Raw genomic sequence first — 60,948 nt, forward strand, 5'->3', positions numbered from 1 at the left:
TTTGCCCTACTTGTGGCAAGAAGCATGGGGGTAGGCCATGCTATAGAGAGACAGGAGCTTGCTTTGGTTGTGGAAAGCAAGGACATATGGTTCGGGATTGTCCAGAGAGTAAAAAGTTTGTATTTGGGAAGCCTAAGGAGGAGAATAAAAATAATAGACAAAAGCCCAAGGCTCAAGGACGGGTATTTGCTATGACTTATGGAGATGCTCAGGCTACTTCTGATGTAGTGACAGGTACTCTTCGAATCCACACCTTATTTGCTAGAGCCTTAATTGATCCTGGTTCAACGCACTCTTTTGTTTCCGCATCTTTTGTTGGTTTGTTGGGTATGTCAATTGATAACATGGACTTTGATTTGTTTGTTGCTACTCCTTTGGGAGATTTTGTTGTGGTTAATAAAATACTTAGAGACTGTTGTGTGATGATTGGGTATAGAGAGATGACGGTTGACTTAGTACTTCTTGACCTCCAAGATTTTGATGTGATTTTGGGGATGGATTGGTTAGCTTCATACCATGCATCTGTTGATTGTTTTGGGAAAAGAGTGACGTTTAGCATTCCTGGTCAGCTTGATTTTAGTTTTGAGGGGAAGCATGTGGACAAACCATTGCGTATGATCTTAGCCTTGCGAGCTAGTTCTTTGCTACAGAAAGGTTGTCAAGGATTTTTGGCTTATGTTGTGAATGAGGAAAATGATTTAAAGTTGGAAGACATACCCATTGTAAGAGACTATCCTGATGTCTTTCCAAATGATCTACCTGGCTTGCCACCAGAGAGAAAGGTGGAGTTCACCATTAATGTGGCACCAGGAACAGCTTCTATCTTTAAGGCCCCTTACAGGATGGCACCTTTAGAGATTAAGGAGTTGAAGATTCAACTTCAGGAGTTGTTAAATAAGGGCTTTATTAGGCCTAGTGTTTCACCTTGGGGAGCCCCTGTTTTATTTGTAAAGAAAAATGATGGATCTATGAGACTCTGCATTGATTATAGAGAGTTGAATAAGGTGACGATGAGAAACAAGTATCCCCTTCCTCGGATTGATGATTTATTTTATCAACTTCAAGGTGCATGTGTGTTCTCTAAGATTGATCTTCGGTCTGGTTATCATCAGTTAAGAGTTAGAAGTGAAGATGTACCCAAGACTGTTTTTCGAACTAGATACGGGCATTATGAGTTTTTTGTTATGCCTTTTGGTTTGACTAATGCACCTGCTGCTTTTATGGACTTAATGAATAGAGTATTCAAGCCCTATTTAGATCAATTTGTGGTGGTTTTTATAGATGATATTTTGGTGTACTCAAAGAGTAGGGAGGAGCATGAGCGTCATTTGAGTATTGTATTGCAGACTTTCAGAGATAAGCAATTATATGCTAAACTAAAGAAGTGTGAGTTCTGGTTAGATAAAGTCTCTTTCCTTGGGCATGTGGTAACCAAGGATGGCATCTCTGTTGACCCTAGAAAGGTAGATGTCGTATCAAATTGGAGGAGACCTAATACTGTGACTGAGATTCGAAGTTTCTTAGGACTAGCTAGTTATTATAGGCAGTTTATTGAGGGGTTCTGTAAGATCACCCTACCTTTGACCAGGTTGACTCAAAAAGGGGTTAAGTTTGAGTGGTCTAATGATTGTGAATGTAGTTTCCAAGAGTTAAAAAACAAATTAGTGACAGCTCCTATTTTGACTATCTCTTCAGGCTCAGGAGGGTTTGTGGTGTATAGTGATGCCTCTCATCAGGGTTTGGGTTGTGTTCTTATGCAACATGGGAAAGTTGTAGCTTATGCTTCTAAATAGTTAAAGCCCTATGAACGAAATTATCCTATTCATGATTTGGAGTTAGCTGCAGTGGTTTTTGCACTTAAGATCTGGAGACATTTTCTTTTTGGTAAAACTTGTGAGACATTCACAGATCATAAGAGTTTGAAGTATTTATTTTCCCAAAAGGAATTGAACATGAGACAGAGAAGGTGAATTAAACTACTTAAAGACTATGATTGCATTATTCAGTATCACCCAGAGAAGGCGAATGTTGTGGCTAACGCCTTGAGTAGGAAATCTATTGGTTCCTTAGCAGCTATTAGAGGTTGTCAGAAGCAATTATTGGAAGATTTGAGGAGTTTACAAGTCCATATGAGAGTTTTGGACTCGGGAGCTCTTGTGGCTAACTTCAGAGTACAACCAGACTTAGCTAGGAGAATTAAGGCCCTACAAAAGAACCATTTGAATTTAGTGCAACTTATGGCAGAGGTTAAAAAGGGCAGTAAGCCTGACTTTATTCTATCAAATGATGGGATTTTGAGGTTTATGACTAGACTTTGTGTCCCAAATGATAGAGACTTAAGGAGAGAGTTTTTGGAGGAAGCTCATTGTTCTAGGCTTGTGATCCACCCAGGAGGGACAAAGATGTACAAAGATTTGAGACAGAATTATTGGTGGTCAGGTATGAAGCGAGATATTGCACAATTTGTGGCTCAATGTTTGGTGTGTCAATAGGTGAAGGCTGAGCATCAGCGACCAGAAGGGTCTTTGCAGCCACTTGCTATTCCTGAGTGGAAGTGGGAGCATATTACCATGGATTTTGTGATAGGATTGCCAAGAACCTTAGGGGGTAATAATGCTATTTGCGTGATTGTTGATCGGTTGACAAAGTCTGCTCACTTTTTGCCTATGAAAGTTAACTTTTCTTTATATCGTTTAGCTTCTCTTTATGTGAAGGAGATTGTGAGAATGCATGGAGTACCAGTTTCTATAGTGTCTGACAGAGATCCTCGTTTTACTTCTAGATTCTGGCATAGTCTACAAAAAGCTTCGGGCACTAAGTTGAGTTTTAGTACTGCTTTCCATCCTCAAACTGATGGCCAATCAGAAAAGGTAATTCAGGTTTTGGAAGACTTGTTGAGAGCTTGTATTTTGGACCTGCAAGGTAATTGGGATGATCATTTACCTTTAGTAGAGTTTGCCTATAACAATAGTTTTCAAGCTAGCATTGGGATGGCACCTTTTAAGGCATTGTATGGTAGGAAATGTCAATCTCCTATTTGTTGGAATGATGTTGGAGAAAGGAAACTTTTGGGGCCTGAACTTGTGCAGTTGACTATTGAAAAAGTTGTCTTGATTAAAGAAAGATTAAAAGCAGCTCAAAGCAGACATAAGAGTTATGTTGATAATCGTAGGCGAGATTTGGAGTTTGAGGTGGGTGATCATGTGTTCTTGAAAGTTTCACCTATGAAGTCTGTGATGAGATTTGGGAGAAAAGGAAAACTTAGTCCTCATTTTGTGGGTCCGTTTGAAATATTAGAAAGAGTAGGCACTTTGGCATATAAAGTAGCCTTGCCCCCAAGCCTATCTAAGGTTCATAATGTGTTTCATGTTTTGACTCTAAGGAAATATGTTTTTGACCCCTCTCATGTTGTGGAGTTGGAGCCTATTCAAATTTCTGAGGACTTGACATATGAAGAAGTGTTTGTTCAGATTGTAGATGTAATGGATAAAATACTACAACATGCTGTTGTCAAATTGGTAAAGGTTCAATGGAGCAACCTTAGTGCTCGTGAAGCTACTTGGGAGTTAGAAGAAGAGATGAGAGAAAAACATCCTCAATTATTTCAAGACTCAGGTATGTCAAGTTTAGAGGACTAAACTTTTGTTAAGGAGGGGAGGATGTAACGCCTAAGCATTTTCTTTTAAGGGTAATTTAGGAAATTGTTATTAATAATTAAATTAGTTAATTAATTAATTTAATAAAAAGGAATAGGGGTAAAAGTGTAATTTTACGAATAAATACCCTAGGTATAAATTAGAAATTTTATTCTTTCCGTTCTTTTCTTAATAGAGTTCATGTTCGCAGAATTCCAGAGAACGTAAGGTTGGAGTCAGATTTCAGGGTTGAAGAACATATCTCTATAGGTAAGATTCTAACCCCTAGTTTAATATTTTAGATTCATTGGTTAATTTCAAATACATTAGATATCTTTTGGAAAACCCAAATCTAGATTAGGGTTAGTTTATTTTATTTTTAATTCATTTTAATATCAAAATAATAAAAAATTTAAGATTTTGATTTTATTGTTGGAATTGGGAGATCTTAAGTTTTATTAGATGAAAAAAAAAATTATTTGGAAGGTTTCGATTTTAGGCTAGGGTTAATTTTATAAAATAAAATAAAAAGTAAATAAATATATTGTTATTTGTGGTTGAAGAGATTAGAAAATGTAAAAAAAAAAAAAGGAGAACGTGTGTGCAAAGTATTGGATGGAAGGAAAAAAAAATGGGTGTGTGCCCGGATGGAAGGAGGCTTATATTATATATATATATATATATATGATTCATTATCATGATGATGGCAATGAAAAAAAAAAACAAAAAGCCTTGCTTTGTTATATTGGTTTGGTGTATCGAGAGAAGTGGGTAATAGTTTGGATGGCTTTTGAATTGGTTAATTAAAAAAATAATAATAATATTTAGTTGTAGATTAATAAATAAGATAATAGTAATACTGATCTTTTTTTGTAATAAATAGAATGAGAGATTTAGCAATATATATATATATATAGAATTTTATAATGAAATAAAATTGTAATTTAATTAAATTAGTAATGTGTTATTAGAAACAAATTGAGAATTTATTAATTTTATTTAAATAAGGAATAGATTAGTTAAATGATAGTTAAATAGTAATAATTATTTCTCTTATGTTATATTAGGAGAAGAGTAGATTTTTTCAGAATTATTTTTCTCCCAAGCTTTCAAGGACTTTTTTTGAAATAAGGGAAGTTAATGCAATATTTATAAAATTAAATTATTTTGTATGTTATTTTGAATTGTGGAAAAGAAAATGATATTTTGTTACCATGCATAGATCAAATTGTTTTGCACTAAATATTATGTTGGAATATTTTGTTTTATTTATGACACAAAATATGGAGATATTATGTTGTGTAAATTTGAATACTTGAACAAAAACATCACTCTGGTTTATTTGGCTCTTGTCAACGGGATATAATAGTTGACTATTTGGCCCTGTCAACAGGATATAATAGTTGAACTTTACATTTCATGGTGGGAATGTAATTGATTTGGACCCCAGCCTCTAGGAGTTTGGTTAGAGGTTATTAGTACTAGTAGTGTTTGGTTTCGTCCACCAGGAACAATTTGAGGCTAGCCACCCATTTGAAAAGTCTCACCTAACTGGGCATTTGATATTTGATAACCAAAGTAATGAAAATTGAATAGATTTGATTGAATCTTATGTGAAAGTGTTTGAATTTGATATGAAAATGGTTGGTTGGATTTTGAATATATTGGTATTTTTTACTCTGATATTTGATGAGAAAAAAATGATATCTCCTATTTGAAATGAAAATATTTGATCCATGAACTGCATTGATATTCCTTATTGGGCTGTGAACTCATTCCCAATTGTTGAAAATTTTTCAGGTACTCGTAGTTCGGGTGAGGAGTGATGGCTAGGCTGAGGAATGGTCATCATTAGGATTTGACTTAAGATTTTATGTTGGATTTTGTTTAACTGTTAGTTATGTTCATTTGGATCCTTTGGTATTTGGAAGTTATTTGGATATTGATCCTTCAAATTTTATGTTAGATCAAAGTTGAGTTTTAGAGATTTTGAAATTTGTTCTAGTACTTGAATTGTTTAAGTTTGCAAATATTTGGACAATGGATTTTGGATAGTGGATGTTTTAGTTTTGAAATTGAATTTTGAGGATTTTGAATTTTGTTCCGCTACTCTAAACAGGTATTTGGTAATTGGTAACTTCCAATTACAAGATAATTGTTTGGGTCAGGTTACACTGTAAGCCTTCAGGTTTAAAGTGTGAAATGATCGTCACGCCCTTGGAGTGGGTCTTAGGGCGTGACATTAAATATAAATTCAATTTTTATAAGTATTCATTATTATTAAAAACTAATTTTATGATAAATTAATTTCTTTGAATAATTTATAAATATTTAAAATTAATTAAAATAATATATAAAATGAACTATTATACCAATAATTTAGTTAAGGATATGATATTAATCTATAAATAATATTTCTAAATAGACATATCAAATGTATCTATAAATAATATTTAAAAATATCAAATATATTATCTATGATTATATTAAGAGATAATATATTGTAATATATTATAATAATATTATCCTTTATACAACTCATAGTGAAATTTTAATATACAAACTTTCATAAACCACCCACGATATAGATAGGACAAATATTAATGAAATTACTTATAACCCTAATTCCTCCATCTACATTCACATTTAATTTATCATTGAATTTATGCTTCACTATACACATTATGTATCCCGATCTATCAATCTATCTGGCTTTGCAATTTAATTCACATCCTTCGAATCGTTATTTTGAATATGAATAATACATGCATCACCTCAAATTTAAATCATAAGACAAAAAATAACTTATTAAATATTTAAATCTTAAAAATTTTCAAAATCACTCTTCTTTCATTAAATTTCTATTTCTTTTTGTACATACACCAAAATATTATCTATTGTTATTTTTTATTTAACAAATTTTAATAAAAATAAAATATTAAGAAGAATAAAATACATTAAAAATTATATAAGAGTCATATATTCTTGTATCATTCATGTAGAACAAATTTTTTTTAATGATATATATAGGAAAGTGTTAAGAATTTGAGGTTAATCCAAACTATGGTAATCACCCTAGAGGAGGGGGGGGGGGGGGGGGGGTAAATAGGGTGATGAACTCTTTTTCACAAATTTAAACTATGCAAAAATAAGAGACAATTATATGCAAATATATAATAAACAAAATAAACACAATTGCATATAATTTAAAAGAGTTAAGGAAGAGAGAGTGCAAACACGAGAGTTTATAGTGGTTCAACACTTCCTTGCCTACGTCCACTCTCCTCAACCTTCTAACCGAGTGAGGGTTCTACTATCTTGAAGCTTCAACCAAGCTTCCAATCTCTTTACAATTGGATTATGGTTCCAATTTACCCTCTTGGACTTTTGGCTCCAAGCACCCTTTACACTTCTTCAAGAGATATCCCTCTCTTGAATAACCTCTCAAGTGATACCCCTCACTTGAGAAAATTCCTCACAAAGATATACAAATAATGATCTCACAAAAATCCTAGTAATAGAACTTTAGGCTCAAAGATATAAGAAAAACTAGGATTGAATGGTGCATTAAAGATATGCAAGTTATGAAACAATGGTGCACTCAAAAACACTCTTCCAATGCTCAAATATAATCAAGAATGATTTGGGAAGGTTAAGCTAATGAAACAATGAAGATTGGAGACTTTTTATAGAAGAAAAAAGTCAAACTAGCCGTTGGGGGTTCGACCGGTCGAGTTAGGGGTCGACCAGTTGACTAACCGTTAGGAAAAGTGATCGTTGGGCCTCAACCGGTTGAGGTTCAACCTTGACCGAGAAGAGAAGGTCACTAGGAGAGAGAAAAAATTTTTTGCCTCTCTCAACCAGTCTTCGACCGGACGAGCACAACCGGTTGACCGGTTGAATCGGTTGAGCCATTTTTTTGGCTCAACACTCAACCTTTTTCAACTTAAAACCTTTTATCACAAGTTTGAAAATCATTTAACACAAGGTTTTAGTTGAAAACATGAAATCATCCAATTCTTAAGATATTTAAAACAATATTACTCTTGGATGATTTTGATGCATAAATAAAGAATGAAATGCATGAAAGTCTTAGTGCACCAACAACCTTACAAAGAGATCTTAAGAAACTTTGGTCTTGAAAAACTCTTCTCTTTGAGGTGGTCTTCTTCTTCATGATTTCTCCTTGACTTGATTTGTCTTTGGATTGCCATTTTGGAAGTCGTTTTGCCTAATCACACTTGAAATATGATCATTAGTTTTAAACCTTGTTTTGTTATCATCAAAATCAAGATTAACCAAACATTGATTTCACAGAAAGAAATAAAGAATTTTTTTAATGACATATGTTCTAATTAAATACTACTTAGAACTTATATTTATATAAATGTTATACATACACTACTTAGAATAGTGAGTAACGATGCTTAATCTTACAAATCTTTTAATAATATATGTAATGACAATTTAGAATAATTTGATGACAAGTTATAAATAAAATAGTGGAATAAGATATAAAACGATTTGATCGCAAGTACGAGTATTTTAGGAAAGAAAAAAAGTGTAAAATACTCTTGCCTTTAGAGACAAAGTCCATAATAATAAGTATAATGGTGAGAGAATGAAAAGTTATTTTATAAATATATTTGTTATTAAGAAATAGTTTGATGATAAATTATTTCTTTTAAATAATTTTAAATTAATTAAAATAGTATATAAAATAATATAATATACCCATAATTTAGCTAAGAATACGGTATTAATCCATAAAAATCTAATATATTGAAATATATTATAAGATTATTCTTCACATTTTTTAAATTATTTTATAGTTTTTATAACTAACTTTGAATTGTATTGGTCTTATTACCATCTTATTTTTAAAGTTAGCTTTTAGTTTTTTGCTAACTAATTCGAATAAATTTTTTAATTATTAACGTAAATTGAGAGATGTACAATATTAACAATCTATTATTTGAAAATTAATTTTTTATTTTCAATAAGTAATAATGATTTGGATATGAGAGATACATAAATAATTGAATATTTAAAAATTAATTTTACTTATTAATTTATAATAATTAATAATGACGGTATGATAACCCTTCATATTTGTATCGTTTTAAAGGAAGGACTATTTTTAATTATTTAAATTCCAATTTTAAAGATTTCATGGTTGGAATAGATAATGTTTTAAAAGATAATTAATAATTATGAAAAATTAAATTTTTTTTTTAAATTTTAAATGGACAAAACATTTGCAAAATTTTATTTTTTTATCATATCTATGACAATTTTCTATATGTATTTGTTATTCAAAAAAGAAAAGGTAATCGAAAAAAAATTATTTCCTTTAAATTATTTTTAAATATTTTACAAATAATTAAAATATTATATAAATATATCAAGTACATAAATAACTCTTTATCATAATTATATTTCCAGTTTTTTTTTTTTTTTTTAAGAAAAATATTAAGACAATTGATACTATAAAGATATATGTTTTTCAAATCGATATATACATGATCAGCCCATTATCTTTTTATTTCAATTGTATTATTAATTTTGTTCATCTTTTTACTTCAAATATATTGTGTTAATTGCTCATCTTATAATTTGAATCAAATATTCTCTTCTTTTTATCATCTTTAGTGGTCTTCATTGATCACTCCCTATTTATTATGAGATTATGCTTGGGTGAGACCAAGTAATTTCTTCTCTTTTCCTAATATGCAATTTTGATCTTTGTGTTAGAATTTTTTTTCCATGATTTTTAATATTAAATTAAGAAGATTCAGATGGTTGCTTATTAGGTCTATTACCAATTTACCATAAATAGACCAACCCACGAGTTGTCATAACTCATATCATAGTACAAAAGTTTTAAGACACCTCTTACGAGACTAAACGATTACATAAAGTTTTGTATTAACTCTGATACCATGTGCATTAGTTTTGATACCATTTGAAATGATCTATTTTTCGCTTTGAACGTAAGGGATTTATACAACTTAAAAAATGAGTCTATAAGGTTAAGAGAAATTCATATATAGATAATCCAAAAAAAATTTCTCCAATTGGATGTGAAACATTACATAAACTAAAAATAAATATTTTTTATGAATATATTTTAGTTGTTTTCAAATATCTATTTTAAAAAAATAATGGGACAAATACGAAGAATAATTGATTATATGTAAAATTTATTTTTAAAAATATGAAAAATAAATTAAAAACATTTCACATTTTCAAATGGAATATTGTTTTATAAAGTATCATAAAACTATTTTTGAAAAATATTTTCAAATTGTTTTTTTTTCTTTTTTTTTACAATTGTTTTCAAAAAGCGTTCAGAGCCTAAAATTTGTTAGGAACGTGTTCATTTTTATTTTTATTTTGTCTTTTTTCCTAATGAAATAGGGAGAAACCATGAGACCAGAATATCTAAAATTTTAATTATTTTCCTTTAATACTATTTTTATAAGCAAAAATCATAAGATAAGAAAGAAAAACTAAAATAAAAGAAATAAGGACCAAAATCATTTGTAACATTTTCCCTTTTCTTTCTTAATATTTTTTCTTACCTTTTTCAATTGCATCTAAATAGAAAAATATACTTATTATTTTTTTAATATTTTTCCTTCTCTTGAAAGCAAAAATCATAAGATAAAAAAGAAAAAAGAAAATAAAAATAAATAAGGACACATCATTTGTAACATTTTCCCTTTTCTTTCTTAATATTTTTTCTTACCTTTTTCGATTGCATCTAAATAGAACAATATAATTATTATTTTTAATATTTTACCCTTTTTTTCTCTTGAAAGCAAAACTCATAAGATCAAAAAGAAAAAATAAAATAAAAAAAAATAAGGACAAAAATCATTTGTAACATTTTCCCTTTTTTTTCTTAATATTTTTTCTTACCTTTTCCAATTGCATCTAAATAGAAAAATATTATTATTATTATTATTTTAATATTTTTCCTTTTTCTTAGTATTAGAAACCAAATATAATTTTTTTTTCTGGCCTTGGACGAGTGGTGATTTATGGAAATATATTAAATTTTTGTTAATTATTATTATTATTATTATTATTATTATTATTTACTTCAACTCAAACCCATACCTCCTAAAGGTAATAAACAAATAGTACAAATGTCATGGTGTTACTCTTAATTTAAAGTAAAATAATACTAAGGTATCGTAGGAGTAATACTTGCCAACAAAAAAATCCAGACGTGAGATTGAAGTTGATAAATAAGGGTACAAATAAATGAAATTAATATATAAATAAATAAAAAAATAAAATTAAGGTACAAATAATAACACCTAAAAATACATATATAGTACCACTTGATGATGATGCATTCTCGATAGGTACTAAAAAAAATAGACATTTGTATTATAACCAGAACTTTTAAAGTAATATAATAAACTTTCTAGATTATGTTGATCTAAAAATTCAATAAAAACTTTTCTCGTGTGAAAAAGTTCTTAATAATAGTTTTTTTTTTCATTTCAAAAACATATTTTACAATTTCTTTTATAGAAAATCATTTTTTTAGGAATTTATTTTGGAAATATGTTATTTTTAGAATAAATTCAAGATATTTTCAAATGTGTTTTTGAAAAGTATTTTAAAGAACAATTGAAAATAATATTTGGAAAATTTGTCATTCCATATAAGGATACATTACCATTACAAAGAATAAGTAAAGAAAGTTGTTTTTTTCAAAGGTAATTCTTTTATATCATATTGAAATATATTAAAAAGTTTTTTTAAATTTATATTTAAATACCAACTAACTTTCTATAAAAACATTATTAGTAAAAATAATACGATAAAAAAATAATACACAATAAAATCACTTTTACCATAATCTAAGAAGTAGCGTATTTACATATTAGATTGAAAGAAAAATGGGAGAATTGTGTTTTTGGCCCAGCTCGGCTAAAAAATTAATATTTGGTCCTTCAACCACCCATATTTAAGCCCAAGACTCAAACAAAGTATGAAAATTAAGATGAAGGATATTGTCTTTCATTAATTCCTAAAATACCCTTATCCCTTATATGCCTACAAGTGAGTGTGAATTTTAATTTTTTTTATGTTTTTTTTCCTTTTCTATTCCCTATTAAATATTACTCATTTCTAACTTCTTTTTTTTCCTTTTTATTCCAATATATATTTCTATTTTATGTCAAATAAAAAACAATAATATTTTTTTATTTTTCATTTTTAAAGTTATTGAATCTTTTTGCTCTTATTAAAAGCAATGATAAAAATTTTGGGATTTTTCATCCAAATATTTTTTATCTTTTTGTATTTATCTTTTAGTTTAATTTTCATTTTTTATTTTAAATTTATATTACCCTTTCATCTATATTTTTCTCTTATTTTTAATTATTTTTTATATTTTCTACATTAACCATATTTTAAAAAAATTTAAAATTAACTATCACTTCACTTTATTATATATATATATATATATATATATTAGCTTTTTAATTTTTAATGTTTTTATTTTAAAATTTTTAAAAAGATAAATTTGTTGAAAAAAAATAACTAAGATATGAAGTTCTAATATTATATTAATAATTTTTCTTATCTTGATAGACTAATGCAAAGTATTTTGACACACAACAAAAAAATTGTCAATACAATTTTTTAGTTAAACTTTAAAAATTAAGTTTCAAATAAAATATATTATATAAAATTTAATCTAAAAATTATTGAAAGTGGTATTTAATTTTTCTATTTATTGACTTTGAAACTTATCTAATTTTTTACTTGAAATGTAATAGAACATGTTTACAAAAAAATATATATATATAGTTTTTCATTTTTTAAATAAATGAGTATAAATATATTAAAAAAATTAAAGATAATCTTAGTAAAAATTTTGATAAATATGATTATAATTTCACAAAAAAAAATATATATATATATAGTGAAAAGAAATAACATTGCTAAAACTACAAAAACAAAATATGCAATTACAAATTTTTGATGATGAAATTTAAAAATAAAATTCGAAACAATTCTTGAGTGAGAGAATTTGAGTGGGGGAAAAATCTTTGAATGGAAAAAAATAGGAAAATTTTTCAAAATCACTTGAAATCCTTAACAAAAAGTAGTCTTGTATACCCTTGTACAATTAGTAAATTTGTCTTATACAGTTAGTATAATACCTTGTACAATAACTCAAATAACTCAAAATTTTATTTCTTATGTGCTAATTTTTGTAGGGAATGTCTTAATGAAATAGTTTGGTAAAAAAAAGAAAAAAAAAACTATCAATAATCGTCTTAATATCAAATTCAAGTTGTTTAAAAATCGTACAAAACCTATTAGGAGCCTTGTACACTACACTTAACACATTTCCCTTGTACAATAACATAAATTTCATATTTGTCATAACTTAAACGTATTTTCAAAAAGAGGCAATATAGAAAATAAAAATAAAAACTAGAAAAATATTTTAAAACCAAACTCAAATATAATCTATATAATTTTTAGTTGCTTGTTTTCATCTAAAATAAGTAAATATACCTTTCAACCCTTTTATATATATAAAAAAAATCAATCTCTACTATGTATTGATATAATCCACTTCTAAAATTAGGTCATATGAAAACATTTTAATTGAGTACTTAAAATAAAAACTCTTCATTCATCCTCATTTTAATCGAGTACTTAAAATAAAAACTCTCAATCCATCCCTTTCTTTATTTTTCTTTTTCTTATTTTAATAAATTTTCAATTAATTCAAATCATTAAAAAAAATCTTTAATAAACAAATTTGTAGCATTTCATATAACTTATTACTAAAAGTCATATTAAAAAAGTTGTTAAAATAAGGAAGGAAGAAGATTAAAAAAAAAATTGAACTTTTTATTTTATAATAGTAAAAAAAACTTTAAAATACTTTTTAGTATAAAAAAAATAAAATAGTGAATATATTTATTTTAAATGGTATTTTAATCATTAAATTATTTACTTCTAAAATGTAAACGATAAAAATAAATATAAAAGATAATTTTTATTTATTTAAATTAATATTTTAAAAAAAAATGTTTTCTAAAATAGTCTTTGAATCATTAATATAATTTTTGTTTATTTATAATTTAAAAATAAAAAATAATGTAATTTTTCAATTATTTATAAAAGAGTTTTAAAAAAATGAAAAATCCAAAAAGGGTTAAATAAGAAAGAAGAGTGACAAGTAGTAGAATAAAAATAAAAATGAGTCAAGTGGGTATTTTTGTCAATTACTATCTCATATTCTTGGACTTAAATATGGGTGGTTGGAGGACCAAATGTTAATTTTGGGCCCAACTGGACCCAAAACACACTTCTCCCAAGAAAAATCGCAATAATCTTCGAAACCAAACTTTTTAACATTTTAAGAAAAATCTAACATTTAAATGATAGACTCTAAATTATAGATACCTCCTAATGATAGACTTTTACCATAATTACGATCACTCGAGTGCTACCCAAATAATTCTACTTGTAAAATTGTAAGTAATTTTCATGTAGAACATTATTTTTCTCCCTTTTCTTGTGCCATTTATTATTATGGTTTCTCATCTAATCAAAGTCACATATATTTATAAATTATGATGAATTATTGCAGCAAAGGTTAATTATTGGTCTTAAAGTGTTAGCATTAAATAAATAAATAAATAAATAAAAATAGTGTCAGAATCCCATGTGAGTACCCTACTTGGGGCGTTAAAACCTATAGTCTTTCATATCTAACCAACGGTCCACGGCAAAGCATTAGGACTATGGCCGACATCAAAAGGTCCCAATGTGCCCCACTTCATTAAATTTCAAGTAAAAAGTCTACTTAATCTTCAACAAAAAATGGATAATGGGTGTATCATCATAAGGGCTTGACCTTAAATCAAGCTCATCCAAATTAAATTGAATTATTTAAATTATATTTAGTTTTAATGTATTAATTTTTTTTATAAAAAAAAAGGTCAAAAGAGTTGGAGGGGGGGTGGGAAATTCTCATACAAGACATATATCCTATTATGCCCCATTTAAATTATTTTTGGGGACTAGATGAGAATAAGTTTAAATAATGTAAATTACTTTTGGAGATTAAATGAGAATAAATTTAAATAAGGAGAGAAATCAATTTTAAAAGTTAATGACTTTGTATATGGAACTATCAAAGGGGGTGAATACCTCGTCTTTTGTTCGACTAATCCAAAGATTTCAAATTTTTGTTATATTATAAATTCTTAAATTAATTCAACAATTAATAAATGTATCAAGAATTACAATCATATGATAAGATACATGATTTATGTGAAAAATCATGAGTCAAATACCGTCAAGTTATAGTCCATTAACTTCAAATGATTAGATATACAAATTTATCTGATGATCGCTACTTCTTGAAACTTGTATTTTAGTATTTATACTTAACTTAGTATACACACATCACTATGTACCTTAATAGACTTATCGACACGTTGAGAGATGCAATTCTTTTTCACGAACCAATAGTAAAATTAAATACAATTAGGAACTATGTTCTTTATTAGAGTAATGAGAATGAAGTCGGCATGGGATCAAAGAATTGCCTTCCTAAGTAGAACCTGAAATCAACTTTTGGAAAGATTATCCCAACGGCCACGGAATCCGATAATGCCGACATGGGTGGATCCCATAGAAGCTTGTACCAGAAACAACTGATACTAGAAGTGAGACAGGTGGGATGAGAAAATCCAACCCCATCAATCCAAAAGAGGGCATTAATCCGATCACAAACTACACTAATCCAATGGCAAGATGGGCTGGCAAAATCTGCACCACTCACCCACTCCCCATTCCCATCTGCCCCATCAGGACCAGCTACTATCTCCACACATGCCCCTCATCTCTCTCCATTTGGCCCCCTCCCCATGAAAATCCACTCACGTTCACAACATGGGACCCCTCTGAAATAGACCCCAACCCCACCTCCACGTCTACTATTATTTAGGTTGAATGAATTAAAAATGGTAGGGAAATTATATTACATACGCGGAGAGGTCGACAGTCACAAAACGACACCCTCATCTCCCTACCAGGGCAGGTCTCTGTGCTAATTTTTTGAATTACAAACGCGGATAGTTTGAGAGGGGGAGCCTCCGGGTTAAGATTTGGGGCAGACAAGAGGGGGACATCCCCACGATCTGCTATTTTCTCACGCTTTCTCATCCACACCAGCCAATCATGCCATCAGGTGCAAAGAAGAGAAAAGCTGCTAAGAAAAAGAGGGAAAAGGATGCCCATAAAAACTCTGGTAGTAACGCACAAGGTACTTTGCGTCCTCCTTACTTTCCTTTTCTTTTTGTGGGGGGGAACCCGTCAGGCCAATCATCTATCGACACCCATCTGCTATTGATTTGTGCCCAACGGTTGTTGTTTTGGTTCCTTTGCCCGTTTTGGTTAATGGGTTTTTGTTGATTTCTGTTGCTTTGCTTGATTTTGGTTCATGATAGCCAATCCACACTTACCCATCTGTCACTCTGTTATACTTTTAGATTTTATATTTTTGAAGTTTCCCTGTTTATTTATATATTTGTGAAATTTGCTTGATGGGTATGTATTAGTGTTTCTAGTTTTGCTGAAATCTTGTGATCGAATCGAACTATGTCAGGGAATGGTGATTTGAAAAATCAAGATGACAAGGACAGTGATGGGGCGGAAGTTAGTTCTCCGACATCTCAGGACCAAAATCCATTCGTTGACAGAGAGGAGGAGGTGGAGGACGAGGAAAAGAGGGATGCTCAATCTGTTCAATCATTCGATGATGAGAGCAAATCCGCCGAGCAAACCCCTGATGATGGGAAGGCTACCCAGGAAGCAGAAGGAGAGGGTGTTGTTGAAATTGTGAGAGAATTAAAATCTGAAGAGGTTTCTGAGAGCCAAAAGGTCAGTATTGAGTATGTTGAATCTACCAAGGTGTCAGGTGAGGGAGGCTCTTCTGAGGACAGTGGGAGTTCTAGCAGCAGTAGTTCAGATGATGAGTCTCAAGTCACTAAGAAGAGTTCTGAAGTTGTGGGGTCAGGGAACTTGAAGGTGGAAACATATAATTCGGTTTCAGAAACTGCCCCTGTTGATGATTTGGTTAAGCCAGATTTTACTTTGTCTGAAGGGGTATCTTGTGATACCAAGAGTGCACCAGTAGATGAGGTTTATAATTCAGTTGTGGAGACCGCTTCTGTTGTTGATTCAGTCAAGCCAGAAGTTTCTTCTTCTGAAGTGGTGAATTTGGTTTTGGAAACTACCCCTGTTGGTGATTCAGTTAAGCCATATGCTTCTTTGTCTGAAGAGGTGACTTCTGATGCCAAAGGTGTGCCAGGTGAGGAGGCTTATAAGTCTGCTGTGGAGACTGCTTCCGTTGTTGATTTAGTTAAGCCAGAAATGTCTGTGTCTGGAGAGGTGATTTGTGTTACTGATAGTGCTCCACTTGGGAATTCAGTGGCTGCTGATGTGGTTGAATTAGGATTGAAGGAAAATGAAGAGAAAAAGTTGCCTGCATCAAGTGGAAGTCCTGATGTTTCACCAGTTATGGTGGATTTGGCATCAAAGAAGACTGAGGATAAAGTTTTTCCCTTACCAGATGAGGGTGCAGGGCTATCCTCCACTCTTGTAGGTTCTGAGGTGCTAGAAAATGAGGATGAACCATTGCCATCGTCAGATGCTCCTAGTTTTGAAACTAGTAATGGTGCGGAACATGTTAAAAATTCTGAAGTTCCTGAATGCTCTGAAAAGCAGGTATTGCCCTTAAAGTTGTCTTGCTCGGTACTTGTATTTCTCATGCCACTTTGATTTGTACTGACTGTATAAATGTCCAATTTTTTTGTAAAATGATATACAGCCTCCGGCACCTTCTGCTCCACGAGCAGTGCATAAGACTTCCTGGATGGGTTGCTGTGGGCTGTTCGATGTGCTAACAGGATCCAGTAGATAATTTCAGGTGAGTATAATTTTATGAATGTCAAAATGGATATACCTAACCAGGTATTTGTATTTATTTTTATAACCTTGTGAAACTTTTATGTATTCTATGGTGTTTAATTTAAGACTGGGATATATTTGTTTAAGATTAGCTTTTGGTATAAAAAATAAAAAATAAAACTTTGGATTTGCAATTTGTGATGAGATGTTGCTGTTGGTATGTATTAAAGATACCAAGAGTTTGTGCATCAAGAACAAAGTTAGGTAAGCTTTCCCCTAGCAGCCAACCCCTCTCTGCCCTACTCCCCTAGAAGGGCATAGGCTATGTATATCTTTGCATACCTTTGAACTATATTGGTATGATCGTGGCATTATAGCATGATTTTATCTTGCTACCAATATAGTACTGCTGCATACATTAAAATTTGCTCTTGATGGTTGCATATATGGTCAAGTGCATGTATGGAAAAATAAAGATGTAGGTAAATTAACTTTATGGCTAGCCACTAATAGGATGTTTCTTTTTCCTGTAAATATGGCATCATCTAAGCATACTGGATATCAATTGCAATAAATTGTACTTGCATGGGTCATATACTTAATGGGATTTCTCCAAAGAAGGACTCATAGAGTTTCTCCTTAAGCACCCTAGCAGGGAGGAATATTTCTGCTCTCATCATACTCTAGCACAGAATCCTAGCATGTTGTATAGATGAGGTGTCAAAACTGATGACCAGAAACATGATGGCAAATGTTTCTCATGATAGATATGTTTTTATTTCCTGATCACACATTTGCTTACACAGTCCTGTAGAATGTAATACTTCATTCATTTGAATCATTATTTTATCTCCTTATAACATTAGCTGAACAAGTTGCAGGGATATCATATTGAATAAATTCCTTAGTATCATTTCAGATAATGTTTTATACTATTTATGAGCATATAATATTCCAATTTTAAATGTTCTGATACGGCACCCTACTTCTTATTCAGAAACTTTATGTCATCGTCTGGATGCTCTTACTGATTGTAAGGAATGCCATTTGTTTGATAATACAAATAATTATCATATTATTTTCAGATGGCCAATTAATTCTAGTTGGTAGATGTGTTCTTACTTCTTACTAACGGAAAGTGTTAATTTTCTCAGTTATATTTAAGCTGTGAGATTGATTTCTTTCTTTCTTTACTTTATAATTTTTCATGGATTTGTTGTATTAAAGATTCTGATGATTAAACTTAACTCATGTTTCCACATTTTTATCTTTTAGCTAGATGGTGATTTTTCTCAAAGACATTTTCTATGTTTTTTTTTTTTTTTTTAAACCTCCTAAAAGAATCTCTTACAGAGAGGGGTGTTCAAAGAGCAAAGGAGTTAGGCTGATACTTGTTGTGAGAATCAAACTAATAATCAATTGATACATGGGCATTTACCCCTTTATGTGTCTGCTCTAGTAATCCTACCCTCTGAAATTGAATCCATGAGAATCAAACTAATAATCAATTGATACATGGGCATTTACCCCTTTATGTATGTGCTCTAGTAATCCTACCCTCTGAAATTGAATCCGTGAGAATCGAACTAATAACCAATTGATGCATGGGCATTTACCCACTTACGTATCTGCTCTAGTAATCCTACCCTCTGAATTGAATCCATTGAAGTATCTACTCGGTGTGGCACTGTAGAATGTTTAAAGCAGATGTCAAAGTCTGGATTTTTGTAATGATATGATTTTCCCTCATCTATTGTTGAAGTTCTCGTCCTTTTTCTGTCTTCTTAATATTTGGAGCCTAAGAAATGAAAGTTCCAAGCAAAACTTGCTGTACCTGCCATGCTGGTTCATTGGGAAAACCCACAATTTGCTGTGGTGTATCAGTCAGAAGCCTCTCCATTTTGGGCTAGTTTGCAAGTTTGCATTCATCTAGTCCATTGGGGTTCCTTACTGCAGTTTTATCAGTTTTTTAATTTGAATGGGTTGGAAAGCTGTTAGAATTTTCCACCCTCAAGAATATATTAAATTTAGTTGCCAAGACTCTTCCTCAAAGATGGTGGGTCATGATCGGGAGAAGCATCCAGGTTGGAGTGGCAGGCAGATTCCATTTCCAGCTTCATCTGGCCTCTTCCAAGCTGTAAATGCCTGTTTAGATTTGTAAAAAACTTACTAATTTATGTTAAGAGACACCTTGAATTTGGTTTGTTCTACTAGTAGGACTAGTTGGAATTTGAAATATAAACACTGCCTCTGGTGGCTTGAACCTTTTACACTAAATCATGCTTGACACTGTCTGTGATTTTCTTTTGATGCAGAAACAGAGCATGAGGGGGGCTTCAGTGGACCAGTGAGCTTGTGAAGTATTTTGAATAAGAATCATTTCAAGTATTTCTCTTTGAAGAATAATGGGCCAGAGGTCTGACTAGATGAACAATTACGGCTCTGCAGTAGTTTTAGTATGATGATTGGTAGGCAGCTCAATGCCCCTCACTTTGGCAACAATTTTTCCTTGTTACTTCTGTGGTGGGTGGTTCTTTTTTATCATTGTTACCAAATTTTATGAATGTGTATTGACCTCTCTGCTCGAGGTATATCATCTTGTGTAGGGAAGTTGCATAGCCTAGAACTTACTAGTTTGGATATGAGTTTACTGTTTTACTTGAATGTCGTTCAGCCTCCTGGTGTTACCAGTTGGACTGTCCTTTCTTTGAACTTGAGATTCTTGTGGTTAGAGTACAAAATAATTTAGGACACTCAGAAAAATCGTCTTCTTTTCACATTAACTTTTATTTCTTCAATACAAATCCAAACGTATTACACCAATGACTCCATAATTCACCAATCGCATGCTGGGTTTGTACAACTGTAAATGGAAATGAAATGAACACAAATGAAAAAAAAAAAAGAGGAAGGTAATTGAATCAAACCACACCCACATCATGACAAAAGCTTCAAGGGTTTCTCCTGGCTGTGCTGCCATGAATGGATATTATGTACATCAGTTGAGTGGCCGAAAGGATGATTATAAATGCCTCCATTGTTCTCTGCAAATTACAGCACTCCATCTTTCATATTTTTCTATTCAAAGATAAACACTATGTATCGGAGAAAGACCAGCTATTTTCCATTCTTACCAGTTTGGCGTTCCTGAAGCCGAGACTGATCTCTTTCCAAGCAAAGCTGCACATCATATGTTGTTAGTTAATGATTCTCAACTCTAGATTCAGATAAGCTAAACACTTAATGTTTTTCTTTTTCCTTTTAAAATGGAATTGGAAGTTGAAAATGAACACTTGTGGTGGAGTATTACCCCATGGCAAGCAGAGTGAGTGACCAAGCAATGGTAGCAGCAGAAACAGCAGCAGGCATGCTGTCAAGATGCCACGAGCGAACATGGTTGAGGCCAACTATGGCTGAAGCAGCACCAACTACTCCAGCGATCAAAGCAAACAACACAAAGAATCCGGTGGCCGCGTCTCCCATAGGGAAGTATATAGGTGAGAAATGTGCTGGAAGGTAGAAGTCCGGCCCTGAAGCATCACACAACCTCAACAATCAGCATGCAACGATGTGTGTAAGGTGTGAGGGAGCTGGGAAGAGATATACTTACCAATGATGAAACCATGGTCAATTGCTCTGTTCATAGCCCACCCTCCTATGCCTAAGACTACGCCGTACATGCAGAAATTAAGGACTAAAAGCAGGGATGCTGCAGATTTCAGGGCTGCCATCTTTTCCCTTGGTAGAGCTCAGAAAAAAGACGTGTTGAAAGATGGAGATGGGGGCTTCAAAAGAAGGGCTCAATGCAGGAAAGAGGGTGGAGGTGCTTGTGTTTTGTGCAGTATGGGGAGGTTTATATGTAAATGGCCTGTGTGTAGATTTTTCTTTTGGGTTCTTTTCTTGGAAGGCTGTGTTATCCAAAGGGTTTTGTGCGGTTGTAAAGCTGATGCTTTACATTCAAGGCAGGGACAAAACTAGATTCTCAGCAAAGCGCAAAGCTGATATTCTTTGCCAATCTCAGATGTTAATTCACATATCAGACTAGAGAATATCTCTCTTTTAATGTAGGAGACTTTCCTACAAATAGTTTCAAAAAGCTGCCCCAGGGAAAAGCATTTTTCATTCTTCATCCTCTTTAAGAATTCTTCTTTTATAATAAATTCTTTTAGGTTGATTCAATATGGTTAGACGATGGTTCAAAACCACTAACTATTGTGTTAGTGGGTATCAAGTGTCTCTCGTTCTTTCTCACATTTTTACAAGTTCATCTCATCTCATAATCCTTTACCCTTGTAAATTAGAATATTTATAAAAATATTCTTAATAACTTTCCTTATCGTATAAGAAATCTAAAATTACAGTATCATATTAATTTAGAAAATCTTTCATACAATATTCCTTAGGGAGTTTATACTAGGAGATACTAATGAGGAATTTGAGTTAGTTCTCCACTCTAACACCATTGATATTGTGAATAAAACAAAGTCTTTCATCTACGTGACATTACCCATGGCCTTGAATTAGACCATTACCCATTAGCAAGATCGAAGACAGAGAGCCATGGCGGTTTATCGGTTTGTGATAAAGGTAGAGACCAACAGTCCCACCATTATATTTTTGTGAATTGAGTTATAACCTGTTTTTCTGTTCTTTTCTTTGTCTTCTTGTAGAATGATTTAACAGAGGGATCGCCCATTAATGAAGTAGGAGATGGTGCCCTGTCTTTCATGGCAGAGATGAATAAAATTGAACATCTTTATACGGAAGCGTTCGGAGGCTATGGGGCAGCACAGGTGAAGGAACTGAAGAAGTCGGTGGAAGATACAGAGATGATATTAGTAGGTGATTGGAGTGGTGGACACGAAGACAAGAGACGTATCGATCGCATATTTGGTACGTGGGAGACATTGTATCGTGTAAAGGAGCGACTTCGTAATATAAGATCGATTATTGAGCGTCAAAATTTGAGGAGGAGGCGATCTAAGCGCTTGAAGATGGTGACGAAGATGGCGATGTATGGCGGTGGTGTTGCAGCAGCAGCTGCTGTTATCCTTGTCTGCAATTTTGCGAGGAAGAAGAAAGCATGAGCTTGAAAACAATATGAAAAAATGTCGGTCGGTCGGTTGGATGAAATTGAAAAATGGTATAGGGGTTGGATAGCAGAGTGCCTCCATGGCTGGCCGGAATAACTAGAGGGCTTTTTACAAATTACTTAATATTAAATTTTAGCAATTAATTTATTTTCTATTATTTTTTTTAATTTTTTTTTTTTTACTTTCCTTATCATAATTTCTATAGTCATATATATTTTTGGATAATTTCCTTCCTGGTTCTTCTTATTAACTTTTTGAATATTTTATTTTATAAAATAGTAATTATGAGAAATTATTTATAGTATTTTATTATTTTAATCATTTTTTGTATTCATATAATTAGTTCTTAAAATAGCCACCAAAAACTACAAACATTTTTTTTTTCGGTCATTCATAATTATATTTGTATAATGTATAATGAATATAGATTGATATATATTTTATTTAAGTTTATATAATTGATAGATGAGTGAATCAATTGATAGAACATCAAGAGTCTTATTTATAAATAAAGAAGTAAGAAACTTTCATTTGTACGGAAGTGGTGTTACAATTTTTATAACCGGTCCTACTATTATGAAATTTATTCTGTATATAAAATTTATGAGTAACAAAAGAAAATAGAAAAATGTAACCCATGCTATCACATGAATGTATTCAAGTCGGTAAACCACAATTTTTTTTTAATTTGTACCTAATCTTGGTAAATGATGAGTATAACTCGAATTTAAGGTCCATTCTTATAGTGATTGTTTTACTTAAAATAATATATAATGTGATATAATTTTTATTTTAAATATTGAAAAATATTATATATTTTATGTTATTTTTTATTTGTTTCACAAACTATATATACAAAACATAACATATCTTACTTGTGAAGAAAGACATGGTAGTTGTCTCATCAAATATCACATTAGATCTCTCTTAACCACAATTTGTTGTAACTTGTAACAAATTTTGTTAAACTGAAACTTCGTGAAACTTCCTATTTCTTTCTCTTTGTACTTAGTTAAAAGGCTCTATAAGAGTCAAAAAATAGAGACTTGAGGTTAGTAATTTTCTTGGTTCTTTCAAGGGTTTTCTTCCTCTCCAAACACAAATTTCACTTGGTATCAGAGTCATTCCTTTCTTCTCTTCTAAAATGGAAGGCAAACTTAGAACACCGATGAGCTCTATCTTAGTAATCACAAGCATGGAAAATCTTCACATAACAAATTTCTCTTCACCATTTACAACTACATTGAACATAACTCTTTCAATCAAACTTGACTGTGACAACTATCTATTGTGGAGGTCTCAAGTCTTGCTTGCAGTTCGAGGCCACATAGTCGGTGGATACCTATTCGACACAAATACTTATCTACCAGAGTTTCTTGATATTTAAGATACATCTAGAAATAAAATTCGAAATCTAAATCCAACATAGGAGTAGTGGAATAAAGAGGATTAATTGTTACTAAGTTGGCTACTCTCATCTCTATCAACAAGAAGTCTTGGCCAAGTGATTTGATGCACAATTTCACATGAGCTTTGGACCGCTTTGGATTATATGTATTCATCACGTTCTAAAGCAAAATTATTGTAACGGAAGATACAGTTACAAATCTTAAAGAAAGGTTCTCCATAGATGAATGACTATTTTGCAAAAATGGAAAGTATAGTCGATCAATGTGTGGTTGTTGGTAATCTTGTAAGGAAGATCTTGTACTTTCTATACTTGCTAGACTTGAATCTGAATATGCCCCAATCATACGTAGCATTACAACTCATGGACCAACAAATTAATTTTCTCTTAAGGAGATTCAAGCACTCCTATTGAATTAAGAATGTAAATGTAAGTAACTAAATACTACAATGGAGCTTCAATATGCTTTAGTAAATTTTGTCAAGAAGAATGGTGGAAATTGTGATCATGGAAGAGGAAATTTTAATAATTGAGGAGGACATGATCAAATTTGAAATAATTTAAATTTAAGTACCAATATACAACATCAAATACTTGGTTACCCTTCTACCAAGGTCCTTATACGAGTCTTAAATTTGTGCAATTATTTATTAAATAAAAGTATTGAATTCTGTGCAATTTTAAATATTGAATAATATAATATAAAACTTTTTATTTATAAAATTTAAATATTTTAATAATAAATATTGTTAAACATTAAAAAATATATATATTTTTTAAAATATAAAATATTGGAATGTAGTATGATATAGCTTATTACAAAAATGTATATTTGAATTTGTTGAATGGTAGGTAATAGAATTTGAAAAAAAATAAAAATTAAACAAAAAACCAAATTATGGGAAAAAAAAAAAAAAAACATTTTTATTTCTTTGGTTTTCCGATTCAAACCCTTAGAAAAACCAGAACAGAGTTCGTGGGGACTGTAAAGTAACTGTATTTCTTAATGACCGTTATTCTACAAACGAACTGTGATGCTAATTCAAAATTTCAAACCTTCACTTCTGACTTTCTATATTTCAGGTACTGGTTTCTCAATAACCGTTACAAAATTCTCCAGATACCTCATGGGTAATGCAAATTACACCAAATTCTGTACCTTTTCGTACCAGTCAATGATCACCGATCATCTAAGGAACCAAAGAATAGATGAAGCTCGAACGGTTTTTGATAAAGTATCTTTTCCCGATGTTTATCTGTACACCATGATGATCACGGGTTATGCCCGAAATTACAGATTTGATCATGCATTGCAACTGTTCTACGAAATGCCTGTTAAGGATGTGGTTTCTTGGAATTCCATGATTAAAGGGTGTTTTGATTGTGCTGACTTAACTATGGCTAGAAAGCTTTTCGATGAAATGCCTGAGAGGAGTGTGGTTTCTTGGACAACAATGATAAATGGGTTCTTGCAGTTTGGGAAAATCGAAGTAGCCGAGGGCTTGTTTTATAAGATGCCTTTCAGGGACATTGCCGCATGGAATTCAATGATTTATGGGTATTGTTGTAATGGTAGAGTTGAAGATGGCCTTAGGTTGTTTCAGGAGATGCCCTGTAGGAATGTGATTTCGTGGACTTCCATGATTGGAGGGCTTGATCAGCATGGGAGGAGTGAGGAAGCTTTGGGTCTTTTCCGGCAGATGATGGGCTGTGGAGTAGAAGTAAAACCCACTTCAAGCACTTACTGTTGTGTCATAACAGCTTGTGCCAATGCATCAGCTTTATATCAGGGTGTTCAGATTCATGCTCACGTATTCAAGTTAGGTTACAGTTTTGATGCTTATATATCCGCTGCGCTTATCACATTTTATGCAAACTGCAAGCAAATGGAGGATTCTCTTAGGGTTTTCCATGGAAAATTGCATATGAATGTGGTCATATGGACGGCTCTTGTAACGGGTTATGGTCTGAACTGCAAGCATGAAGATGCCTTGAAGGTTTTTGGTGAGATGATGAGGGAGGGTGTCCTTCCCAATCAATCTTCTTTCACTAGTGCCTTGAATTCATGCTGTGGACTGGAGGCACTTGACTGGGGGAGAGAGATCCATACAGCTGCTGTTAAGTTAGGGTTGGAGACTGATGTGTTTGTGGGTAACTCTCTTATAGTCATGTATTATAGATGTGGCAATCTAAATGATGGAGTTGTCATATTTAAGAGAATCAGCAAGAAGAACATTGTATCATGGAACTCAGTTATTGTTGGGTGTGCACAACATGGCTGTGGCATGTGGGCATTGGCATTCTTCAACCAAATGGTGCGGTCCATGGTAGAACCGGATGAGATCACATTCACTGGGTTGCTTTCTGCTTGCAGCCATTCTGGGATGTCACAGAAGGGGAGATGCCTTTTCAAGTATTTCAGTGAGAATAAGTCTGCAGAGGTGAAGCTTGACCACTATGCATGTATGGTGGATATCCTGGGCCGATCGGGGAAGTTGGAGGAAGCAGAGGAGTTAATTAGGAACATGCCAGTAAAAGCAAATTCCATGGTATGGCTGGTTTTGCTTAGTGCTTGTACGATGCATTCTAAGCTAGAAGTGGCTGAAAGAGCTGCAAAATGCATAATTGACCTGGAACCACATTGCAGCTCTGCATATGTCTTGTTGTCGAATTTATATGCTTCTGCCAGCAGATGGAGTGATGTCTCCAGAATAAGAAGGGAGATGAAACAGAGAGGAATAACAAAACAACCAGGGAGGAGTTGGATTACTATAAAGGGGTGGAGGAATGAATTTCTTTCAGGAGATAGGTCCCACCCTTCAAGTGATAGGATATATCAAAAACTGGAGTGGCTGGGTGGAAAATTGAAGGAACTGGGATATGTTCCTGATCAAAGGTTTGCTCTGCATGATGTTGAGGATGAACAGAAAGAAGTGATGCTGTCTTATCACAGTGAGAGGCTTGCAATTGGATTTGGTCTTATTAGCACTGTAGAGGGCAGTACCATTACAGTGATGAAGAATCTCCGCGTCTGTGGTGATTGCCATTCTGCCATTAAGCTAATAGCAAAGATTGTTAGACGCAAGATCATTGTAAGAGATTCTACCCGCTTTCATCACTTCATGGATGGGAGATGTTCTTGTGGGGATTACTGGTAGCATTAGTGTATGAGATGACTAATCAGTTAAAAGGTGTTAGAGATTTATGGTACATGAGGAGCAGAAACTGGAAAGCTGTGGGCGAAGAGTCCATAGGGGAGGGCTGGTCTGCATTGCTGAATAATGTTTTGGAGTAGCCTTTGTGAACCGGTTCAAGTTTGGAAGGATGTCATTAAGATTCGACTCAAATTATTTATTTATTTATTTTTAGGAACGTAAATATTATAGAGTTTGTAGTTTAGTAAATTATTTTTTTAAGTTTGATTAGGATTAGGAAACTATTAGTTTAAGGTTAATCCATAAGACTTTACATATGATTTCATACAGGATTTAGAGAGAAGAGGAAACAGTAGGAAAAAAGTGAAAGAGAGATAAACAAATGGTGTATTGGATTTTGGGTAGAGAAAAGTTGAGAGAGTTTGAAGTGTGTATTCTTAAAGTTTATTAATAAATTTGATATCTCTTTCCCATGGGTGTAAGTAATTATACCGAATCACATAAATATTTTGTCTTATCTATTTCATTTTATTTTTCCAGTTGCTTTTAGGTGTTGCGATTTTTTCCAACATCTTTTGTGTTAAGGAGACTCTTTAGAGCCCATATAAATAAATATTAAGTTGGGATTTGCAGAGGAAAAATTTTCATATGGAAAAAGATGGGATACTACCACATAATATGTGAGTGTTTTAGTGAAGTTGGTAATTTTCGACAAAAATTCTTGAGTGTGTACACCCAACTCGAGCCTTCCAAATTCTCCCTTAGACTACTTGTCTAATAAAAATCAAAGTGTTGAAAGTGCTAAGAGATTAAGTTTTATAGTTAAGATAGTAGATGGATGAAATTGAATCAACCAGGATTTTCAATTCAATGAATATCTTGGATATTTTTTTAAAGAAAAAACTTCGAAAGTCTTGTTTAGTTTTTTTTTTAACTAAGTATTTTTGTACCTTGTTTCAATATCGATCCAACTTTAATTAGAATTGATCCACCTTTAATTGTATAAATTTTCAAGAATTGGATTGAAGTTTTTCCTTCCCATTTAAATCAAAAATTGATATTTTAGGGTTAAAGGGAGACTCCAATGACCATCACACACTCATCCATTGAGCTTCTCTTCCATTCTATGTGTGGATGTGTTTGTTTCTCAATAGCACCCAACACATTTTAAAGTTAAAAACAATTTTGGATTGGATTTTGTTTCAAAGCATTTATTTGGTTCTTCCATCTATTTTCCCTTGTTATTAAGTTGGACAAAACTCATCTTCTTCTTGTATGGACTTAAGAAGAGGTCATGATTGAGCCTAGTGTAGACTCCAAGTTTGCTTCAGAAGAGGGCTAGTAGTTAAAGTTGAAATATGCTAGTCAAATAATTCAAGAAGAATCAATGGACTTAAGTTAGATAAAACTTTATACTCAATTATTGTTTTTTATAGTGAATGTTTTCAATTGCTTGTAAATATGTGCTTTTTCACCTTTTTGAAAATTTCACATTAAATTATGATTTTATTGTATTACTCTCTCTATCTCTCTTCTTTAATAAATTTCTTGTGTTTATCTTGGCTTAAAAAACTCAAATCTTTTAATGAGTAAATTAGTTGAGAATTTGAGTATTTAATCTTTAAAATAGTTTGATATAATTTCCAACTTCTTTTTTAAAGAAAAAGATATTTGGATTTATATGTAGTGCAATTGAAAGTTATTATAAATCTTAAACGAGAAATGTTGCTACATTTGTATGTTAATTACTTTGTTTAACTTATTAGGAGAGCATCAACGCATCCATTCTTACATGTGATTTGGTTTGATTGTGGAATAGAATTGACAAAGTAAAATAAAAACATTAAATATTTCAAGGTTGTGATTTACATTAAGGGTTATTATCAATTCAAATTGTTGTAAAACATTCATCCTCCTCTAGGTGTAATTCATATCTAAGATTCATATATATATATATAAGCAAACCATGCACTTAAGGCCTGACTCAAATGGTAAAGGGATGAGGAAGGTTTGTGGAAGGTTCTAGATTCAACTTCATTACTCTCATTAATCCTATAGGCTTTAAGGATACTATTTCTATCATCAAAAGTGAGATAATTATCCCACCAACCCTTAAGCTGTCCTGTAAACCCAGCAACAATGGTCTGAGCTACAACATGATCTGGCAGTCTATTGTATATATATATATATATAAAAGATATCATTTAAATAATTTTTCATGTGGATGTAAGATACGAGGAGAAATGATTTAGTTTATTCTGTTGTTAAGAAACATGTCTTACAAAAAAGGTCTAACAAGATTACTACAATCACCTCCTTCACCTTCAGTTAAAGAGTTTGGAGGGAAACCTTCCACCATTACATTCCATAACTAGAATATGGAAAATGCATTCATTCAACTCAATTCTCTTTAGAACATGCAATATTTTCTTCTCATATCTCGGTGACTGGTTGATTTTGACAGAAAATCGTGACCATTTTCTGTCATTGATTCAGGAGATGTCGGTTCTGGAGAGATGTGAGCCATTGATTAATGAAGTATTAAGTATTGCTTCCCTTCCTCATACTCCCATGATCTTCTATCCTTATATATCCAGCTCCAGTCCATGCAATCCATCAAGAATTACAAGGTTAAGTTCCAAATATTGATGGTGGTGCATCATAGACCATGAGGATCAGTCATGCAACATTTCATGTTATCAATGGAATATCAGACATCAAACAGTCCAATAAAAACTATTATCATGCTATTTCATTTGCTAAACCGACCTCCTGAATGCGTGCATAGACAAAGCCACCATCAAGCAACTGTTTTCACGGCATAGCATAGACAACATCAAGTACTTAAAGATAGATCCATACTTTCATTCAAACACTTGGTGAATCAAACAATCAGTAATTAACATTAGTACAACAGATGCAGCCTAGGACAGTTGTGGGGGGTGGTTTCAAAACAGTGTTTTGGGAACCCCTGCTACGCTAGTAAATTGAGTCTTACTATCTTTCCCTGCGATACCAATGTCATTCTCATGCAGGAGTTTAGCAAGTTTGGTACAAAGAGCAAAGTTGCCTATTATTTTAGGACAAAACAGCACATCAGCAACTTGCTACAGATTCCCAGCACAAAAAATAATCTGAGAATGATTTACCTATACTTCCTTGATGAGAAGAACAAAGATCAGAGTATCATTGACTGTCCTGAGGTGATGAACGATTGCCCAAACCACAGCTAGTTGGTCCGTTCTCCCATAAACAAACAAACCATCAAACTTTCAAACATGCTCATATATATCAACACTGGGATACTAGAGAAATATCAGCACCATCTCCTTTTGGACAACTGATTTAATACTGGTCCAAACATCTCAATTGCTCAAAACTTTGTTTTCTAATAAAGGCAAAACAGTCATGCAGAAGCCACAAGGTGAATCCAAGCCTCGAGGAACTTCAACCTCAATTGTTTATATGGCTTCCCTGGATGAAGGCAAGGAGGGCCAAGGAAGAGAGAGAAGCAGGTGAAGAGCATAAAGAAATGTTTTTTTTGTCAACCCAAAATATTAAATAATTTGTTTTTTAAAAGGCAACTATGGGAAGAGACATCCATTCTCAAAAATCCTAAGTAGGGCCACTCCATCTCAAACCTAGCCCTGTTGTGATTACTAGACTATTTGAAAGCAACTTAACAGTCGCCCATTCTGGAGAAATGGAAGCCGGATTCAGGGTTAATCTATGATCCAATTCCAAATTTCAACCAAACACAAAAAGCAATAGGCAAATCATAATGAAAAATCAGTGATTAGATATGTTGGTTTGACAATTCTTGGAAATATCTGTCATAATACTCTAGCAAGAAGGTAATCATATATTAGTCCACTATGATAAAATATCAACAGTCAAACATAATACCTTTGTGAATGGTCTAAATTTCTGTGGCTCATTGCTCAACTCTATTGATGGCTTAAGCAGTACAAAATGGTTATTGCATTGATTCCTACTTTCTTTCTCTTTGTGGTTCACTTTGTATACTTCTAGGGCAGATGGTTATTGCATTCATTCAATCCTTTTTGTGTATAAACAAAATTTGACAGTATGCATACAGATACAATGTGCACCTATTAACACTTTATTACCTAAAAATTGATGAAACATGAATATAGACTGATGGTTTACAGAAAAATGTATAATCTGATTTTCCACCACCGCAGTGAATGTTTTGCCTGTTTAGGTGTCATTTCTCGATTGTTTACCCATCTTCCTTGACTGATAGTTCCCTAGTGTTGGGTTGGGTATAAAGGGTTACCTCCATGAGGCCATGCACCCTTTAGGAGGGACATCACATCCCTATTCATAAAAGACATGCTGAAAAAATGATGGCATAAGTGAACGCTAAGTGAAGTTGCAATAGATATAATGGAGTGGGTAGACATATAGGCAGAAATCTTAGGACACGTTTATCTAAATATCAAATTGAAGAAGATGGCAAACGTCTACTTGACACATAAATCTCCATCACATAACAAAATGATCTTTAACATTTGCCTTGAGAAGATGCTACTCCGAGTAACACTACATTGTTCTCTAGGAATATTCTTTAGAATGCTAGGTCAACTAACAAAATTATAGTAATCAATACATTTCATAGTTTGATAATTTAGCATTCTTTGTTGTCAAAATCACATTATTTTTGAAAGCTTTGTAGGTGTAGTTGAGAGTATCAAAACATGTTATCAGACCAAATTCAAAAGAGACACTCATGAACCAACATATATCTAATGACCCCTCAACAAAACTGAAAACAAACAGCCCAATAAAGTTAAGAACTATCATTTTAGCTCTAGTATAGTTTGGTTGATTGATATGTGATGGAACACATCAAAACGATAAAGGGCATGAAATTGGCAACTATAAGTTATTTTATATCCAGAAGAACCATAAACAGAGAGATTTATAAGTTATGAAGCATTACATTCAAAATTTTCAGTTGATTCAAGCTCAACCATCAGACATCAACACAGATTTAGACAGATGATGAGATTCAAGAAAAAAAAGTCAACATTGTTTGGTTCCAACATCAAGAAATAGAACAGAACATAAACCCCAGCTAAATTCATCAAAATGTTCAATTAGCAACTCCAATTCAAATTCTAGACATAATGGTCAACAAGAAAATCAAAGTAAACCCTAAGTTCCTAACACCAAGTATAGAATCAAGGATGTAGTTTTAAACCCAAACCTTGAGAAGAGTTTTACAAAGACAGTATAACTAATCTGAAGGTATCCTCCAAAATAAGAAGAAAGTAACTCTTTCAGAGAACTCCCAAGAAATTCAAATACTCTCAACAGTCTCCAGATTCTAAGAGAGAGCCCCAAGGAAGCCAAGATTTCCAAAATCAGTTAGTGGAATTTAGAGAAATCAGCCAGTTTGCTTGTGAAGCATATTAAAATCCTGTAATCAAAGGCAGTGCCTACTAGAAGATTGATATTATGCTAATAAAGAAGAGTACAGAAACATGCTCTACACTATGGTAAATGTTTAAATTTACGACTCTCGAGTGAAATTGAGAATTATAACCTGATAAATCACTTGTTGCATTTTGTGATGGATCTTTTGTCTTGACAAACTCAATCAATTGGTTGTATGACTATAAAAAAATAAAAAAATAAAAAAATAAAAAAACCTATTCAAACTTCAACCCCATCTCCAAAAAATCACTTCAAAGTTCATTAATATCCCCCTATGTTTGGGTAAACCTTTCCCTTCCAATTGATACAGCTTCCTTACACATCTGTATGATAGTTTCAACTTTCAAGTTCCACTTCCAAATTCTTTGCCTACAAAAGAAAATACTCATAAATGATTACATCCAAAAACAAAGCTATCATGGATGACATTGAAATGTTATTTTTTTTAATCAGAGACATTTCAATGTTATGAAGTATGTCAAAACATTCAAGTAGCTTTCTGGAGTGATGCATACAGAGCTTATAATAGAATGTTATAAATCCATGATTGACAATACTCAGACATTAACTCCAATTTATAGGAATAGCATCCTAGGACAATGGATAATAAATTTCAATGTTTGACTGGAAATCTAAGTCTACTTGAAGTGATAACAAGTTGCAAAACTCCAATTATGCATCTTTCATGTGAAAGAAACAGATAAAAAGAAAGAACAAGTTGAAGGCGACTCAACAACCAACCTGTTTTTGACCATACAAACAAAAATGAATATAACTAGTAATATTTAATAGAAAACCACATTAGTCAAATAAACAAAAAAAATAATAATCCAGACAAAATCCAGGCAAGGATGTAGCACTTTAGTGAAATATGTAATCAACTGAAGACAAATGGAGACACAATCCAAGAATTTATAAAACTGCATCAACAGCCTTGACCAGTCTCTTGTAGCCCTCCACATTATTTAACTCATAACAAACTTTTGTCCTATATGTTTGCCAAAACTACTTTTTCAGCTGCAAAAGTCGCACTAGCCTTCAAGGAGGTTATTGACACATCCTCATCATACAATTCTGTTACAAATGGAGATTGTTCCCTGATTCCCATTTCATATTGTTTGGAAGGCCGGTAGCACATCCTCATCATACAATTCTGTTATGACTGCAGATTGTTCCCCGATTCCCATTTCAAATTGTACTCAGGAATTTCTGTCCATATGAAATGATACAACACAGTATGGAGGACACTTGATTGAGGTGATCTTATAGCCAGTGGTGCAAAGCTCACCAGAGAAAATTTGATATTTGCATCTTGGTGATTTGAGTCAGAGCTTATGTCTTGAGGCCTCTAAGTTTCTTAGGGCATGGAACAGTTATTAGATTTGAGCCTTATGGGATGCAATATTAGGTCATTTGGGTTTCTTCAGTTTCAACAATATTCTTTTTTTCAGGAAATGTTTTGGACTAAAGAAATGGTTTTAAGTACATAATGGATCTTCTGCAAGGGCAAAGCAACCATAGGCACTCTCAGCATAAGTGAGACTTGTGCATAATAATAAAAGAAACCAATAGAAAGTGCAGAGAGAACATAGGAAAACCAAGAGTTATCCTTCTACCTAAAGAGAAATAGGATTTTTTCCACTCATCTAATCTTTGCGAAATTCTCTCAATCATTGGATCCCAAAAAACACCCACCTTTGGGTTCCCCCCTGTTGAACTCCCACATAAGAAATAGATCAATCCGACGCTTTGCAATCAAGCACCAATGCCATCCTATTGAGTTGACCCTAAACAATGTTAATTAAATTCAATTTATTCCCTATGAAGATTTTGGGTAATGATATCATATTTTAACATAAACCACAAACACAAATTAAATAAGAACATCTATAGTTAGAATATTGAAACAAAACATAATTGTCATAGATCAAATACTAATTCACAATGCAAAAGTCAAATAACAAAAATCCTCGAGAAACATCTTGACATAAACTGATAAAGGACTAGTCAAATATCCTATTGTTCATTCACTCAATGGTGTCTGAAGATTATCTTTTAACTTTAGTAGGACATTTGCGACGATTGTGCCCCTCTTGTTTACATATTCCACACCAAATTTTGCCACTTGATTCCCTCTGACCTATTTCATTCCTTATCGTTGATAATCTCGGACGCCCCTTCCGTCGTAAGAGTGTTGGGTTTGAATGAACAACAGGAAAGTCATATGTTGGCCAATAGGCTTCATGTGGAATGGGATTAAACTGGGGGGTATAACAACTTTCGTATGCATCCAACTTATAATATTTGTCAACTAACTCCCAACCATCAATCTTTGCATAGGTGCAAACAGCTAGCACATGAGAACAAGGGATGCCAAATGACTGCCATTTGTTACAAGTACATGTACCTTCTTTTAGCTTGACGATTTGCTTATTTTTTCCCTTATTTATATGAGACCCATGGACATTAGTAGACACTTCAAATACCTCATTCCTTTTATCAAAGATTGCAACCATGTGTCCACTAGCCTTTGCCTCATAATTTGCAACTTTATTAATGGCATGTGCAGTATACTTACCTCCATTCACAATTTGAGCTTGTATTTCTGCCCGACGAATCTCATAGTAGTCGACACAATGATAGAAAATCATTTGAACAACTGCAGTGATAGGCAACATTTGGGCACCCTTTAACACCTTGTTTATGCATTCATCAACATTTGTGGTCATCAACCCATATCGATATCCCTCATCATATGCCTGAGTCCATTTCTTCATGTCTAACTTCGCAAACCATCCAACACACTTATCTTCCAACTGATTTAGCTCCTCCATACAACGTTGAAACTTTCGCGACTGATGTTGACACCCAGCTTTATATACCAAGTCCTTTAGAACCTTGTTCTTGTACTTCTCATAAAAGTTATTTGCCACATGCCTAAGGCAATAACGATGGTGGGCATGAGGTGGGTTCCATCCAACTCTAGGATCCTTCACAGCTTCATCTATTCCCACATGACAATTAGAAATCAAGCATATCCCTTCTCTTTGAGTGACATGAGTCCTTATTGCAGTCAAAAACCAAGACCAACTATCCACAGATTCCTCCTCAACAATTGCAAAAGCAAGGGGGAATATATTGTCATTGGCATCCATAGATGTTGCAATCAAAAGCTTCCCTTTGTATTTTCCATACAAGAAGATAGCATCAATTTGTATTAATGGTCTACAATGCTTGAATCCTTCAATACTAGCCCCAAAGGCCCAAAATACACGTATCAAGCGTACATTGTCATGGCTGCCTCCTATTGTTGATGTCTTCCAATCAACCTTTGTCCCAGGATTAGTTATTTTAAGGATGTTCATCCATTTGGGTAAAAGATGGTAAGATTCATCCCAATCACCAAACACTCTTTCAATTGCTTTCTTCCTTGCCTCCCAAACCTTTCTATAATGAACATCATAACCAAATTTACCTTTAACTATCTGATGCAATGCTGCAATGGATATGTTCGGATCCCTTTGAACAACATTTTGTATCTCCCTTGCAATCAATGTCGAGTCCAGCTGAGAGTGATCCTCTGATAGTTTAGGATAAACACAAGTGTGAGAATTAGTATACTTTGTTATTTCAAACATGTCATGGGTTTTAAGACGACATGCACGTAACCTCCATTTGCAACCTTCATTCCACTTCCTACACTTGACTGCCCATAAATTTGGCTCAGATTCAGTCACAATCATTTGTTGATTCTTATGTATCAAATAACGCTTTACAGCATACTGTAAATCTGCCTTACTCTTAAACCTCAATCCCTTAAACAAATCATTCGATTCACTCCACAATCCACTACATGTTGTGAGGGTCTTAGCACATCTAGCATTTATTGTATCCCAATTCAATTCTTTAGACATTAGGGAAGAGACTTCATGCTCACCACCAAGTGAAGTTACCTCCTTTGTAGGAGAATCAGTATCCACATTATCCTCATCATCCTCATTATCCTCATCTTCATCAAATAATTTCACATCAGCATCATCATTTCCAGCCGGGATATCAATGAAGTTTTTAGCCGCCATCATAACTGAATCGGTCACCGTTTTCAAATTCATCCCAATTTTAAGCTCAACATTGTCATCATAACTATGCACAATCCTAGGAGAGGTTGCACTATTAGAGCCCAAAGGGGACGTGTTCTCCTCTTTCATTTGCATGCTAGGACCAGCAACTTCAATATGCATTGGTCTAGTGTAGCTAATTGACACTGATTGGTGATCTCTTGGAGATGTCTCTAAGTACATTTCAATGGTACTTCGTGGTGAGGATTGTGTCACAGCATTGAACATTACCCTTACATCACCATCATCTCCAATAGGCACTTGTTCATAGTTAATGCTCCCATTAGCAACACAAATTGGATATCGGAAAATCATTCTTAACTTAATGCAAGTGCGATCAATTGACAAGGCATGACATATATTCGTCTCCAACTCATCATATGTTTTTATATTGCTAATTAAAATAGCCTTTCTAGGAGGACAACTATAACACACTCCATTTGGACGATCAATAATTTCACCATTCATATAACACAATACGGTGGTGTGGCTGCCCATTTTCGTACCTAACATTTACAAAAACATGAAAGTTATGAGTTTCAGTGAACAATATAAGATATCCACTTATCCAAGGAAATATCTTTTCTAAAACATCATATATTTAATAATAAAAAATAATGTATTCATTTGAAAGCACTCAACAACCAAAAATTTAAACTCTTGAATCCAATGAGGTTTTACATTTCCAAACAATCACAATATCAAACCCAAAATCTAAACTTCCCAAAAATTTTGCAAAATCACAATATTAAATTCAAACAAGAATTCAAGAAAAAAGAGGGGGGAAAACAACAAAATTTTGAAATCCTAAATATCAAACAGATCCAACTTACCATCCCATGAAATATGTTCAGATCTATAAATTTGTAATCAGAGTTAGATCAAATATTCAAAGCTAGTGACTTAGATTGCATCTAAAAAAGCATTGTTAAAAATTTTCTGTTTAATACAAAGATTTAAACGGTCAACCATAATAACAATAAATTACTAGATTATATTCCAGACATGAATTAAGTATGAATGACAAAAGACCATAAAATAAGATGCAGCATATAGTTCAATGATTAAAAACCAAATAATGCAGAACAATCCCCATCATCTTTTAGCTTCATGGAGGTAGGATCTTTGGCAAAGCACGGAGAATAGATCTTAAAGAGTGCTAAAGAAGAGAAGTACTCACATAAGAACAGAAATATAAGAACAAATAGAGACAATAAGAGAGAGGGAGAGAGAGAAAGAGAGGAACAAGACTATCCAAGTCCAAATTTTTTGATAAATAATAATATCCTAATGGAATAAACCCCCACAATATTTGTAATAATTCCAATACAAAAAAGTATCCAAAATGAACTAACTGCATGGTTGTAATCATGTCATGCCATCAATGAAAGAGTAAGGACTAGTTTAGAAACTGTTCTCCCAATCACTGTTGTTCCTGAAAACAACTTTCCCTTCTAGAAAATAGTTTTCCATTCTTTACAACATGAACTAATTTTATAACTTAAAAAACACGTTTAGCGAATTTTTAACTGAATTTTTCTTTTTTTTTAGAATTAATGCTAAAAACAGGTTATTTTTAGGGTTTTTTTTCGATCATTCTAAAAAAACAATTTAAAGTATGAAAAATACTTTGGCAATGTTTGAATTATACATAAGTGCATGATCCTTTCACACAAAAATAAGCCAAGAAAACTATTTTTCATAGTCGAGTTGTAAACAAGATTTAAATTAAAAAATAAAAAATAAAAACCCTTATTTGGTTGCAAAAACCCACAAAAATTAAACCTTAATCCAACTGAAAATGTAAGCCCTAACAACCAAATTTCAACATCACACAACTAAAGTATGGTTGCGCAAATTACCTCAGCCTGTCAGCGGTGGGCAGTGCGGCGGCGGCAGCAATGAACCCAGCCACAAGCTGTGTTCGTAGTTTGATGGAGTCCGAGAGAGAACTGACGGAAATGAAAGATGAAGATTAGGAGGGAAGGCCAGAAATTGATGACACAGAAGTCGCCCGCGAGGGCGGAGGAGGTGGTCGTCGGATGTAGTTTGACCAACGTGAAAGAAGAAATGGAAGAGGAAGAAATAAAGGGAAGCAGGGTTTCAAATTGGCTCACAATGAAATCGTATTCTCAGGATAAGATTACGATTGCAGTTGAATCAAATACATTTTAAGCAGAACAAATTTCAGAAAGCTCTTCTCCTGAATCTCACTGCCCTAATGCCCATGGACTCTAGTACTACGAAAAGAAAATTAAACAATTTTATGTATTTTAAAATTATTTACTGACAAAATAAAAATAAAATTATTTATAAAAAAAAAAAAGGATAATCAGACCTATTTTTTAGCATAGGTTTTCCTTCTTCCAAAAAAAACTATATATAAAAAACACTTTTAATAATTATTGTTTTCTATTTTTCATTCCTAAAAATTTAAAATAAAATATTTTTAAATAATATCTTTTATTTGTTTTTTTATTTTCTAAAAATTATTTTAAAAAATAATTATATAAACATATAAAATAATTACAAAAAAAACACAATATATAGAATTATATTTAAAAATATTCATATAACAATTTTCAAAAATTGATCTAAAAATTATTTTTCATAATTATTTTCTTATCAATAGGAATTTATTAAAAAAAAATACACAATATAACATTATTTTAAGTATTAATTACATTGGGGAAGAAGAGGTAACAAGTGTTAGAGATTAAAATGTTTTAAGGATCTAATTTGGTAAGTTATAAAAAATTTAGGTACTGAGAGTATAGCTTTGCTCCATTGATGAACGTTGAGCAAAGTGATTGTTGTCATCATGGTTGCAGTTGTAATTGTTATGGTTATTTTCAGCGTTATTGTTGAAATTAGTACTAAATTTATACATGTCATAAAATTGATCTAAAACTTTATAAATATCATATCATTTCAAAATAATAAGTATTTTGTAGTTTGTGTTGTAATAAGTTATAATACATTAAGATTGTAATTTGAACGGATTAGCTAATTTTGCTGCTAACCCGAACTTCATATGAATTAGGAAACAATCACCTTAAGTAGTAATAGTACTAAGGTAGAACTTCGAATTTACTTAACTTCACATGTGATATTGTTAAAAAAATTTCACAACCCAATAACATACAAGTATGAGAAATTCTCATATCTAACCCTTCCCACATTTTTTTTTTAATTTTAAATTTTAAATTTTTTTCTTAGGAAAGGATAATTAAATATATTTATAAAGAAATATTATAAATTTCTATAGGCCTTTTTCTTTTGAAAAGTAGATCTTTTGTTAAGGAGAAAATGAAAAAGCCCATCTTCCACCCTTGCTCAACATGGCTATGGTCATGTTTGGATGGACTTGTAATAATTCACAAGCTTTAATTTATGCCTATTTCACTAATTTTTCTAAGAATTTAATATGCAAGTCAAAAAAATATTGCTTTTTTTACAGACTTCTACAAAAAGTATTATTACATTTAATAAAAATTTTACAATACCGATATTATTTTTTAATAATTGTTATTGTTTTTAAGTTTTAACTATGACAAAACATGTATGTTAAAGACTTTTTCAGACTGCCTAGCATTATAAGATCCCACACACCAAGAACCTTTGATTAATCTTACTGCACTTTTTCAAATGGAAACCCCATACCATTTAAAGCTTCAACAGGCTCGAATATATACTGAAATAATTGTGGGACTACCCCTCACCTGTTTGTGACCTGTTAGCCTGGGCTAAACCTTGTCTGAAAAATTAAATATTAAGCAAACATAGATCATCTAATATGATTCTGTCAAAAGTAACATCACGGCCTATGTTCAAAGCAACATATTTGAAAACAAGAAAAATATCCAATATCCAAACAAAAATGCATCTTTGATTGAATCTCGCACACCTAAACTTAATGCAACAGCAACATTCTAAGTTGAGCTCACTCGTCCTCCTGGCTGCGCAACCTGGCCAGCTTGTTGGTAACAACAACATCAAGCTGGGCTGCTCTCTCCACAATCTCTTTCCTCTTCCTGGTGGACACATTGTGTGCAATCTCAGCACAGTAAGTCCTGAACAACGATTAAAAAGCAAAACCCAAAATCATGTCATTAGCAAACAATCATTATGGGACTTCAACAGAAATTGTGTGATCAGAGATGAGGGTAGTTCACTATTCACCTGTTGTGCATCATCAACAGTTCAAGCTCTTGAGCATTGTGCACAACAAATTTCTTGAAACCATTAGGAAGATAATGGCGGGTCTTCTTGTCTGACCCATAACCAATGTTGGGCATCAGAGTGCATCCCTTGAACTTTCTACGGACTCGAGAATCAATACCCTTGGGTCTGCGCCAGTTTGTCTGCCATGTATAAATACATTCAAACAAATACAGGATTAGTCAATGCATTTTAAATCTTAAAACCCAAATGAGTTTTATGGAATTAAAGTCTGAACCATGAATGAGCACGCTGGGCCCAAAAGAGTGACATCAGTCACAGCATGGCCAATCACAAATCACCGAGAACAGCATAACATTTTCCAGACAAACAACTAACCAAATAACCAACAAACAACTGCATGTATAAGACTTAAAAGGAGATGCATACTGGCAAGTGTAAACAGGGTAAAAGTAACAGAAAGCTCATGAGAAATCAAGCTAGCTGTGTCGCAAGACCTGTTCACATTTTTTATTTATGCCCTCTAAACGAGATGTACAGCTAATGGAAATTGTATCTGGACATCAGATACCATGGGCAAATCACATTCATTTGCAAATGAAATAAATTACAAAGAACTCAAAAGAACATAATACTGTTGTGTGATCAATCTAAATCTGCAATCTCAGCCGAAAGATGGTGATATTGTTTTGTGATAATCACTGATTAATCAGATATGATTGGAAGTTTCCATCATAGATTGCAGAAATAAGATGAAGAATACATTCAAAATGGTAAATAACAACTAATAATAAATTGGGAACTCACAAAATTCAAAGAAATGGATATATTCAATTAAAAAACAGCTAGAAATTTGGTTAAGTGCAATAGAGATCAGATGGTAGTGCATGTTTGTATTCATCATCTAATACAGAATTGATGGATAAACATCATCCCGCCTCATTGCACATACTTCAATATCCAAACCTCAAATTTACATTTAAGAAGAAAAAGATTAGTACCATTATTACGATATGAAAAGAAAATATAAGCCAGAGAAAAAAAAATCTCTTTCACCTTGGAATCAGATATAAAAGGTCGATCACCATCTCGGCATCAAGAGATGCAGGTAAGACTGGGGCGACAAAACTATCATCATATCCCTCATAATCTAAGTTAAATGATACATTAAAAAAAAAAAAAACCAATCCCATCCCCAAAGAAAAAGGCTTAAAATAGTAATAAAAAATCATCAAATAAAAAATGTAAGCAGGGAAATAGTAACAGAAAGCTTTTAGATATAAAGCTAACTGTGTCGCAAGACCTGTTTTAGAACTTTTAATCTATGCCTCGTAAACGAGACGCCCAGCCATGGAAGCAAGTCTGAGCATCAGATACCATAGGCAAATACTTCCCTTCCCTCCCAACAAAGGTAAAGTAAAGATTCAAAACAAAAATGAAGAAACATATGCAATTGATAGCATGAATCCTAACATGCAATCTCAGCCGAAAGATGGTGATAATGTTATTGAATAATCATTAGTGAATCAGAAATAAAGAGTTTGCATCATAGATTGCAGAACTGACACAAATATTGCATATAACAGTACTATGAACAATTAATATAGTGGCCATGTCATACTCCCATGTAAAAATACATTTGGGTGTATACAATAACATAGATAGAGAGAGGGTGAGAGAGAGGGAGAGAGGAGAATGCAATAGGATCAGATGGTAGTGCATGTTTTTATTCATCATCCAATGACAGAAACTATGGAAAAACATCATCACGCCCCTTTGCATATATGATATCAAAAAACCCAACTCAAGCTTTGGGGGAAAAAAAAAAAAGAAGCAACTTTACACCAGCACAAGGGAGGAAAAAAGCCAAAAAAAAAGTGGCATTGTCTTCCTGAATGGCATCAGATATAAGTATGTCAATCACCACCTTTGCATCAAGATATGCAAGTAAGACTGGGGCGACAATAAACTATCATCATTTACTTAGTAAATCCAATCTAATAGTGGGAGAAAACAGAAGGTAGCCCAAAAAATAGAAAGAAATGCATGGAAAATTGTTATGGGATTCCAATATTTCAAATTCATTCATAAAATTACACACTAAAAGATATAGAAAAATTATAATTGTTATCAAATCAATAAACTGGTCTACCTTAAGGGAATGAGCTTTGAAATTCGCATTTTGTAATTTTAATTTCAGAGAAAGCAATGAAAAAAATCGACTCCAACGGATAAATGCACAAGGATTAGTTGAGTTGACTTTTCCCCATTTTGGGAAATGTGTCGATTCATAACAGCAAAACGAAAGACGACTAGCAAGAAAACAAATAATTTAAAATCATTTTAGAAACTAAATCAACCACAAAACTCAAAAAAAAAAAACAAATACAAAACCACAAACACGAGGAAATAGGAAAAATATCGAAGAGAGATGTAGATAGATCTATCATCGAATCGGAACGAAAAAACAGTCTCAAGTACTATTTATATTAATAAAACACATTTTCACCAACACGATGAGAATCAGAAAAAATTGAAATGAGGGGATGCGGAAAGAAATCACATTTTTACCTTGACAGAGACCTTGCGATCGCTCTGAGGCCTCTTGAACTTCTTGACTCTCTTCTTCACGATCTTCTTGGACAGCAACGGCACCGCCATGTCTCCTCCTCTCTCCTCCTCCTGCCAACCCTTCTTTACAGCATCGAAAAAAATTTCACATCAGCACAAACCAAACTTACAGAAAAAGTGATTAACAGATCTGGAAAAACAGCACAAATCAAAGGCTTCGATTCCTAAATGGCATAGTATAACGCGCAAATAGAACTCAGAGGAGTTAGAGCGAGAGATGCTTACAGAGAATTAGGGTTTTGGACTGGCCGCAGAGACTACTCTGGGACGCCTGCTCCAGATTATATAGCGGTGTGTTAGGGTTTTTTGGGTATGCGACAATCGCTTAAATGTTAGGGTTTTGGTAAGAGAAATTAACGGTGGAGATGACGCGATGTGGTTACTTGGGCCTGGCCGATTCTGTAGGGCCATGGGGCGGTTATGGAATTCTAAACCGGACCTGGGGTGTGAGATTTCGGCCCAGCCCATGATGACAAAGTGGGATATAGACTTATAGTAGTTGACTGAGCCCAATAAAAGCAAGTAACAAGCGGCTTGATGTCTATATCGGTACTGCAAAAATAATCAACCGTTAAATTTCATAATTAGTATTATATTAATTATAAAAATATATTAAAATTAAAATTAAAAAAAAATATCATTATTCTTAAATTATTATCACCACATGTAAATTAATGCCTGCATAATAAGCTAGAAAAGAAGAGTGTCTCATGGGCCACAAAAAGGAAGATTGGTACTACGGATAAAATAAAATAAATAAATTGATTATAATTATCAATTAATTAATTTAAATAATTTTCATAATAATAATTATTATTATAATTGGAAAAAAGATTTCTCAACCCCTATAAATTAAAGTTGTTTTGAACTTTTAGAAGTATGTAGATGCACTTCTAACCTTTGCCCTTGAAAATACTTAAAAAAAAGCAAGCCTTCATGATTCAAGAAACTCGTCAAACCTTAGTTTTTCAAAGACTTGAAGAATGAGTTTCGAATATCAAAAGGCATGTATGCCTCCTTGATGACAAAACCTCAATCAAGGTTTAAACCCAAGTCAAAATCCCACTCGAGTCAAATTTAAGAGCAAGCATTCTTACCTTAGATTAATATTCCCGAGTGAACTAATTGCCTAACTCATGCCATCAAGGCCTAAGTTAAACCAAGGTCCAAATCAAGTTCGAGTCCAAATCTAACAACACCCAAATTAAGTCAAAAGCTCAAACTATGAGACTTCCACTCAAGACAAGGTCTAAACCACACTAAGATGCTATTTGTTTTATTAACTTTTTACTAAAAGTAATTTGCTTTCAAATTGTTTTTTTTTTAACTTTTGTTAACTTTTAACTTATTTCTTAATTTTTTTATTGAATAGAAAAACCTAAAATATATAAATGTTATCAATAACATGCTATTAAGAACCCGTTTCGTAGTGATTCTAAGAAATACTTTTAATATTTATAATACTTAAAAAAAATTATCACTCAAATATTAAAAATGTTTAAAACGCTTTATAAAACCACTTTCAAACGCACTCTAAGTATTATTTAGTTTTAAATTCAGTTTAGAATTAAGTAAAAAAAATAAATAAACATCACCCAAAGCTAAATCATGTTAAAGCCCAAAACATACTCAGGCCTAAGACACAATAAAGTTACACCAAGACTGAAGTTTCTTCTAACACTACCATTGTCACATATTCATACATTGTACTCTCAATTTTACAAATCAATAAGAAATTGCTTTGTTTTTATTTAAAAGAAACTTGTGTATACAATATCAAAACTCACATTTTTTTTACCATCCAAGGGCAAAAACTTTCTTTAACAATCCAAAAAATAGGTTTAAAAAGATGAAATAATTCAAGCAAAGAAGCCCTAAGAAAAGTAACATGGCTACCAAAAAAGAAGTCATTTAACAATTTGATGTGATGTAGTTGAGCAGTTTACAAGAGGTATATATTGTATTTGCATCTATTTCCAGAAATCAGCACTTCATCTGTCACATTGGGAAGCACATCCCAATCGTTAAGAGTCCCACACCCTCCTCTGAATCTACTCATCTATCAAAACTAATCAAGTATGAGATGAGTAGCCACCCTCTGCAATTCAATTAGGTCTTAAAATGAATAAGAAAACATCACTCCTGTAACTTACTCTCTGATTTCCACTACACAAACCTTATCCAAAGAACAAGCATTCAAGCTACTGTAAATCGAACAACCCAGCTCTAATGAGTTGGGGGAGGTGGGGGTAACATCAACCCACTCTTTCTCAACCATCTCTACATGTGAATTTAGCTTTGGGATCCCATGAAACTGGAGTTTTTTCATCTGTTTCGCCAACTTACTCATAAATTTCATGGAGAAGATCATGTGAAAGTTTTCCTCGATATCTTCAATACCTTCAGATATCTGGATCCCCACATCTGATTCAAGTGAACTAACAAGCCCAAGGAGTGAATGACCGCTAACAAATTCTTCATTAACACTGCATATCTGCAGCAAGAAGGCAGTGTGCTAATATGTCAGCATAAAGACAAACAATACTACAACATAAAAAATACAAACCGGACTCTGCACATGTGTGAACTACATGACCTGCATCTAAACAAAGAATTCTATACTAAGCTTGAAGATGAGAAGCATGGAAAAAATCAAGACCTTAATATTTAGGATTCTCAGTTTACACTCTCCAGTTTGCTGTTGTACTTGCTCAGTTCTGCTGTAAAGGATAGTGCACCACAAGAGGGAATGTATACTGATGGTACAAACTCACTGTTTTACTGAGAAAGTAAAGCCATTTGAATAATTAACATGTTCACTGTTTTGCACTGGGAAAGCTACCTACATAACGTGACTCCATTTTTTGTGAATAAATAGCAATATATTAAAAAGAAAAAGGCACGTCAAGGAAGCGCCCCAAAGTATACAGGTGGTATACAAAAGAGATTAAAGAACCCCTTAAACAGAACCTAACCAATCTACAAAATCCACAAAGGGGGGCCAGAGTCAAAAAACTCCTTAGCCCACACCCATAGATTACAAAGGAAAAAAGATTTACACCCTTGAACCGAATGCCCCTCATTTTCAAAAGCCCTACTGTTTCTTTCCTTCCAAACTATCCAAAAAAAACACAAGGGAGTTGAAAGCCACACTTTCTTCCTCTTCTTTCCCACACAAGACCCAAGCCACCCCAATAACGCCTCTCTAACTGAATATGGGAGCACCCACGACACCCCAAAAAGGGAAAATAGTAAGTTCCATAAACTTCTTGCCAGCTCACAATGCAAGAGGATGTGATCAATAGACTCTTCCTCTTAAAGGCACAAATAACATCTATTAGCCAAAGGGAACCCTCTCCTCTGAATACGATCCAAGGTTAAAACCTTTTTCCACGTAGCTTCCCAAGCAAAAAAACTCACCCTGAGAGGCACCTAAGAGTTCCAAATTACTCTCTCCATAATGCAATACTGGACAGCACATGTTCCAACATTCACGGATATTCTTCTCTCCATGTGTGAATGAAACAAGATAGACACCCACACCACAACTAAATGATTTCCATAGATATTTTATCCCTTGATTAATTTATCTGTCGGGCCAAAGAAAACCAAACCCCATTTCAACACTTAAAAAAATCATTTTTATCTTCAGTTGCCCTAAAAATAACCATTCTGATGTTTGGGTGCAAGTTACCTTCTAAAAACCCAATACCAAACAAGATAAAAATACAGAACTAGCAAATGGGTTCATTTCCCTGAAGTTAGAAGGTTAGAAAAGAGAAATTGATGGCAAGCTTATGTTGCAGAAACTAGAAATTTTGCCCATTTTGCAAGAAAAAAGCGTTACATTATGTTTTGAAATAACATCCAAATTATCTTACCTCAATGTATTCCACACCCATTTCGCTAAGATTGTCTAGAATGTTCTCTGATGAGAGTAAGCTAATAACTCCTCCAGATCCAACTGATGTTTGGAGTATCTCCCATGGTGATTTCATTAAAATCTTCTGTGTGTTTTCTCCTCCTAGAGAATTGCTAACAACAGGTAGCTTCTCGTCTTCCAAGAACCAGACCTGCGATTTAAGAAACAAAAAATACATAAACGTAAAAGAATCATAAGGTTGTCTCTGATTTATCAATAATTTTTGGATCAACAAATAGATATCCAGTGAGACACTACAAAAATATGATGGCAGTATCTTAACATCCCATTTTAAGATAAAATTTTCATATTCTTGTACATTTATGTTCACATTTCAGAGGGGGTTTGACTAATCCAATGCTTGAAGAGCCAAGTCAGAACACCCTTAGAAAGGACTACAAGCAATACAGCTTTGAGAGACCATGCCTTAAAAGTTTCAATTTTTACATTTGGGACTGAAATCCTTGTTAAATTTTTAAATGGATCCCAAACTTCTGAACTTCTTTCTGATATTTCATCAAAACGTTGTCCATTATTTGCTATTAGAAACAAACAATTATCAATTATGGGGAACAGGTTGAAATTGACCAAATTTTACAAATGAAGATATTGAGATAACACAAAATTGAAAAAAAAAAAAAATGTTTCTTTCTTAAATTACTTTCTTTTTTCTTTTTTCTTTTTGGATAGGTAAATTCTTGTCCCCATTAGGACTTGAACCTAGAACCTGCCACAAACCCTCCCCAACCCTTTACCACTTGAGCCAGGAGTTTAAATCACTAGCATAACTGAATAAACCCTGATTCTTCCAGTTATATTCCATGTTCCTGAAGTACCATTCCCATGACCTTTGTGGTACTTGCTCAGACAACCTCACAGTGATTATCATGAAAACTAAGAGTTTTGCAACATATTGTTGTATCAAAACTTCTTTTCTCTGTTGCTAATGGAAGAAATTGAATTCCTGGAAGACAATTTTAGTCAAAGTGCACCTTACAATTATAATAAGAAAAAGAAAAAGAAATTCCAAAGATTTCTTACATTGTCTATGAAACGTGGAATACAGAATTGCAGGGAAAAAAACAAAAAGTTAATTCCCAAAAGAAAAATGTGCCGATGGAAGTTCATTACTTTCCTCCCTTCTCTCCACCACACTCAAATCATGGGAATATTATTTTCAGGCATTAGAACAAAACCCGTTCTTACTACAAGCTTTTTAATAATATGGCCAGTCTTGCTTCAGCCGCACCTATAACAAGTCAATTAGATATTACTTAAAAGTTGAAATATTTTTTTGAAAATTGTGTCTTAATCTTAGGCAACTCTGGCTGTGAACAATTTTCCACAAACAACTTTCCAATGGTTAAAACATCTATCAAGTCAAGCTTATGATATAAATAAAAACAGAATACAGAAGAATATTATCAATTCAAGAATTAGAAATAGGCTAACCTTTTTGGGGTCAAAAGCAAAGTGATCATGATTTGAAAATAGATTCTCCAGAGAGTGGACTTCATGAGCTGGGGAAACCATAATAAGAGGCACTGAAACACGGTCTTCTTTCTGCAGTTAACAAACAGATTCATCAGACCATCTGGTAGAAAGATTCGCTAAACAACATTGCCTCATCTTCCCCACAACAGATAGAGGTTGCATTGAGAGTCAACTGAAATTAAAAATAGCATTTCACCTTTAAAGATATCCGATCATCAGAAAGTAATGTCTGAAGGAAGGAGGTTGAATTCCCTGCACTTTCAGAATCAACAAGCTCAGGAACAGAGCACCTTCCATGTTTCTCACTGTCATTTACAAATAAAACGATGGCCATTTTTCCTTTTGACATCAAATGGAGTCCCTTCTCTTGCAATTCAAAATTTGAGTCTAGCTTCTCTTCACTACCAGGAGTAGTGAGGCATTTCTTTGATACTTTTAAAGTACGCTGGCCTAACTTGGTTAATTTAGTACTGATGAACTCAGATGAACTCCATCTGACAGTCACAAAAAGAAAGAAAATAAATTTGACACTCAACAGACAAAACAGAAGGCAGTTGGTAGACGGAAGAAATATACATAAGGAACACATCATTTCATTTCACAAGAAGTAATTAACAATGGATCTCTTGTTAAATCACAGAATTGTTTTGCTCCTCGATAACAGCAAAGAACTCAGTGTCTTACATCTATGCTTCACTACATCAAACTGACAAAATGCAGCGAACAAGCCACAACATTCATATAGATTGGCCCTCATATAATAGCTTATGACAAGCCAATCGATGTCACTCATTAGCAAAATTGACCTCATTATGTTACATTAGACCCTGTATCCTGTGTTTCGAATACTCTCACTCCACTGGTTGATTAAATACCAAAAGTAGAACAATTATGAAGATTCAATCCTCTGCCACCATCTTTGGAGCTAGATTCCTTCTATTTAATATTATTTTTGGGGGGATGGGTAAGTTTTTTTTTTTTTCTTTTTGATAGGAAACGACAAAGGGATATATTGATAGAAAAAAGAAGTACAAGAGAAGGATGAGGAATCCTCCCACCAAAGAAAACTAAACTACAAGAATACAAAAACAAGAAAATACAAAGTAAAAACATACAAACTCTCTAGATTAGACCAACCCATTGGAATTACACACCGCTAGTCAATCAAGTTGTAACACATTAAGGGGAGTCCCCTTAAAAACCTTGGAACAAAAAGCCCAAAAAGAAGCAAGGAAATGAATAGAATCCCAAAGATTCTCTTAATTCCTCGCTTTATCCTCAAAAATCCTCGCATTTCTTTCCCGCCACACAACCCAAATTAAAGCAATGCACACAGCTTGCCACAAAACTATCCCTCTCTTAGAGTTAATTTCTCAAACCATGGTAATACGGTGTTTAATGGAATACGATGAGAACCCTTCAAACTGGCAAATGAAGAATAGATACCAAAATTAAATACCTGTCAAGTTTCATATTTATACTGAAGCTGTCAGCCGTAAAAGAATGTACAGTATTCATAAGAATTTTTTTTTATTATTGATTGGAGTTTTCAGAAGATTTTTTCATAAAACAACAAATGAATAACGATCTTTACAGAAGGAAAACATATCGATATTGAAACCAGCTCCACTGAATCAAAAACATTCGATAAAATAAACAAGAAATATATGTCCATAGATTCAGACATCAGCAATAAGTAACTTCACTCATATCCTTCAGTATGAATCAAATGGTCAAAGCAAACTAAACTGGGAGTAAATGATATTTGCTTCACCTTTGAGAGGATAGCTCAATATTCTGGAGGGCCTGTTGAAGCAACTTGGAATTGACACCAACAATCTGATCTGCAAGTAAGCTCCTTTGAGCTTTCTGTCCAAATCTAAACCCATGAAAGACATGTTGTTGCTCCATTTCATGCAGTTTCTTTTTAGCTGCTATAAGACGTCTTTGGAATTTTCTCCTTTGCTTCCATTCCTGAGAGTACCAACAAAATATTTATTGTACAAAATCCAGATATAAGAAGCCAGTGCAACTATATTTTTAATGTAAACACCAAAGCTGTTAAAAAATTGCACAATTCTCTCCAGAGATGAGAGAAGAGAATTCAGAATCATATAACCTCTGCTCAATCCTTTTATATATGACTGGATGCTGGTATAAGTGCTAAATATGTATATTGGCATTGCTAAAACATCATTTCTTTCTTAAGCACAAATCAGAAAGGAGGCTTAAAAAATATTAAGCTCAACAACATCCACAAAAACAATGAAAGAGGGAGAAAAGCACTGAAAAGAAGTGACACTAATCTACCTTGAAATGAGCTATACAACTGGCATCAATGGAGCTATAGGAAAGAAAAAGTGCATGAGGAATTGGTCAAGTCAACAACTACAAAAAAGAGGTATCCGTTTCAATTAGGCATAAATTGGATGCAGTGAAGATGAGATCAAAATTAGCATTGCACGTAGAACAAGACCATATGGATGAAATGAAGAAATATATCTTAGGTGTGTTTTATCTCGAAGCCCCTATCAAGTTTGAGAGAGGATTTTATAAGATGACTTTAAGGCCAGTTATATTTCACAATAAAAACGTTGGGATTTGAAGAAGCAAACTCAGAAAGGAAAAAAAGAAAGTAAGCAGATAAATAAAACAGAAAGAGTAGCCAAAATTGATATGCTTAACTGGATGTGGAGCAGTAGAAGAAAATATAAAATTTGAAAATTAGTACATTTATGAGAAGCTAAAGGTGGCACCCATTAAGGACAAGATAAGAGAAAGCAGTCTAAGATGATTCGGTCATTAGAAGGAACTTCTAGTCTTAAAGAATTTTGAAACCTCCTTGGATGGTTGTGTATTTTGAATTTGTGGTTATGCAGGGATATACTGTCCGGCAGATTTTTTATCACATTTTGTATTGTTCACTTTTGAAAGACAGTTCATCCTTCTTGCACTTTTGATTAAGCTGCTATGAGATTGTCGCTTATAATATAAAAATAAAAATAAAATAAAAAAACACATGAAGAAGACCAATAATGCACCAGTAAGGGAAAGTGATTTGATTGAGTTGGAGGTGCTATAAGAAGAAGAAGAAGGTCAAAAGTGTTTGAATTGACATGAAAAAGAAATAATGGCATTGTTTGATATGAGGGCATAGCCCTAGATAGGAATGGATGGCAAATAAGGTTTTGCTTCACCAACCTCAAGTAATTAGATGTAGGCTCATTAAATCTAGATGAGTTATTGGCAAATCAAAAAAATTATTTGGAAGCTTTGGATATATCTGCCAGAAAACGGCTGGTAAAGTCAATATTTCATCTTGCCACTCAAGAAAATTGCAAAACAAAACATCCAGTGCATTGCTCAGTAACAAAACTGACACATATTTTAACAATCAACCAAAAAATTTGTACTTTTAACGAGTAATCAGAAGTAAAAGTACAAAAGAGTATGCCTCACAAGCTGGCGCCTTTCTTTCTTTGACCTCTCATGTGAGCGTAAATTTAACTCAAGCAGTCCTTTGGGAGGTGTAATCTGCATTTCTCTTTTATTCATATCAACATTTGGAACAATCGCTTCAACAAACGGTACCCAAACAAGGGGACCAGAAACACCCGTTTCTGACTTTGGATTCCCAGTATGATCGGGAGTTTTAACTGATGGATCAAGCATGACCTGTAAAAGATCATTTGCTCCAGTGCTGAAGACATTTACAACAGTTCCCACTGGTTCACCAGTTTCCTGAAAGGAAAAAGTATAATGAATAACTCCGATAAAAAAATGTATAATCAATACCTTGAAAGCATAACAGAAAAGTGCCAAAGGTTTTTAGAAGAAAATAAAAGGAGAACAAAAGAAAGATTCATAAACAGCACACATAATATATGATATTTTCAAAGATAAATATGACAATGGTAATAAATATTAATAATACAAGGATAGCATTAATCATCTTTCCAGAATCATACTTTATTTTGACACTTTGTACTATGCCTGAACCAACAAAATGTCCTTATTGATGTCATGTCTAGATATATAAAATGGTATGGAGTTCCTGCAGAGCAGTCTTCACATAGAATGACAATGCTGAACACATCTGAAATGTAACAAAGACTTCAGAATATTAGACACAATTCCATGGTAAGTCCAAACCTTAAGAGTAACTCTCATGCCAAGAAGATCACGAGAGTAAAATTCGCCTTCTTCCAACTCGGGCCTATCATCTTCCCTTACAAGTAAACTTGATCCCACAAGTTGCTTAGCCTGAGAAAATAGAAAGAGCAAAAAGTGATAAGAACAAGATGCACACATTACATGCAAGGACACAAAGAAAGATGATAGTTCTCCAAACTAATCAACTCCAAAAACACTTGGTGAGAACCTTAAATTGTTTTTTTTTTTTTTTTTTTTTTGATAGGTAAACGCACAGAAAAATTTATATATTAAAATAAAAGGGCACCTAAAGACCAACCCAAAGCATACAGGGAGTATACAAGAGACACCTAAAGGCAAAAACAAAAAAGAAGAGGAGATACAAAAAAAACTCACCAACACTTATCTAGAACCCAACCAATCAAAAAAGTTGATTAAAGGTAAAAGTTCTTCATCTATACACGACTTAGACCAAGACCAAAGATTACATACAAAAAAAAAATTCATCCTTTGAATTGAAAATTCCTCATTTTCAAAAGCAATTATGTTTCTTTCCTTCCAAACAGACCAAAATAAACATAGTGGAATTGTCATCCAAGTCTTTCTACACTTCTTGCTCACAAAGGATCCATGCCATCCTAGAAAGGTATCTCTAGCCGAAAGTGGAAGGACCCACAACACACTAAACAGCGCAAAAAGTAACTCCCACAAAACCCTTACGTCGGTACAATGGATTAGAATATGATTAATAGACTCCTTTTCAGCAAAACAAAGGAAACATCTGTTAGTTATGGGCCACCCCCTCCTTTCGATTTGATCCAAGGTTAGAACCTTCCCCCACGAAGCTTCCCAAGCAAAAAAACCCACCTTAGTGGGAACACAAGGGCTCCAAATGATGTTCCTTGGAAACGGAACTACACTTCTAGGTTCGAGAGCACTATAAAGAGATTTAACAAAAAATTTCCCATCCTTGGTCTCTTGCGAAAGCACCCTATCCTCCAAATCAATGACTAACCTCTTTCCTTGTAAAGTCAAAAGGAACCTCTCCACCACCTCCACCTCCCAATCATTGAAAGGTCTAGAGAACCGGGGATTCCAGCCCCCCTCTTCACCCAACGAGTCCCAACAATCCGCTACCCACACCTCTTTTGAATCCTCTAAAGCATACAAAAAGAGGAAATAATCACAAAGGGTATTGTTTCCGCAATCATTTGTCCTCCCAAAATCTCACTCTTCAACCATCCCTCACAGAAAAAACAGTTTTTTTAAGCATTAGAGACCCTTCCTAATTTCCTTCCATAACCCCACCCCATAGCCCTCCCTCACTTCATAAGTACACCATCCACCTCCTTCTACCCCAAACTTCCTACTAATAACAAGCTTCCACAAGATCTCCCTTTCTACCGCAAAGCGCCAACTCCACTTGCACAAAAGGGTCCTATTAAGTGTAGAAAGACTTCTAACACCCAAACCACTCTTCTTTTTATTTGAGTAGACAATTGCCCACTTTACAAGATGAGGTTTCCTCTCCAAAGCTCCCTCAATCCAAAGAAAGTCCCTTTGGATTTGCTCTAATCTTAATCTAACTACTCTTGGCATACACATCAAAGACATTTAAGTAAATGGACATGCTAGACAATGAAGAAAGAATAGATTAGTTAATTCATGTAGCCAACTTCAAGTAGGTGGAGTAAGGCTTTGTTAAGTAAATGAAGTTACTTAGGGATGGCAATGAGCCTAGACTTAAGGGTAACCTGGCCCAACCCACCTCTATTGGGACAGATTTGGAGAGGGTTCAATCCACATAGGGGTGGGTTTGGGGAGTTTGTCTAGAACCCTGGTCAGGATTGGTGTGGGGTAGGGTTTTTTAAGGCCCACATTGATTATGTACAAAATGACAAGTACACCCTTTTTTATTCCATTTGACAAATCTATTCACATAAATAAAAAGTTCTTAAATCACTTATCCCATCCTCTGCATCCCATCTTCCCATGCACCTCTAACCCTAGATCTCATCTCAGTTGCATAGTAGAAGTTGCACGATCTCAACTCCATCACAGTCCCCCATTGCTAGAACTCACCCTCACTAAGCTGTTACAACTCACTGTTGCTCCTAGATGTCCAATTCCAATCATAATTGCACAATTGAGAAGAATTATATTTCTTCGTTTCTTCGTTTTTGTTTTTGTTTTTGTTTTTGTTTTTTTTTTCTTTTTTCTTTTTTGTTCTCTTGAAACCGAAAAAGGGAGATTTGTTCCTATCTTTTCGTCAACCTTCTCAACAAACCGATAAAGGGCTATGGGTTTAGATTTGTTTAGTATAGTCTCGACTTCACCAAATAGATAATTAAGGAAAATGAGTGTTGAATTTTATAGAAATTAAATTGGATTAAAAAAATTGTTTTTGCCTTTTCTCAGTTTTCTTATAAATAAATAAATAAATAAAAATCAGGAATTTCAGCCCTTTTATTTTCTTTGTTGATTGGATTGGGTTCACATTTTTTATGGTTTGGTAGGGCTTTGCAAGAATTTCTGAACCTTATGGGTCTCTAGTTGGGTGAATTCCCTACTTAAGTTGAACTATTTAGATATGTTGGCATCCATATGCCAACAAACATTCCTTCCTCAGCTTTTTCTTATCTCTATTGGTGAAGATCCTGCCTTAAAGTTCTGATTTGCTGTATTGACCCAAAGCAATGGTGTTACTCCATTATTTGGCATTATTTATTATTAGATTTTATCCATGTTTATTTCTCTCATGGACTTTCTAGTTTCTGAAAATCTCTGGTCCTTATACTTACTCATTTCCATTAGCTTTCTGGTGATGTCGATAGGTTATATGAGGAGTTGCCTATCAAGAAAAACAGGTATGATATCTAATAAACCAACATTCAAAATACAGTAATCCAACACGCCCCACACATCACAAGCCCCAAACAATACCGGGCCTGAGATGAGATTCCAGTGTCCCCAGCAGACCAAGCTGGATCCCAGCCCACCTCAAGTTTGGTCAGGGATGGGATTCTATTTATGTTATAGGGTGGGGTTCGGATGGGGTGACATCTATTAGCCCTATTAACATCCCTAAAGTCACATAAAAGCACAAAATTAGCTTCTGAACCTAGAGGAACTTAATTTTCCTTGGCAATTTCAACTAGCACTATAGGGTGCTTATATAATGCCAAAAAATATGAAAGTAAATTTCAGCAAGAATCACTAGAGCAAGATTGGAATTTTTTATTTTTTTTTTGATAAATAAAGAGATTGTATTAAAAAACCACCGAAGCAGTGGCTAAAAGTACAAGAAAGAGAAGAGAAAAAGAAGAACGCCCCTCGCTCCCTAGCAGAATGCCAAGGCCCGAAGAGCATCCCTACCCACACCCTTAACGGGAAGCCACCCAACCAAAAAAATCAACTAAGGTCGAGGGACCATCTTTTATAGACCTCTTCGTCTCCAACCAAAGAAAATAAACAAAAGAAGACTTAAGTCTTTGAATTGACAGCTCCTTTTCCTCAAAAGCAACTTTGTTCCTTGTCTTCCAAACCGTCCAAAAAAGGCACAGAGGACTTGCTTTCCAAACACCCTTGCTCTTCTTACCCACAAAAGTCCCATTCCACCCCGAAAGCATCTCCTTAACCGTGGCTGGCAGCACCCACTGCACCACGAACATTGAGGAAAGCAGCACCCAAAGAGTTCTTGCCTTATCACAATGGAGAAGAATGTGATCAATTGATTCTTCATTCCTTTGACAAAGGTAACATCTGATCGCTAGAGCTCAACCTCTCCTTTGAAGCTGATCCAAGGTGAGGGCCTTCCCCCACGTTGCTTCCCACCCAAAAAAACTCACTCTAGGCTGCACCGAAACTTTCCAAATAGCCGACAAAGGGAAGGAGGTTGGATGGCTAGATACTAATGATTTGTAGAGAGACTTAACCGAAAACTTCCCACAATTAATCTCTCTCCAAATCACCTTATCATCCACCCCTTGCTGAATTTGCTTCCTATTTAAGGCCACAAAAAAACTGCACACCTCTTCCATCTCCCAATCATTAAACGGTCTAGAAAACAGCAGACTCCAACTTCCCCCACCCTCATTGCACCTCCAAACATCCTTAACCCAAGCATCCTTGGAAACAGCTAATGCAAATAAAGAAGGAAAAGAAACACAAAGAGGTTCATCCCCACACCAAATGTCTTTCCATGATTTTATCCTTTTCCCATTCCCCATAACGAAAAAAAGCCTACTTTTCACAACTTCCCATTCTTTCCTAAGAGTTTTCCACAACCCTACACCATGCGCCCACCCCCCTTTGCTTCCTTTGAACTCCATCCCCCTTACTCCTCCCCATATTTTCCCGTAATCACTTGGTTCCAAAAAGCCTCTCTCTCAATAGCAAATCTCCAACTCCATTTACATAAAAGAGCCTTATTGAGGATAGAAAGACTCTTGACCCCCAACCCCCCATTATCCTTCTCAAGGCAAACCAACTCCCACCTAACAAGATGAATCTTCCTCTCAAGAGCCCCACCTCCCCATAAGAAATCCCTCTAAATTCGCTCTAACCTCAATCTGACTTTTCTAGGCGTAAAGAGCATGGACATAAAGTAAATGGGCATATTAGCTAGAGTACTCTGGATCAAAGTAATCCTGCCTCCTTTGGATATGTATTGGCTCTTCCATCTAGCCAATTTTTTCCTCATTCTCTCCTCCACACCGTCCCAAACAGCCAGCGATCTATACTGCGCACCTAAAGGCAACCCCAAATAAGTGGTTGGAAGACTTCCAACCTTACAACCAATAGCTGCAGCCAACTCCTCTACATCATCCACACAACCCACCGGAATAAGCTCACTTTTGTCAAGATTAATTCTCAAACCCGACATGGCTTCAAACCACATTAAAATTCAACTTAAATGCAGCAATTGAACCTTGGAAGCTCCACAGAAAACTAAAGTGTCATCAGCAAACAAGAGGTGTGACACATTAACTCCCTCACCACCCCTGCTCCTCGCCTTACAAGCAGACACAAAGCTCCCAGCTACTGCATTCCTTAGGAGACTACTAAAAGCTTCCATCACCGACACAAAAAGGTACGGAGACAGAGGATCCCCTTGCCTTAAACCTCTAAAGCTTTGAAAAAAACCTGAGGAAGACCCATTCACCAAAATGGAGAATAGTCTTTTTTTAAATAGTCTTTTTATTTATCTGTGATGTACCACTACACATTATAATATACCAAGGTTTGTTTTGAAGATTTTTTTTTTTTTAAATCAGAAATACAAATAAATTTTATCGATAAAAGAAAGAGAGAAGGATGAGGGGTCCTTCTCACAAAATACAAAACCTGATCAAAGTAAGAGTATACTCCTTCACTATGCAAGGAGAAACTAAAACAACGAGTTTTGAAGAAATGACATGTTAATATGAAAAAAAAAAAAAAAAAAATCATGGTCATGTTAATCCAAATGTTATTTTTAACAACCAATAAAAGCTATTATTCTTCTACCATCACATTCTTGCACAACATATTCTCTTAAGCCTATACCCCCATTAAAAAATGATAATGCTGACTCAAAAACATGCATTGATGATTGTCCAAGAAAACACCATAAGGAGACAGAATGTGTATTTAGTAACTCCTTGCAACAAGTAATTAACATCATATCAGCCAATGCTATCAAAACACCAGCCTGAAGATTGAACCAGAAGGCAACTAGCTCACTGGTCAGGCCACCTGACTCTGCAACCACCAGGAGCTATGGAAATGACAAAAATAAAGATACAAGATACCATTGATGGCTCAAAATCTGGAAAATTATTTAATTCAACACAATGACATAGTCAATCAAGGAACTACTGGACCATGATATGCTTATCTCAATATAACTGGGAATTGTCAGCAGCAAACCTCAGGCGTTTTTTTTTTCTCTTCTCAAAATATAATTTCCTATTCAAGACCCTCTCCAAACAAAGGCAACTCAAAAACCATGTGAGTATTCACTAAAAATTGCAGCATATTCACTGTAACAGAAAATAAAAAGAACGGATAAGTTGAACAACACAAAAGAAAAAATTGCTCTTGCTAAGCTTACCTCTTCTACTGTATCAATTCCACCAAATTTCAGTATCCAAGTCTTCTGTCCAGGGTGTCCCCTTCCCTCCACCAGCTCAACTTCTCGAATTGTTTCTTTTCCAGAGAACTGTTGCCTCAACCATCTTATTCCAGGCTATGATTAAAACCATAATTTAATATAAGACAAACAAAAATAAATAAAAATGATAACTGAAATCAAAAGGTTTCAGAACTCCATGCTACCGTTTCAACTGTGTTTTACCTCAGCAAATCGCAACTCAGGAAAATCAGTATTGGGTTTTACACGAATCTCCCCTTGAAGCCCATGAACACTGGAAATGTATCCAACTTCGACGAATTCTGATTCAACCTTACTTGTTTCGAGGACTTCTTCAGTAGCTGGAGTCAAACAAACAATTAGGTAAACTCATCACACAGAGAGGCTTGAAAGCTCCAGACCCTTGATAAATATTCCAACAAATACAGAATATTACAAGTCACATTTCCCATTCACCACTTTCAACAAGTTTTAGATTAGCCAAACCAGAACAATCAAACAATTAGCCCATTGCATAAGAGGCTAAACTAATCCAGACTCGTTAATAACTTTCCATGAACACTGCAAATTCAGAGGTTTCCGGTACAATGAATTTCGATACTCTCTTCAGAAGATAAAGTAAAATAAACAAACATGTGTACAGAAGTATGTCATAAATAAGGCAAGAAGAAAGACCCAAATCCTCTAAAGGTATTTCACATGAACAACTAATTTGTATTCTGATAAACTTTCACGAAAAAAATATGCCTTGTTTCAACAAAATTTTCAACTATCAATGTGAAACAAACACCAATTACACAAACCCACCACGTGAAACCCCAAAACAATCCTGATTTCAATCAACCATGACGCAGTACAAATACTAAAATAAACAAAAACTACACAAAAGCCATCACGCAAACATGAAATTAATTCGAACCCATCAAAGAAAAACCCCAATTCTTCACGTGTACGAAGTTAGATTAGAAATTACCTGTGCTGTGCAGAGGGGATAGGGTGTGTCGGTAGTTCCGCAAACGAGTCAAGGGTAACCGAACAGAAGCAACAACAGGACGAGTGGGCCGACCCCGAACCGGCAGCGCGAAATGGTTGGAGGTGGGGAGAACGGTGGGTAACGGAGAGAAGGAGCTTGAAGAGCACAGAAGAGACGATCTCTGCATTGTCGACTCAGTGAGTCACTCTGATAGGGAACCCAACACTGAACTCCGAACCATGAAACGCAAAGAAAACAGCTATAAGATAAAGGTACCAGCAGCTACAGAATAAGGTACAACTCGGGAGGGGGATGGTTTTTCCCCTTTTTTTTATTAATATTATATTTATTTATTTATTTATTTATTTATTTATTTATTTATTTATTTATTTTTGTTATTATTATTTTAATAAAATCATGAAAATGTGGCTCTGAGATATTCGCCAAAACGAAAATATCTACGTGACCATCTTTTATTGTTGATGTGTGGGAGTGGGAAAGAATTGGGTCCCTCTTTGAATTCTTGAATCCTTGGGGGATGGGTGAGTTGAAACTATATATTTTAATGATTGATTTAGTGAAAATTTTAATATTCCTGTTTAATTAATTATTCCACTGGTT

The 60,948-nt window shown here is 33.7% G+C and overlaps 7 protein-coding genes and 6 non-coding genes across 16 annotated transcripts; 3 read left to right on the forward strand and 10 right to left on the reverse strand.

The window, feature by feature from the left end:
• The first annotated feature begins 15,445 nt into the window (after positions 1 to 15,445).
• Positions 15,446 to 20,366, forward strand: LOC100245309 (uncharacterized). 3 transcript variants are annotated; one of them, XR_009466726.1, is made up of 4 exons: positions 15,446 to 15,957; positions 16,300 to 17,420; positions 17,524 to 19,740; positions 19,919 to 20,366. XR_009466726.1 is itself a non-coding variant. In XM_002271400.5 (4 exons), the coding sequence occupies exons 1-3, from the start codon at positions 15,873 to 15,875 to the stop codon at positions 17,614 to 17,616; spliced, it is 1,299 nt and encodes a 432-aa protein (XP_002271436.2). In that variant the 5' UTR covers positions 15,446 to 15,872; the 3' UTR covers positions 17,617 to 17,622; positions 19,919 to 20,366. The 3 variants fall into 3 exon arrangements, 2 of the variants coding, with proteins under 2 accessions (XP_002271436.2, XP_019078194.1); XM_002271400.5 differs by having other exon boundaries at positions 17,524 to 17,622; XM_019222649.2 differs by having other exon boundaries at positions 17,524 to 17,622; positions 19,925 to 20,366.
• LOC100253821 (membrane protein PM19L) lies at positions 20,348 to 21,636 on the reverse strand. Of its 2 annotated transcripts, XM_010657315.2 has the most exons (5): positions 21,214 to 21,449; positions 20,914 to 21,133; positions 20,738 to 20,783; positions 20,540 to 20,647; positions 20,348 to 20,466 (listed from the first exon to the last, which is right to left on the reverse strand). In XM_010657315.2, the coding sequence occupies exons 1-4, from the start codon at positions 21,332 to 21,334 to the stop codon at positions 20,555 to 20,557; spliced, it is 480 nt and encodes a 159-aa protein (XP_010655617.1). In that variant the 5' UTR covers positions 21,335 to 21,449; the 3' UTR covers positions 20,348 to 20,466; positions 20,540 to 20,554. The 2 variants fall into 2 exon arrangements, with proteins under 2 accessions (XP_010655617.1, XP_002272619.1); XM_002272583.5 differs by having other exon boundaries at positions 20,348 to 20,647; positions 21,214 to 21,636.
• Positions 21,617 to 22,843, forward strand: LOC104880499 (uncharacterized). Its single transcript, XM_010657316.3, has 2 exons — positions 21,617 to 22,190; positions 22,274 to 22,843. The coding sequence occupies exons 1-2, from the start codon at positions 22,164 to 22,166 to the stop codon at positions 22,688 to 22,690; spliced, it is 444 nt and encodes a 147-aa protein (XP_010655618.1). The 5' UTR covers positions 21,617 to 22,163; the 3' UTR covers positions 22,691 to 22,843.
• Positions 22,844 to 25,040: 2,197 nt separating this feature from the next.
• Positions 25,041 to 27,745, forward strand: LOC100248722 (pentatricopeptide repeat-containing protein At5g46460, mitochondrial). The gene has a single exon (XM_002272654.5). The coding sequence runs from the start codon at positions 25,139 to 25,141 to the stop codon at positions 27,260 to 27,262; it is 2,124 nt and encodes a 707-aa protein (XP_002272690.3). The 5' UTR covers positions 25,041 to 25,138; the 3' UTR covers positions 27,263 to 27,745.
• Positions 27,746 to 34,623: 6,878 nt separating this feature from the next.
• LOC104880500 (uncharacterized) lies at positions 34,624 to 39,091 on the reverse strand. The gene is made up of 2 exons (XM_010657317.3): positions 38,703 to 39,091; positions 34,624 to 37,346 (listed from the first exon to the last, which is right to left on the reverse strand). The coding sequence occupies exon 2, from the start codon at positions 37,336 to 37,338 to the stop codon at positions 34,771 to 34,773; it is 2,568 nt and encodes an 855-aa protein (XP_010655619.1). The 5' UTR covers positions 37,339 to 37,346; positions 38,703 to 39,091; the 3' UTR covers positions 34,624 to 34,770.
• A 1,521-nt stretch (positions 39,092 to 40,612) lies between these two features.
• On the reverse strand, positions 40,613 to 44,114 carry LOC100243581 (large ribosomal subunit protein eL32z). The gene is made up of 4 exons (XM_002272837.5): positions 43,879 to 44,114; positions 43,594 to 43,716; positions 41,023 to 41,204; positions 40,613 to 40,913 (listed from the first exon to the last, which is right to left on the reverse strand). Exons 2-4 carry the CDS (start codon positions 43,681 to 43,683, stop codon positions 40,784 to 40,786), a joined length of 402 nt encoding a protein of 133 aa, XP_002272873.1. The 5' UTR covers positions 43,684 to 43,716; positions 43,879 to 44,114; the 3' UTR covers positions 40,613 to 40,783.
• Positions 41,680 to 41,766, reverse strand: LOC132254585 (small nucleolar RNA Z196/R39/R59 family). Its single transcript, XR_009466847.1, has one exon. It is a non-coding gene; the product is annotated as a small nucleolar RNA Z196/R39/R59 family (small nucleolar RNA).
• On the reverse strand, positions 41,890 to 41,965 carry LOC132254584 (small nucleolar RNA Z195/SNORD33/SNORD32 family). Its single transcript, XR_009466846.1, has one exon. It is a non-coding gene; the product is annotated as a small nucleolar RNA Z195/SNORD33/SNORD32 family (small nucleolar RNA).
• Positions 42,083 to 42,164, reverse strand: LOC132254591 (small nucleolar RNA U31b). Its single transcript, XR_009466853.1, has one exon. It is a non-coding gene; the product is annotated as a small nucleolar RNA U31b (small nucleolar RNA).
• Positions 42,497 to 42,580, reverse strand: LOC132254586 (small nucleolar RNA Z196/R39/R59 family). Its single transcript, XR_009466848.1, has one exon. It is a non-coding gene; the product is annotated as a small nucleolar RNA Z196/R39/R59 family (small nucleolar RNA).
• Positions 42,723 to 42,799, reverse strand: LOC132254596 (small nucleolar RNA Z195/SNORD33/SNORD32 family). Its single transcript, XR_009466858.1, has one exon. It is a non-coding gene; the product is annotated as a small nucleolar RNA Z195/SNORD33/SNORD32 family (small nucleolar RNA).
• LOC132254592 (small nucleolar RNA U31b) lies at positions 42,921 to 43,005 on the reverse strand. The gene has a single exon (XR_009466854.1). It is a non-coding gene; the product is annotated as a small nucleolar RNA U31b (small nucleolar RNA).
• A 1,428-nt stretch (positions 44,115 to 45,542) lies between the features above and the next one.
• On the reverse strand, positions 45,543 to 60,638 carry LOC100251997 (uncharacterized). Its single transcript, XM_002271535.4, has 10 exons — positions 60,328 to 60,638; positions 59,559 to 59,695; positions 59,316 to 59,450; positions 53,222 to 53,332; positions 52,529 to 52,810; positions 50,844 to 51,043; positions 49,266 to 49,563; positions 49,028 to 49,138; positions 47,535 to 47,726; positions 45,543 to 46,147 (listed from the first exon to the last, which is right to left on the reverse strand). Exons 1-10 carry the CDS (start codon positions 60,512 to 60,514, stop codon positions 45,803 to 45,805), a joined length of 1,998 nt encoding a protein of 665 aa, XP_002271571.1. The 5' UTR covers positions 60,515 to 60,638; the 3' UTR covers positions 45,543 to 45,802.
• Positions 60,639 to 60,948: the final 310 nt, after the last annotated feature.

This window comes from Vitis vinifera, chromosome 10, assembly GCF_030704535.1.
Source record: "Vitis vinifera cultivar Pinot Noir 40024 chromosome 10, ASM3070453v1".
NCBI lineage: Eukaryota > Viridiplantae > Streptophyta > Magnoliopsida > Vitales > Vitaceae > Vitis > Vitis vinifera.

Bases quoted from the DNA above. Each gene is read 5' to 3' on its own strand.
- LOC100245309 (XM_002271400.5), top strand. From the start codon at position 15,873: ATGCCATCAGGTGCAAAGAAGAGAAAAGCTGCTAAGAAAAAGAGGGAA. The intron at 15,958-16,299 runs GTACTTTGCGTC...GAACTATGTCAG, and splicing joins CTCTGGTAGTAACGCACAAG to GGAATGGTGATTTGAAAAAT. The intron at 17,421-17,523 runs GTATTGCCCTTA...AATGATATACAG, and splicing joins CTGAATGCTCTGAAAAGCAG to CCTCCGGCACCTTCTGCTCC.
- LOC100253821 (XM_002272583.5), bottom strand. From the start codon at position 21,334: ATGGCAGCCCTGAAATCTGCAGCATCCCTGCTTTTAGTCCTTAATTTC. The intron at 21,134-21,213 runs GTAAGTATATCT...GTGATGCTTCAG, and splicing joins TGACCATGGTTTCATCATTG to GGCCGGACTTCTACCTTCCA. The intron at 20,648-20,737 runs GTAAGAATGGAA...TGTAATTTGCAG, and splicing joins GCTTCAGGAACGCCAAACTG to AGAACAATGGAGGCATTTAT.
- LOC104880499 (XM_010657316.3), top strand. From the start codon at position 22,164: ATGGCGGTTTATCGGTTTGTGATAAAG. The intron at 22,191-22,273 runs GTAGAGACCAAC...GTCTTCTTGTAG, and splicing joins TTTATCGGTTTGTGATAAAG to AATGATTTAACAGAGGGATC.
- LOC100248722 (XM_002272654.5), top strand. From the start codon at position 25,139: ATGCTAATTCAAAATTTCAAACCTTCACTTCTGACTTTCTATATTTCA.
- LOC104880500 (XM_010657317.3), bottom strand. From the start codon at position 37,338: ATGGGCAGCCACACCACCGTATTGTGTTATATGAATGGTGAAATTATT.
- LOC100243581 (XM_002272837.5), bottom strand. From the start codon at position 43,683: ATGGCGGTGCCGTTGCTGTCCAAGAAGATCGTGAAGAAGAGAGTCAAG. The intron at 41,205-43,593 runs GTAAAAATGTGA...TATACATGGCAG, and splicing joins ATCGCAAGGTCTCTGTCAAG to ACAAACTGGCGCAGACCCAA. The intron at 40,914-41,022 runs GTGAATAGTGAA...ATCGTTGTTCAG, and splicing joins CTGTTGATGATGCACAACAG to GACTTACTGTGCTGAGATTG.
- LOC100251997 (XM_002271535.4), bottom strand. From the start codon at position 60,514: ATGCAGAGATCGTCTCTTCTGTGCTCTTCAAGCTCCTTCTCTCCGTTA. The intron at 59,696-60,327 runs GTAATTTCTAAT...GTTTGACTCCAG, and splicing joins ATCCCCTCTGCACAGCACAG to CTACTGAAGAAGTCCTCGAA. The intron at 46,148-47,534 runs GTAAGATAATTT...TTCTTGCTGCAG, and splicing joins TGGGTGTGGAATACATTGAG to ATATGCAGTGTTAATGAAGA.